The sequence below is a fragment of the Gossypium hirsutum genome, chromosome D02 (genome assembly GCF_007990345.1).
Source record: "Gossypium hirsutum isolate 1008001.06 chromosome D02, Gossypium_hirsutum_v2.1, whole genome shotgun sequence".
NCBI lineage: Eukaryota > Viridiplantae > Streptophyta > Magnoliopsida > Malvales > Malvaceae > Gossypium > Gossypium hirsutum.
In genome coordinates, this window is record NC_053438.1 from 25,720,646 (window position 1) to 25,792,734 (window position 72,089).

At 35.3% G+C, this 72,089-nt stretch overlaps 1 protein-coding gene and 1 pseudogene across 3 annotated transcripts; one reads left to right on the forward strand and one right to left on the reverse strand.

The window, feature by feature from the left end:
- The first annotated feature begins 19,148 nt into the window (after positions 1 to 19,148).
- Positions 19,149 to 23,715, forward strand: LOC107908071 (uncharacterized; annotated as a pseudogene).
- Positions 23,716 to 43,298: 19,583 nt separating this feature from the next.
- On the reverse strand, positions 43,299 to 57,254 carry LOC107910632 (uncharacterized). Of its 3 annotated transcripts, XM_041088731.1 has the most exons (10): positions 56,807 to 56,926; positions 56,650 to 56,721; positions 56,485 to 56,559; positions 53,336 to 53,408; positions 51,786 to 51,883; positions 50,152 to 50,395; positions 49,706 to 49,822; positions 44,308 to 44,562; positions 44,037 to 44,113; positions 43,299 to 43,622 (listed from the first exon to the last, which is right to left on the reverse strand). In XM_041088731.1, exons 3-10 carry the CDS (start codon positions 56,545 to 56,547, stop codon positions 43,443 to 43,445), a joined length of 1,107 nt encoding a protein of 368 aa, XP_040944665.1. In that variant the 5' UTR covers positions 56,548 to 56,559; positions 56,650 to 56,721; positions 56,807 to 56,926; the 3' UTR covers positions 43,299 to 43,442. The 3 variants fall into 3 exon arrangements, with proteins under 3 accessions (XP_040944665.1, XP_016694036.1, XP_040944664.1); XM_016838547.2 differs by lacking the exon at positions 53,336 to 53,408 and adding an exon at positions 56,951 to 57,254 and having other exon boundaries at positions 56,650 to 56,866; XM_041088730.1 differs by having other exon boundaries at positions 56,650 to 56,818.
- Positions 57,255 to 72,089: the final 14,835 nt, after the last annotated feature.

A 72,089-nucleotide genomic window follows, 5' to 3' on the forward strand; every position in this document is an offset into this window, starting at 1 on the left:
TTATTACAAGAAACAGGGGTGTCTCCATGAGTGCTAATACCTAATCGCCTAAGAAGGTATGATAAATACGTACCATGAGGAAGTGTGATATTTGTGTTCATCCCTCTTCTAATGGCTTTTGTATTGTCATTAAACAAGATAAGTGCAAGATAAGGGTGCCTATCAGATTTAAAACAATCGAGCCACCAATAATCGGTGTTTCAAAGCTTGGCATGCTTTTTGATAGGTCTTAGATTCCAAGTAAGAATTAAATGGAGGACACGATCATGGAGATTTAGTTTGAATGCCGATCCGGACTGGATAAAAAGGGGGGGATCAAAATGGATTTTTTCATCAGAGGAACCTCTAGAGGGTAAGTGAAGATAATCGCCAAAGTCTTCGAGAGCAAGGCGAATAGGAGTTCCTATTAAAAATGAGATGATGGCAATAACGGAGTCGCTAAACTCATAGTGTTTGAGTTTGGCATTGGATAAGAAAGCTCGAACAAGATTTAAATAAGCAGGCGAAGAAATATTTAAAAAATCCATCCACCCCCAATTTTGCAAAATAGGGAGTTAAGCAAATCTAATGGCTTCTAACATGGCTATATCAATTTTCCTAGCCTTCCATACACGTTTTGATGCAAAATACGAGTTAAAAATAGATCGAGAGTGTGTGTCTTGAAAACAAGTGCTAAATGATGACTCGAACTCAGTAGATGGATTAAAAGATGATGCACTAGTCTTAGAACACTTCTTTGGGGCCATAATAGCTAGAAACAACTTAGAGAAACACTAAAACCAAAAAAAAAAAATTCTTTTGAGAAATTTTGTCAAACATTTGGTGGGTTAGGGTTTGAAAAAGAGTTTAACAAATATCTTTAAAAATAAGTGACCTCTTGCAAAGAAACATTTATATATGTTCAAAAACATCCCAATAACCATCAACAAACAAAATTTCAACCTACATCTGTCAAAATCAAGAAGTTGAAATTTTTAGAAATTTACCTCAAAATTGTTGAAAAAGGAGAAATCTTCAAGCAAGTAGGATCAGATCTTATGATAAAGTAGTTTGAAGATAGAAAAGAACCAAGATTTGTGGAAAAATGAATAAATTTGAAAAAATTTTGAGAGGAGAAGAGAGGATTTTTCAGTGGAGGCAAAAACAACTTAGGGTTCTTTATGTTTCAAAATAGCTGCAGCATCTTTAAAAGTCTTGTGGAATCAATATTTTTACTCGAGTATCGATAATTTTACAAAAGTATCGATAATTTTCATTTGGTATCGATACCAAATTTGCATTTTATTTTCTAAGTGCAGTAAAACGGAAAAAACAAGATTTTTAGGTTGTATTGTTTCTCAAGTGTCCTAAATGACTCCAAAACAGTTCCTAAACATTTTATATGCATAAAGATGTGTAATGTGAGTGAAATGCATGAAGCAAGAATATGTAAAAAAAAGACTAAGTTAATACCAATTCTTTAAAATGTGAATAAAAATAGAACAATTTTTCATAGAAAACTTCTCTTACCTTTTTACATATAAAAGCCATGAAATCCATGCTCAACAAGCTTGTAGGAGTAAAATAATCAAATATGGTACAAGAAGACTGTAACAGAAAGTTAAGGAAAGGTTGTTAAACCTAGTTCTCCCCTAAGTGTCCAAAATCTTTCTTTGTCTAATGGTTTTGTGAAAATGTTAGCTAATTAGTTTAAGGTGTCAATATAGTCTAGAACTATTTCACCCTTTTAGACATGATCTCTAATGAAATGATTTCTAATTTCAATGTTTTTAGTTTTAGAATGTTGGATGGGATTTTTAGTGAGACAAATAACACTAATATTGTCACACTTGATAGGAACAATATCTATATCAATTCCATAGTCCTTAAGTTGTTGTTCCATCCGTAAAATTTAAGCATAACAACTACCGACAAAAATATATTTTTGCAAGTTAAAAGCATCCTTTAACTTGCATCCTCTCCGAGTAAACTTGCATCCTTTAACTTGCATGCTTTTCCTATCTAATTTGCAACCTCCAAAATCCGCATCCGAGTAAGCATGCAAGTTAAAGGATGTCTCTAGAGTACTAAAGACCTAAATTTTGAGTATCTCTATGGTATCTAAAGATTCTCTTAATGACTTGTAAATGTGATGCCTTAGGACAAGATTGATATCTAGCACAGTCTACTTGCGGTAAGATAAAGCAAAGAACCAATCGTTGACCTATATAATTTTAAATCAACACATTTACCTTTTTCATCTTTGTCAAGCTTTGTAGAAGAGCTCATTGGAGTAGCTTGTGGTTTGAGAGTGTCCACCCCAAAATTTTTGAGCATGTCCCTTATGTACTTAACTTGATTAATGAAGATACCATCCTTTCTTTGCTTGATTTGGAAACCCAAGAAGAAATTTAGTTCTCCCATCATGCTCATCTCAAACTCACCTTGCATTAGCATAGAAAATTATTGACAAAGAATATCATTAGTAGAACCAAAAATAATATCATCAACATAGATTTGAACTACTAATAAATTTGTCTTTTCTTTTAATAAAAAGTGTTGTATCAACCTTCCTTTTATAAATATCTTTTTCAATTAGAAAATTGGATAATCTTTCATACCAAGCTCTAGGAGCTTGTTTCAAACCATACAAAACTTTTGAAAGTTTGAAAACATGGTTTGGAAAATTTGGATCTTCAAAACCGGGTGGTTTTCAACATACACTTCTTCATTTATAAAACCATTTAGAAAAGCAATTTTTACATCCATATGATAAAATTTAAAATTGTTAAAGCATGCAAAAGCTAAGAGCATTCTAATGGCTTCCATCCTAGCTACGGGAGCATATGTTTCATCATAATCTATTCATTCCTCTTGAGTGTAACCTTGAGCAACAAGTCTAGCCTTGTTCCTCACTATGTTACCATTCTCATCTAATTTGTTCCTAAAAACCCATTTAGTACCTATAGTATATTTATCACTAGGTCTATCAACTAGGGTCCAAACTTCATTTTTCTTAAATTGATTTAACTCTTCTTGCATAGCCAATATCCAATAGTCATCATTTATTGTTTCTTTGATATTTTTAGGCTCAATGCATGAGATAAATGTAACATACTTACAAGTATTTCTAAGAGAAGATCTAGTGATTACCCATTGGGAAGGATTTCCCAAAATCATACATCCTTCATATAGTTTAAACTCTCTTGGATGAGTGATTTCTCTTTCCTCAATTGAAAGTTCTTTTAGAGTATCTTGCATTTGTTCTCGAATTTTATCATATGATTATTGATTCTCTTTATTAAAAAATTCTAAATCATCATCATCAACACAAAAATCCTTTCCAAAAAGAGGATTAGAGTCATTAAAGATAACATGTATAGACTCTTCTACTACTAAAGTTCTTTTGTTAAAGACACGATAAGCTTTAGAATTTAAAGAATAACCAAGAAAAATTCCTTCATCAGTTTTTGTATGAAATTTACCAAGATTATATTTTCCATTAATTAAGACAAAACACTTGCATCTAAAAGGATAAAAATAGCTAATGTTAGGCTTTTTGTTTTTGAAAAGTTCATATGGAGTTTTCTTTAAAATAGGTCGAATCATTACTCTATTAATCACATAGCAAGCCGTGTTTGTTGCTTCTGCCCAAAAATATTTTGGTAAATTATTTTCACAAAGCATGGTTATAGCCATTTCTTCTAAAGTTCTATTTTTCCTCTCAACAAATCCATTTTGGTGAGAGGTTCTAGGTGTAGAAAAATTATGGCTAATTCCATTTGAGTTGAAAATTTTTTCAAAACCAGGATTTTGAAATTCGGTTCCATGTGAACGACTAATACTAGTAATAGAGTAACCTTTTTTATTTTGGTTCATTTTTGAAAATGTAATGAATTTTTCTAAAGCTTCATCTTTAGTACTTAAGAAAAGAACTCAAATAAATCTAGAATAGTCATCAACAAGTACAAAAGCATATTGTTTACAACCCAAGATAGATGTCTTCATTGGACGAAACAAGTCTATGTGAATTAGTTGAAGAACTCTACTACTTGATACATCATTAATAGGTTTAAAAGAAACTCTTTTATGTTTACCCATAATACAAGCATCATAAATATTATTCATATCAAAGTCAATTTTGGGTATGTCATTTTTAACTAATTTATGCAATATATTCATGCTAGCATGTCCTAGTTTTCTATGTCATAACAAATAGCTATTTTTATTTTTAGCAATAAGACATAAGCTAGAGTTATGCATATCATTTAAATGCACCATATGTATATTTTCTATCTTATGTCCTACAAGCATAATCTTATTAAATGCAATGTCAATAGCTTTACAACCTTTAGACTCAAATATGACATATGAAAACTCTATCACATAATTGACTAATACTTAAAAGATTATGCTTAAGACCGTTAACATGTAAGACATTTTCAATAATGATAGAAGTGTTTTTACCAATGGAGTCTATTCCTTTAATTTGTTTGGTAGAGTTGTCACCAAATGTAACTTCTCTTCCATTTTTTGGCTTCAAATTGATAAAATGACTCTTGCCACCGGTCATGTGTCTTGAGCATCCACTATCAATGTACCATAAGTTTTTCTTTGAGTAACCCACCTCAAAGAATGCTCCTTTCCCTACAAACATAGAATTAAGATTTGATTTTTTGTACCTAAATTCTTTTGGGTCCATAAGCATTAGTTCCTATAATTTTATTCCCTTTAGGTATCCATTTTGAAATAAAGCTCCTATATTGAGAAATTAGGAGTCATTTAGGGACCCATACACTTTTACTGAATTTTCTCTTGTAAAAATTTTCGGGATCTCTATGTTTATAGAAATTAAAGCTATTTTTAACATAGTTTTGTTTTGAATTTTCTCCTTTTTCTAAAAATTTTTTAGAGTGAGCTTTTTCAATCTTAAGCAACTCAAGTTGCTTTTGATGATCCTCTTGAGCTTTTGAAAGTAAATTATGCAAGTCTAAATTTTTCTTTTCAAAGTCATTAATAATTTCTTGCATTTTATTTACTTTCTCCTCAAGTTCATGATTGGTTTTAGAAAGTAAGTCATTTTCAATTTTCAATTTTCAATTATTTTTCTTATGTTTTGACATCATGACTTCAAATTCTAAACCTAATTCATCATAGGAATCTTGCAACTTATCAAAAGAATAATCATTTAAAGTAGATAAGTTAGAAGTTACGTTAATATCATCGATGGCCATAAGGCAAAGATTGACTACTTCTTGATCTTCATTGTCCGATGAATCTTCATCACCCCAAGTAGCAATATGAGCCTTAAGCTTTTGTTTGTTTGACCCTCTTTTCTTCCATTTAGGACACTCAAATTTGATGTGTCCTGGATATGTAACTGCTCAAGACATCATCTTACCACCTTCTGTGGAAATCGTTGATAATACACAGCATGTAGCCAGCCTAACCAAACCAATTGATTTGTGTATTGGATTACAAATTGAGAGAAATAGAGGATACGGTATAAAAACGCCAAAGACCTTTCACGGCAGAAGTTATCCTATAGATGTATTCATGCTTGTTCGAAATGCGAAGCTTACACTCATAGCATATGATAGGGTCCTTCTCTTTAGTAGATTCATTCTTGAGTTTCTTTTGGAATTGTCTTCCTTTGTTGGACCTCATGAACCTCTTGAATTTTTTTGCGAACATTGTCATTTCATCATCATCATCATTATTAGAGTCTTCATTCTTCTCACAAGTTGTTGATTTTAAAGAAACTCCCACCTTCTTTGGAACTTCTTTGATTTCCTTTGCATTGTAGTTGATCTTCATTGCATATGTCAATAAAGAACTAATGAGCTCATCAAGTGAGAGTCAGTTGAGATCCTTTGACTCTTCTATTGTCGTCACTTTAGGTTCCCAAGATGTTGGGAGACTATTCAACATTTTCTTTACCATCTCATTGTTGGGATATGTCTTCCCAAGAGCTTTGAAACCATTGATGATATGAGTGAAGCGATCAGACATCTTATTAATTCCTTCTTCCGATTTTACTCTAAACAATTCATAATCGAGGGTAAGAAGACTTATCTTGGACTCTTTGACTCTACCTGTACCTTCATGGGTGACTTCAAGCTTTTCCCGTATTTCTTTTGCATTTTCACACAATGAGACTCTATTGTACTCATTGGAATCAAAAGCACAAAATAGGGTGTGCATACCCTTTACATTTAATTGCACCCTCTTGATGTCATTTTCGTCTCATTCATTCTCTTTCTTTGGGATAACAACACCTTCGACCCTCTTTATTGGGATGGATAGCCCATTAGTAACTATCCTCTAAACTTCATAGTCGTTGGCTTGGATGAATAGCTTCATTCTTGTTCTCCAATATGAGTAGTTGTTGCCATTAAATAGAAGAGGCCTCATGGTGGAATGCCCTTCTACCAATATAATGGAATTTTGCTTCGATGCCATGTAGAAGATTTCTTAACTTGAGCTTCTAACTAGAAAACCTTGAGGATCATCTCTCTTGGTGGTAAAATCGTCTCTAGAGCTCTAGCTCTGATACCAATTGAAAGCTCGATGAAGCAAACCAAAAATGCCAAGAGGGGGTTGAATTGGCCTTTAAAATTTTGGTGAAAGCAAAGGCAAGAAAGAAATAAAAAACACAAAGAAATTAGAGTGATTCGACCCCAATTGCCTACTCCACTACCTAAGCTTTCCACCACTAAGGATTTTTTCCCAAATCCAATAATGTGTTCAACCTTTGAGAACAAGTTTTAACCTTACAACTCCTTAAGATTTCTACCCCAAATCTTAAGTTTAAAAACCTGTCAAAGAGATACAAATAAGGAAATAAAGAAACAATCCTTACAAGATAACTTTGTTTGTAAATTGAAGCACATATACAATGAAATACACTTGAGCAAAAATAAAGGAGACAAGGCTCACAAGTGTATGTAAGAAGAATATGAAAATTTAAGCTCTAAAATTGTTTAATTGATGATATTTTCTTGAAGTACTTTTGTTGGATGTTGTAGGACTTTAAAAGATGTTATTTATACCCCTTAATACATTTTTAGCCATTGAGGATGTTGGAGAAGTAAATATGGTCGTTGAGGATGAAAACCAGAACATTTATTTCACTTGCAACTTCGAGTATCGATACCTTTAAAAAGGGTATCGATATTTTTTTGTCATAAATTCTAATTCAGTGATCGTTGGAATGAAAAAAATCGATACTTCAAAAATATTTTATCGATACTTTCTGAAAGAGGTATTGATACTGGATCGATACCTTGTAGGGTTTTTGAGAAACATAATACAAGTTTAGTATCATTTTTAAGTAAGGTATCGATTATTTTAGAAAAATATCAATACCGAGATCATGGTATAGATAATTTTTAGGTTTTTGATAGAATGCCTTTTTTGTCTTATTTTTACTAAGGGTGTCGATTACTTTAAAAAATTATCGATACTAGGCAAAATGGTATTGATTCTTTTTGGCCTGGAGAAATTCTGACTTATTTGAATATCATTTTGATGTGTTAAAATGATTTTAACTTAATTGAGATCATTTTGACTTGGTTAAAAATAATTTCACTTGATTTTAAAATTGTTTCAAAATTTTCTAAAAGTTTATTGTAAGTATTAACAATTTTATTTCTTGGAATTCAAATTTAAAATTATTTTGTCAAATTCAACTTATATTCAAAAACACTTTTAATTTGCTATATCAAAATCTTTTATCAAATAAAGCTTAATTTAACACACACAGCCTACCACACGGTCATGTGGTGCATACAGTCTGTCACATAGCTTGCCACACAGTCGTGTGACGCTGGGAAATTTAAAAAATAGCCCCTGTTTTTCAATTTTTCTGAATTTCGATCGAAGTTTCGGGTTAGATTCACACACCTAACAATATTTTTGATTAGCCACGTAACAAGGAACTCGAGAATCTTAGAATCATTCATTAAATTAAATCGATTAACCATTAAATTACCATCCAACATCACAGTCCTTAATCAAAATTTCAGTTCCTAAACTGAAGTTCGAGTACTTACTACTCGGAAACATCCAAAACGAGAATTACTTTACTTGTAGGACACAATTCTCACACCCTTCGCCTAACAAAATCACAAAAACACTGAACACTACGTAAAAAGAAGACTAAACACCTACAACTCCAATATTATCCAAAAATAAATCCAATCTAAAATAATAGAGAAAAAATTTAATGAACTTACACCAAACTTTGAACCACGATCAAAGGACAAAACTTGCACACGAACACATGAAACAAATGGAACAACAACAAAGAAAATAATAGCTAAGAAAGAATTTCTAAAGTGAGAAAGGAAAGGAGAAAAAGAGAATAGAGAGAAACCAAAGAAAGAAAAGAAAAGAAATGTGGGGGAACGAGGTGGACGGTTGGGAGTGGGAGCAAACTTAGGGGTAGTTTTTTTTTAAATTCACTATAAGATAAAAATTAAATGTAATATTCAATCAAAATCAAATCAGCTTTATTAGAATTTGAAGACAACCCAATTTCTAACACATGGCAAGAAAGAAAAATAATTCCCATATTGCATATACAGATATTTGAACACAAAACCCAAGGGTAAGCTAACACCTTACCATTGAACCTACAAGCTCATTTTGTCATAACTTGCCTAGAAATAAGATTCAAGCCAAATAATCAGGGATAAGAATAAGACCAAAAGTTAAAAAATATTCAAAGAAAAGACTCGAACCCAAAACTTCATGCACATAATCACAACACGCAACTATTAAACCAAGTTAACATTCCATACTTAATAAAATTCGGGGCTTTACATCTTTCCCTTTAAAGAAATTTCGTCCTCGAAATTTACCTGACTCAGAAAGATAGGGATACTGTTGACGGATCAAGTCCTCAAGCTCCCATGTGGCCTCCTTTGAACCATGATTCCTCCACTATACCTTCACTAACAGAATGGTCTTCTTCCTCAAGACTTTAACTCACGATCTAGTATCTGTATCGACTCCTCATCAAAACACAAGTCCGGCCTTAACTCAATTTCCTCCACTGGAACCACATGAGAATGATTAGAATGATAATGCCTCAACATGGAGATGTGAAAGAAGTCATGAATTTGATCCAGCTTTGGAGATAACTCCAACTGATAAGTAATCGGCTCAACACGCCTCAAAACCCGATATGACCCAATGAAACGAGGGCTTAATTTGCCCTTATGACCAAATTTAAGAACCTTCTTTCAAGGAGATACCTTAGGGAAAACACGGTCCCCCCACCTCGAACTCAATATCTCGTCTCCTAAGGTCCATAGAAGACTTCTGTCTTTCAGAAATAACCTTAAGTCGATATCAAATTATACGAGTCTTATCCATAGTCTCAGCCACTGACTCAAGACCCAGAACCTTCTTCTTACCAAACTCAATCCAACAAAGCGGAGTGCGACACTTCTAACCATAAAAAACCACATAATCTGCCATCTGAATGCTAGATTGAAAAATATTATTGTAAGCAAATTTAGCTAGCGACAAAAACTCCTTCTAACTACCTCAGAAATCAATAACACAACTCTGAAGCATACCCTCCAAAATCTAAATTACTCTATCAGACTGAACATTAGTCTGCGGATGAAGTGCCATAATAAAATCTAGTTGAGTACCTAGAGCCTCATGTAACTTCTTCTAAAAGCGAGAAGTAAAACGAGGATCACAATTTGAGATAATTGATACTGGAATCCCATGAAGCCTAACAATCTTAGAGACATAAAGCTTCGCTAACTTCTGTAAGGAGTGATCGGTCCTAATCGGAATGAAGTGAGTAGACTTAGTTAACCGATCCACAATAACCCAAACTGATTCATTCTTAGTAGGTGTTAAAGGTAACCCACTAACAAAGTCCATAGTTACCCGTTCCCATTGTAACAACTCATTTCTTTGAAGTGTCAAAACAGTGATTTTAGGGTCACAAATCTGACGTGTGAGCCCATAAATATTATTATTTAATATTTACGAGTAATATATGGTGTAATAATAAATTTTGATTTCATGATTTTTGGAAAAATGAAAGAATAATTAGGTTCAAGTGGTAAGACCCTAAAGTCAAGTGGTTTTAGAAAATGAGGTATTGGGACCTTATTTCTATAAACTGAGCTGTAAATATTTTTATAAATATTTATAAAGTGTTATTAAGGTTGTATTAAATTTTCATTAAGAAATTTTAATATTTAGATAGTTAATTAATTAAAAAATGGACTAAATTGTAAATGATGTAAAATTTTATCACTATTAGATTTGAGTGATTAAATGGCTTAATGGTTATAAGTGGAAGGATTAAAATGGTAAATATACCATTTTTAATTAGTAGGGCGGCAAAAGAGCTTTAAATTTTTGTTTTATTCATGTGGAAATGTTAAAGTAATTAAAAATCATTAATAAAATTAAAATAAAAGATGAAAATTACCATTTGTCTTCTTCATTTCTTCTTTAAACAAACTGAATGCTCCACAGAAATGCTTCAAGGTTCGGCTATGGTGATATCCTTGCATGGTAAGCCATTTTCACCCGTTTCTAATAATTTTATGTATTTTAGATCGTTGCAATTAGGTCCAGCTAGCCAGTACCTTTATTTTTGAAACTGTTAGAGATTTTGAATGTTGTCATTGATGAATCTTTGTGATTTTGGATGTTAAATGATGAATTTGAATTATTAATTGTTATTTATAAGTATTTTGTTAAATAATTTTAATGATTTAAATGTTTAGGGATTAAATTGCTAAAGTAATAATAATTCAAGGACTTGGTGTGAAATTGTTACAAATGTGAGCTGCAATGGATGCTATTAACATTCAGCTAGTATGGATTTTTAATAAAATTGGTTTATTAGCATGATTAGTACTAAATTGAATAAAAATGGAAAGTTGAGGGTAAATTTGTAAAAATGTCAAAAAGGACTATATTGCATAAAATAAATTGGTTTTACTATCTAAATTAATGAATTGAATGAAATTATTAATTTAGATCGAGAACGAGTGCAAAATTGAGAAGAAGAGAAAATTTCCAAATAGCCCCTATACTTATTCATTGCTGCAAATTAGCAAGGTAAGTTCGTATGATTAATTAACGTGTTAATGTTATATTGAATTATATATTCATGTATTATTTTACATGAAATGAAATGTGGAAATCCAACGATGTTTCGACGATTATCAAGTCCCGTTTGAACCTTAGGACTACGTAGGATATAAATGACATGTCATTAGGGTTACCATGTTTCGAGTGTTGGTCTTGAATGTCCTACTAATGGCTGAGGTCCTGCATTTTTTGTGGATACCCAACAGCTTTTGCAAGCAGCATCGCGTAGCTTACATTTCGACCTTCAGCTTGTGTGAGCAGACCCATTTCATAACTCGAGTGAGCAACATGTAAAGGAATCGAAAAGGTTATGACTATATGTTTAGCACACTTTGTGTGAGCTTTCCCACGTATTCGATGTTATTCTAAATGGTTCAACAGGCATGACAATGAAGGAACAGTAAGTATTCAAATGACTTATGTCATGAATCTCTGAAAAGGATTAAAAAGGAAATGTTCAATGAAAGTATGTTTATGTTCACGAAATTGATGGTTTCAAATGATGTTGTTCATGTATAATGACTTACCTTATGTTAATTCAAGTGAATTATGACTTGATGCACTAACATGTGTTGTTGATGATGCTTAGGCTTGTGCCAAGCTTATGGTTGGATTCTATCATACTTAATCTTAATGATATACATCAAAATGGTAAATGTCCAAATGAAAATATGCTTATATGCATGAAAAGGTTGTATGAATCAAAAGATATATTTTCTTATGAAATGTCATATCATGTGGTTGATCCCAAAAGAGTTATGTATAAATGCACTAAATTGTGTATTAATGATGATATTTAGGCTTTTGTCAAGCTTGTGTAATTGGTTGATGTTTATGCTTATGTCTTGTATTATGCAAATGATACAGGTAAGAAAAGGTAATGAAACGGTAAGTTTATAATTTAGATGTAATATGATGATATAAAAGGATTGATGAGTTAAAGGACTTACTTATATATGAAAAATTTACTTATGCTATGGATGAATTTACCTATGTCATGAATAAACACACTAATTCGTGAATTGATAATGTTATTTAAGCTTATGCTAAGTAAATGGAATGGTTCATCGTCTTAAGAAAAGGTTGATGATTATGTAATACAACTTATAAAATCTTATTATGTTATGAATTAAAAGTATATGTGTTTTTGAGGAATTTACTCATTTGTGAGTTGATGGTTATGCAGTTTTATAAATCTTATGGCATTGGTATAGGTTTATAATTATCCTATAAAGTGCAAAAACAACCGCGGCAAGCTCGAGGTCATGTGTTAGATAATTACCCTCATGTTGCTTAAGTTGTCTAGACTCATATGCTACTACCTTACCCTCTTGCATTAATACAAACCCCAAACCGGTATAAGACGCATCACTATACACAACAAACTCTTTCCTAGATTCAGGCTGAATCAGAATGGGTGCCTGAATCAAAACCGATTTGAGCTTCTCAAAGCTCGATTGCTGCTCAACAGCCCAAACAATCGGAGTGTTATTACGTAGTAACTTAGTCAAATGAACTGCCATTAGTGAGAATCCCTCAACAAACCTCTGGTAGTAACCCGCTAGACCTAGGAAACTCCAAAGATCAATTACATTTCTAGGCTACTTCCAATCCAGAATAGCCTCTATCTTCTTAGGGTCTACTCGAATACCCTCAGCAAAAACCACATGCCCCAGAAACATAACTTTACTCAACCAGAATTCACATTTACTTAACTTGGCTTCTTATGCAGAATCTGAAGAACTACTCTAAGATGCTCATCATGTTCATCATTGGTCTTTGAGTATACGAAAATATCATCGATAAAAATGATGATGAACTTGTCCAAATATGGCTGAAAAACTCGATTCATGAGATACATGAATGCAATCGAAGCATTAGTCAAACCAAATGGTATGAAAATGAACTCATAATGCCCATAGCGAGTCCTAAAGGTAGTCTTGTGCACATCGACCTCTTTAACCTTCAACTGATGATACCCCGATCGAAGATCAATTTTTGAAAACACAAACGTCCCACGAACCTGATCAAACATGTCGTCGATCATTGGAAGTGGGTACTTATTCTTTACTGTCAATTTGTTCAACTGATGATAATCCACACACATTCTGATAAAGCCATCCTTCTTTTTGAAAAAGAGGACTGGTGCTCCCCACGGGGACACATTAGGCTAATGAACACCCTATCCGGAGGTTCCTGAAACTGGAACTTTAATTCCTTTAGTTTTTTTGGTGCTATTTGATATAGGGCGATTGATACTAGAACTATCCTTGGTAAAGCCTCAATTTCTAGCTCAACCTCTCTATCTCGTGGTAATCCCGACAACTCCTCAGGGGACATTAGGAAAATCCTTAGCAATACGAGTACCTTCCACAGTCAAACCTACAATACTCATATCGTGCACATACGCCAAATATGCAACACAACCCCTATGAAACCAATTTTTTGGCTATTAGAGTGGAGATCACATTAGAGAGGTAATCTTGACACTTGTTGACCATCACAACCTCTTCACCATCCTCAACCTTAAACATCACCCTCTTATACTCTGAATCTAATCCGACCCAACCCTTCACCAACCGATCCATTCCCAAAATCATATCAAACTCTTGGAAGGGCAACCCCATTAAATCAGCGGAAAAAACAAACCCCTGTACCTCAAGCGAACACCTCCTAAACACTGTAACAACTCGAACATATTACCCGGTATACTACTAAATATGTAGGAATATGTAGAACCAAAATCAATTAATGCAAAATAAGGAACTGAATGCATGTCAAATGTACTGACAATCACATCAGCCGCATCCTGGTCCTCTCGGTGCCTCGCCGTATAAACTAAGGTTGGTTATCTAGCCTCAGTCTGAACTGCACCTTTGCCCAGTTCTTTTTTGCCACAACCACCACCATTACCTACCCTTATTTGACCAGGAACCCTCAATAGTGGATAACCCACCCTCTAAGGTTGAATTTGACCCTGAACCGGTGCCTGAACCTAATTAACCATCCAAAAGACACTCACCAATCTTATGCTTAGTAAACCCACACCTATAGCAAGCACCACTCCTCCTGCAACACTCACCCAGATGGTGTCTATTCTAGAACCCACAAATCGGTATCTGCTCAACTCTAGAAATAGGCTCAACTCTGGCAACTAGCTCTGCCCGTTGAGGTTTCTCAAACCTGACCCATTTCATAGGCTGCTGATAAGAACTAGAAGGGCCTGAATCCTTCTTGTTCTTATTTTAAATTTTCTCCTTCTTCATTTTCTCGCGCTTAGCATGCTTAATATCCTCATTAATCTTAGCCTTCTCCACCAAAGTTTCAAAGACTCGCTCCTATTGGGGAGCTACTAGAACCTAAACGTCGTGCCTCAAACCCTCCTCAAATCAAATACTTTTATCATAATCAGTTGCTACCAGCCGTGAGCATACCTGCTCAATCTCAAGAATTTGGCCTCATACACGGCCACCAATCTATCCCCATCAGTCAGCCCTATAAACTCGCGTCTATGGGCCTCAACATAGCTCGCCCTCGTATATTTATTCTAGAAGGCACTTCGAAAGTAATCCCAAGTTAACCGCTCAGGCTGAGTACCCTCCTCTACTGTCAACCACCACCGATATGCCTCATCATGAAGCAAAGATATTGCACCCTTCAGTTTCTACTCGGAAGTACAGTTTAGATCATTCATTATTCTTTCTGTGGCCACCAACCAATACTCGGTCATAGATGGGGCAACTCCAGCGACACCCTTAAATAGTTTAACTCCATTGGACCTGAGTTGTTTAGTTACCGAACCTCGACTCCCAGATCTAGTATGAGTTCAAGCGACCCTCTCCAAAACCCTCAACATAACCTGGGATAATGCATCGTCCCCAACAGTGTCAGCACCAGACCCAGTCTCAGCGATCAGAGTTCCGACAGTCTAACTTGTATCTAATTAGGGCATACTACCCATTAAAGATGACTCAACTCAAGCCCTTGACGATGACCACTACATTCATAGGTACCACGTCTTCGAGATCCACGACTACTCATTATCTTGTATACAAGTTTCAAAAACTTTTATGCATCAGTTTAAGTTTTAAAACCATAATTTTAAAGTTTTATCGGAGTACTTATCAGTATTTAGAGAGTGTTATAGCACTACAGTCTTAAAGGCGAATACTTATACTAAAGTGTCACATACAAAATTATATCTAAAGCATAACTAAAGTTTAAATTTCTTACTTGGATCGGTTCTAGAGTCTCAGTTTCACTTTTTGAAAATCAAAAATTAACTTTTAGTGGGACTTCCGTTTAAAACAAAAATTTATCTTTCTAAAACATTTTGAACCCAAAATACAAAGCCCAAGTTTTTGCCACCTAGCTCTAATACCAACAAATATAACACCCCTAACCCGGCCTAGATGTTACGGTTGGATTATGAGGGTTACATCCTTACATAAAAATATTCATGTTTAACATTTATAAAAAAAACTTAATTTTAATCTCAAAAAATTAAAGTTATCAAATTTATTAAAAACATGAACAATCATATGATTGCGTGAAACACCTTGTTACACCAATTTTATCAAAAAAATCACGTATACTTTACCAATTAAGTTGTAAACCATTATGTTAGATTTCAAAGATTTTGCAGTGGAATAAAACATTTTAGAATTTGTCTTTTAACACCGTACTATATTTTTGGTCACACCATCTTGATTAAGACTCTATTTATGAATAAAATATTCATAAAATAAATAAATCAATAGTAATGTCCCAAACATAATTTACAGTCCAAAAAGTATGAAAAGTCCATGAAAGTTCATAACATAGTAAATCAATAAAGTGCAAACCGAGCTCTATCGCATGTGAAATGGTATGCGATTTGTGTAAGTATTCACGTGGAATCAAGTAGTAAAGTGATGTGTGAGTATCGTTCCCACAAAGATCGAATTGTGGCACTAAAGTGGTCAAGTTATTATTGTAAAATGTGACTAATGCTATGTGATGACAAAAACAATGATAAGTATGTAATGGAAATGAAAGGAATAGTGATGTATGCATTATGTGAAACTAATGAGTACTTGGAAATGCTATGCAAAACAAGAGTAGGAATGTAATGGAAATTATGAGAATAACTACATGAATGATATGCAACGAATAAATAAATGACTAAGAATGATATGGTAAAGCTACTACGACAAAGATAAGGGTTATGCGATCTTGAGTGGGAAGGTCAAGATTACTAAGAATCTACTTTTCCTATCAGCAATGCCTTAGTTAAATCATACTTAACCTACTGCCCAAAAGAGTTCTAAAGTGGCCTACTTCTTTCGAAAGCAGAAACCCCAAGTTACCTTACCTGTGTCTTAGGCCTTTAATATGGTACCCTGCATTTTTTTCCTTCTATATGAATGCTGCTTTATGTCTATAGTCTACTACAAGTATCTATCAAGTACTTGCCCATATCATTCAACCACAATCCAACTAATCTAACCTTTTTAGAATTTAGATGAATTTAAGGATATGTTGCACAGTCGACTATGTCTAGGGATTGCTCACATGGATTGTAAAGAATAAAATAATTGAATGAAATAGTAAAATAACTAAGACTTAAATTGTAGCCCTTAAAGACAGTTAAAGTTTCATCAAAGTAATCCTAACCCTATGAGATATAACTCATAGGTTGGCAAATAAAATTCAACTCAAACATCATTTTCATCACTGCAATTCATGAATAAATAGATTAGAAATATTGGAAAAACGTCGGGAAGACACCTTTCGCTTGTTCAATCCACACTCCAGCTGTGCAGTGTCCTAAGGTGGCTGAGAGAAGTTGCCTACGTCTTTCCTCTTCCTCTCTCTATTCAGCCGCTACCTTCTAATTTTCCCAAGGATCTCTACCCGCAGTTCTGCGCCCTGGGGTTTCCTCCTTTGATTCTTTTTAAATTGATTTTTTTCTTTTTTTTAGGATAATTCCAATAGCCCCAAAATTTATTTTCTCTTCTTTTCTAGGAAAATTTATCTGGTACAAGTAGAGTTAGGTTGAAACTGATATGCGTTGCATGCTGACTGGACATCTTCCCGACATTGCCACGGCATATTGGCTGTCCATGTGACCACCCTTTTGCCCCGACAAAACTTCACTTATTTATTTCTTGTTCCTCATCATTCACCTACCAATACCATAAAACAATCCATTCCACGAGCAATTAAAAACACCTTATATTTAAACGCAACCCAAGTTCTAATGTAATGTTAAAAAAATATTAATGAAACGGCCTAAAATGCATTTAGATATACTTACGTATAGGCAATTAACTAGGTCCCACGGCAGAAAATATAACTCTTTTCAAGAGTTATCACACCCTCAAACCTGATTTATTGCTTGTCCTCAAGCGAAATATGCATGTATGCATAAATGCTAGCATTTTGCCAACACACCAGACCAACTCATACTGTCAGGTTTTTTTTGAAGAACAAGTACATCAGTTCTCAGCAATCTCCTTATTTCCTAAAACTCATTCGACTGTTAAAGGCTTGCTCAACAAAGGTAGTGCAAGATTTTTTCCCTAAACACAAAATCTCCTAAGTACTCATGTATTCCCTCTTTTGGCCTATAGCAACCATCTTCTAATTTAATTATTTCATTTATTACCTAGTCATAAGTTACTTGCTTTAAGCCTGCTCAGAATATATTAATCACATTTATGTTTTTTTCTTTCTTTTTCTCCTTCTTTTTTTGAATGAAAGAGATAGTATTATTATTGTTATTATTATGGGATTTAGCATGTTACAATATTCTTTGACTTGACAATCATAATGGAGCATACAATGAATTGCTGAATACTCAATCATGTCATAATTTAAACCGAAAGGCACCCATAAAGCTTGAACTTTTGATGAAAAAGATGGATGGAGCATACAACTACCTCTTTAGCTACTTAGTCCTTTTTGCTACAATGGAGTGCCCCTAATTTTATTTTCATGAAACACGCTTTTTCTTAGACTCACCTTTCTAATAAACAACATGATGGAGAAAACAAAGTGATGTTGACATACTTGGCAATTCTAAATATTGGAGTGCCTATTGTCCTTTATTAAATAATGCTGTGGCAATATAACTAATGCTTGGCTTTAAAAATCCCTAAGTTCATTAAAAGATATGTACTATATCCCAAAAAAAACACACTGAGTATAAGACATCCTATCTTTAGGAATTATTTTTCAAGCATCTTAACCTAAGCTAAATTCACCCAATTCACTGTCACATGTTCTAGGTATATCAAAAAATATAAATTCACAATCGAACATCATAAGTATAAATTTTACTTCTTATAGAAAAAAAATACTTCGGTGGTTATAATGCAGTGGCAAAACATACTATATAAAGTGCAACCTAAATGCACAATACACCCTTAAACCTAAGGGATGCATTGTCCTCAATGCATGAACATGCAACAAAAATATAGATAGGGATAGACAAATGTCATGGAAAATGCAATGAAATGCATGATCATTAAAAGAAAAGAGAAAAAAAACTTATCTAGCTTAGGTTGTATTATAGGTATTTTATTCAATTCTTCGTGTGGACTTGCAGGCACTGACCTTGTACCTAATCTTCCTTTTCAAGGGGCTTACATCTTCACCTTCCTTATTAATTTCCATGAGATCATCGATCAACTGATCAATCGCACGATTTTGTGCAGTCACAGAGGCTGGTAGAGATAGTGGTACAAGAGTTTTACCTTTTGTAGTGGCAGGAGTTGTAGCAGTAGTAGGGTCATTTTGTCCTTCCTTTCCTTCTTTTTTATCCTTCCCAGGCTTAACGAATGTTGATTTCTCGGTTTCCTCAGCAGCTTATCCAACATCAACATTGGTCGCTTCATTTTCTAAGTCAGCTCTGGTAGTAGTTGGAGCTAGTTCTACTACAGACTAAACTGATGGGAGCAAAATCGAGGGGAAGATAGGGAATTCTGGCATTGGTTTTGAAAAATTCTTTTGTAAAGATCGCTTAATTGTCAAATCTCTATCCCTCACATATGACCAATACTGAGCTTGCTGCTCTTTGGCCTGGACCAACTCTTCAGCTAGTTGGTATTGTTGACTTTCAAACAAGGACATCTTTTGCTCTAGCTGCTTCAAGGAGTTTAATATTTGCTGGTCAAATGAGCCTCGAGGGACCGAAGGTGTTGCTGTGGGAATACGCGTGGTAGTAGAAGCCTAACTTTGTTGAGTTTCCGAGGCTGTATCAATGCCTCGAAGCCTTGCAAAAATTTCCCTTGTGGTTCACCCTTATTAGGAGTAATATCCTCAGCACCAGTAAGAGGAACATTAGTAGTCTTGCATAATGCAGTAATAGAGAAGGAAAATTTAAACTTTCGGTATTCTTCTCAGCACAACGATGGACTTTCTGAAAAATTATCCTTCCCACATTAATTGTTCTTCCTTTTATAATAGAATGCAACAACAACATCCTTTCCTTGGAAACGGTGGTATTGTGCGTGGATGGTATAAGCTGACTTTTCAAGAAATGATAGCACACTTTTCCAATCGGTTTCAATGAAGCCCTTTCAATAGTGTAGCATTCTTGACTAAAGACAATCCATTGTGTGCCTCGACACCTAAATCCTTCAAAACTTTTAAAATACAATTTTACTCAATATTTCGATATCTACCATTTTTTAATCCAAACATATTTTAAAAATATCAAATTTAAATATACTCATTTAAAACTCGATTTGAATTAACAACACTCTTTATTTAACCATAGAAAGTCAAAATATTACCTTGATTTGATGAAAACGATTATCTACAACTCTAATTTTGGATTTCAACTCAAGAAGAAAAATGGCGGATTTGGGAAAGAAAACACGCTTTTCGTTTGAAATTGAGGGTTGTTTTGGTGTTTGGGAGGTTAATAAATATGAAAGGATAAATCAATTTTGAAAGAAGCTCTCTAATTTTAGGTTTTGAAAAAAATCTTGAATGATTTGGAGTGTTAAGAGAGGGAAGAATACGGTGGTATACTCTATGTAGAAGACTAATTTAAAAAATTGGGGCAATTTGCCCTTTAGGTCACTCCTTATTCTTCCCCTTTTCAAAAGGTCATAAATTAATTGAAACTCATTTTTTTCAAATTAGACCTCAAAATTAAATTTTATTTTGAGCTAAATAATAAAATAAAAATCTGATTATGACACTTACATACTTAAATTACTCATTTACGGCCTATTTCTCGATATCTAACTCAACCTCCGGTTAAAAAAAACCTGATTCTACTAACCCAAAACTACTAGGTCAAATTTTGATGCGTGACAATCGCCATGTCCTGAAAACGTGAAAAATGAAGTCCCAACAAGGTAATATGTCACGTCACGATGTGGTGACGTGTTCCCTACTAAACTAGGTTTTTTCTCCTAGTTAAACTTGCTATCTTTTTTCAGTCGAACTTTGGGTATATTTTAATCAGATTAGCCACCGAATTTTAGTCTATAAATAGGGTTCTTAGCAACCCTAGTGAGTTTGACTCAACAACATAATTAAGAGAAAGTTTTGTGGGAATTTCAAGAGAACCTTTTATTTTTGGGTTCGGGTTTGTATGTTTCGCCATCTTGTACTCTTCATCGGTTATTTGTCATTTTAGTGAATTTTTTTTTACATGTGGTTTTTTATCCTCTTCTGAAGGGGTTTTCCACGTAAATATTTGTATCTAATTTTCTTGTTTTTCATTTTTTTTCATTGCAAAATTCAAGTTTAACCCAACACATTTGTTTTTTTTTTAAATTCAAAGGCACTAAAACTCTTTCTTTTCAATAGTTGGGTAAAAGTTTTCTTAAGTCTTTATTAATTTAAGCATTTTCTTTCATTTTAGAGTTAGGATTATTTGCAACCTAGCTTTATTGTTTCTCGTACACTTTCTAACACTTTTTCTTTTCTTATGTTATCAGAATTTACGGCACACATATTTTTTTTCACCTTTATAGCCTTCCATTACAAATTGCATCTTCAAAATTTTTGGCCTATTAAAGCCACTAAGATTCCTTGTTTTTTTTCCTGTGAAGATTAGTTTTCAACTTACTCTCTTATTACTTGTTTTTAAAATCTTACTCTATCTACTTACAAGTTTTGAATTAAACCTATTAGCGGGGTGATTTTATTTTGAGATGTTAATTTGTTTTCTTGTGTCTCATTGTTTCTCTTAGTATTTACATGATGACTAGATTCGATGTTGGTAAAGAAAAATCTACAACTAAATCTAATCAAAGGGATTCTAACCTCTTACTGCTCGAGGCTCACGCAAACCAAATGCAATAGTTAACAAAACGTGAAATGGAGTTCAAAGAACAAATTTCAAAAAAAAAAAAGATACTAGAGCAAAGAGAATTTTCACTAAAACTCTTAGTCATCAAGAGAAGATATATGCGGATAATTACCAGAAGTTGACAAAAGCCTTTTCCAACGAATCCAAAAAGTTAGTTCTTTAGAAGCAGTTTCTAGAATACCAATATTGTGGTGAAAAAGACCATCTAAGGTGTGATTGTTTGTTCAAACAAGGCTTATTACCAAGAGAAATTTTGGAATGCTTCTAGGCTTGAGATAACATCTTGTTACACATTTAATGTTGATGTTACTAAAGAGACATGTTGTACTAAAGAAGAGTTTATAGAATGTAGGCATAATTGCATAAAATACTCTCAACATTTAAGGCTTTTTGGTTTTGTGCCATTAATTTTTTTTATTGACACCCTCAACGTTATAATTTTTTCATAAATCAATTCAATTTTAACGGTAAAAATGAGTTAATCGTTAGTTAAACACCAGTCAACAAAGTAAGCATATGTGTCGTTATAAATGACGTCATCTAAAATTTTTTTCATTTTGTTTCCATCTTATTTCTTTTTCTCCCTTCCTTTCATCAGAGCCCACGCCGGCATTTCACTCTTCTTTCGGACGCAGTGTCGGTAGATGAATTAGCAGCCAAGGCCGTACACAAGAGATACAAAAGGTTAGTCATGGTTTGAACCAAAGCAATAAAAGGTAAAGGAGCTTGGTATTGGGCTCATCTTGAGCCTACGCTTGTTCACAACACCGATACCGGACTTCCCAAAGCTGTGAAACTCGGGTGTTCTTTATGCGACGCCTTTTTCTCAACTTCCAATCCTTTAAAGAACAGCTTCAGAACATTTGAAGTGAGGAACTTGTCCTAACTTTAACTCCCTTGCTAAACCCATTTCATTTGTTTCACCATCTCCGACAACGATGACAACTCCAACAGCAACGCAAAGTAATAGAAAACAAAGTTCATCTTCGGTTACTATGACAGCCACTGGTAGTGTCCTTGTTGCTTCGGGTTCTGGTTCTATTTCAGTTACCTTATTCACCCTCACCAGGGGCGGTTGTGACAGCAAGTAGTGGAACTAGAAACTTGTTACTAGAACAACATTTGGTTTTGTCTGATGGAAGAGAAGATTTAAGTGTTTTGGCTATGTCCGAAGATAGAGTGAAGAAGCTAAAAAGTCCTAAAGTATCACCTGGACCAACTTTAAGCAAATCCCAAATTGAGCGTGTTGTTTGTTTTTTAGCTGATTGGATGTATAAATGTTGTCGGTCGGTTTCATTTTCAAGTCTTGAACATCCAAAGTTCAAAGTTTTTCTTAACCAAGTTGGGTTACCACAGTTCCAACAAGGGAGCTTGTTAGGTCTAGATTGGATGTTAAGTACGAGGAAGTGAAAGCCGAATCAGAAGCAAGGATTAGAGATGCCATGTTCTTTCAAATTGCACTGATGGATGGAAAGTTAAGAACTTTTCTAGTAGAGAAGAAAGCATGGTGAATTTGACTGTGAATTTGCCTAATGGGACTAGTTTGCATAGAAAAGCAATTTTCTTTACTGGTTCAGTCCCTTCTAAATATGCAGAAGAAGTCTTGTTGGAGACATTAACAGGTATTTGTGGGAATGTTGTTCAACAATGTGCAGGGATTGTTGCTGATAAATTCAAGACTAAAGCTTAAGGAATTTAGAGAGTCAGCATCATTGGATGGTTAACCTTTCTTGTCAATTTCAAGGTTTCAACAGCTTAATAAAGGACCTCACCAAGGAACTTCCTTTGTTCGAGACAGTGACAAAGAATGCTTTGAAGGTTGCAATTTCATAAACAACACCAGTCAAATCCAAAGTAGTTTTCAAAAGTATCAGTTGCAGGAGTGTGGGATTCCTAGGTTATTGAGAGTGCCTTTGCGTGATCACGAATTCGGGCCAATGTGCACAATGAAAAATGCAGGTGTGGGCTCTGATGAAAATGGTTGTGGGTTTTTTTTTTTTTGTAATAGCAGCTACAGGGGAAGAGAGGAAGAGATAAGAAGAAAGATGGAAACAAAATGAAAAAAAATAGATGACACAGGCTTACTTAGTTGACCGGCGCTTGACTAAAGGTCAACTCACATTTATTGTTAAAATTAGACTAATTTTTGAAAAAATTATAACATTGAAGATATCAATAAAAAATGTCAATGGCATAAAATAAAAAATTCTTATGCCTAAAATTTATGATAATGAACCTATAATTTGTGATGAAGAAGAAAGTAGTTCACTAGAGTTATGTTTAGAAGAATTCACAAATTGTAATTCAAGTTTGTTGAGTGGTATTTTTTTTTTAAAGATTTTGTAGATTCGTGGAAGAGAGCTCAATTACATTTGTCCATCTACAATAGAATATTTATTTGTTGAAGCAAGTCTAACATTTGAGGACAAATCTTTTCAGAGGAAGGAATGATCCAGGCGTAGAGTCCACATAAAATAGCTTTTTGCTTGTGATAAAGTCATATTTGAGTTTTGGGCAATGTGTATAATAATCAAACAAATATCTTTTGTGGTTGTAATAAATTTTATCTTTTATTGATCTTAGATAAATAAGTTTTTTGAACTACTTCTATTTTTTAAATTATCTTAGATAAATAGGTTTTTGAATTTAAAATATATTTTTAAAATTATATATTTTTATTTATCTTAGATATATAGGTTTTTTTAAAATTGAATTATTTTTTTATTTTTTATTTATCTTAAATAAATACGGTTTTGTTAACTTATAATAATTTATATTTTTACTTCAAAATCCATGTAGGAGCTATAAATGGGAGGCTTAAGCAACCTATTTAGGATCAATCAGTGAAGTTATTATTTTTCTCACTTGCTTTTAGAGTTGAAGCTCTTTTAAATTATTTGCTCAAACGAGAAAGTCTTCATATCCTAAGTCTCTCTTATCAATGTTTCTAGTTGATTTTTTTTATAGGGGTTTCGTAGGGCATTTTTTAGTGGCATTTTTTAACTCCAGTATTTTAAGGGTGGGAATATTACATATAAAAAATTTATCGAAATGGGCCTGATAAATAATTATTTATCAAAATGGCCAAATTCTCCGAAAGCGCGTCTATATCAGCGCGATGTCAGAGGACGTGGTAGGAAAACGCGTCCCTGAGGAAGCGTTTTGCCTACGTGGATAGAAATCACTCCCTCAAGGACGCGTTTTCCTGCCACGTAAGCGCTCCCTTGGGGACGCGTTTTGCCCGCGCGTGAACAGTAGCAACGACTACTTTTTTGACCATTGGTGACCCCCCAACGGTAAAAAAAAACTATAAAAACCCCCTTTCATTTTTTTTTCACAACTAAATCCTTTCTGTCAATTTCTCTCTAATATTCTCTCAATTTCCTCTCAATTTCCTCTCAAATTTCTATTTAAAAGAGCTTTAATTTTTAATTATTTTTAACAAAGTTTTAAATTTTATTTTTTTGAATTTTTTTTAAATCGTAAAAATTTGTACCAATTTAGCAATGGCCGGAGAATTGATTCGTCTTGATGACAAGCACATATCCGTCAAACAAATGAAAATGGTAAGTGTCGAAACCATTTTTATTTTTGGAAAAAAAAAACAAAAATTAGTTGTCGATGAAAATTTGGAGTCGCCACCAATCTTTTATTAAGGTGTGATTGGGTCACCTAAAAACGACTTTGGTCTACGAATTTTAGAAAAACGGGTCTGGGAGTCAGTTACGTATGAGGAAGGATTAGTACTCTCATAACGCCCAAAAATTGGTACCTAGTTAATTAATTAATGTCTTAATGTCGAAAATTTGAAAATATATAACCCTTAGCAAAAACTTAAAAACGTTACGTATTAAGACCCTCATCATTTCCGAGAAAGAAAATGTCACACCCAATGCGTTAGGGCACGACATTCTAATTTCCTCAAAAATGAATTAGGCCAGAATACTCGTGTAGTAAAAATTTAAAAGACTATCCATTTATTCAAGATTAAGAAATCGCGGCCCAATATGTTAGGGAACAATTCCTCCAAAATCCCAAACTTGGAATATTTCCTTTATTATTTTTTAGAAAAAATCTTCATTTCGAGAAATCAATGCGTCACATCCAATACGTTAGGACACAATGTGTTGAATTCCCAATAATGAGTTCTTATTTTTTTTATTAAAGAGAAATGCTCGATTGTTAGATTTAACGAAGAAAACTGGAACCCAGTACGTTAGGGCTCAATTTCCTTGAAAATCCTAAATACAAGCATTATCTCAATTTTGAAAAGTTTGAAATCGAGTAAAAAAAATGATGTGATGCTACATTAAATATACAATGCAATAATAAATATTACAATGGCATAGAAATGATATAAACAAACAAATAAATAAAAATAAATCAATAACATGCAAAGCATCAAATAAATGAGCGAAATAAAAAAAAAACATGCTTTTAAAATATAAATGAGAACATAAATTGATAAACAAAAGAAGGAAATAAAAAATATATATAAAGAGAAAAAAAGGGTACAAAATGTATTTATTGAAGTTATGAGGAAGAAAAAACAAGCACAAGATTTACATGTAAAATTTTGAATTAAAAAATTTTAATAAATATATAATGCATTTATGAAAATAAAGAAAAATATAAAATATATATATAGATTAAAATATGTGCTAAAATTATATATGTATTTGAGCATTTTTGAAAAATAAATAAAAAACATAGACATATACACGTATATAGATAAATATAAAAATATTCATTTTAAAAAATATAACAATATATTTACATATACATATATATAATAAATCTGTACATATATATATAAAATAATTACATATATATATAAAAATAATGATTACACTATATTAAAAAAATAAATATGCGTGTCAGAAGATAAATGAAAATTAATGTACATATCAATTATGGGAACAAAACAAAAATAGTAATAAAAAAATAATAATACTAAAAGGTAATAAATTGAGTAAAAAAGGTCACATTGTAATTGAAATCGAATTAGCAGGCAACAAATGGGATTAAAAGTAAAATGAGGGACGAAAATGCCACACGCAAATGACATGGGGGTCCAGATTGGCAATAACCCAACTTCCCAAAACGCTGTGTATTGACATAGGCTAAAGTGAATAAATTGAAAATAAACCGGGTAAATTTAAAAAAATGGATTTGGAACAATGTGAAAACACCGAGGGGTAATCGCGCAAATTACCCATTTAGGGTGAAAACGCGTGGACCCAACCTGCGGGTCGGGTCGACGCACGGACCCAACCTGCGGGTCGGGTCGACGCGCGGACCCACCCCCAAACCGAATGGTGTCGTTTTGCCCTTAGGTTTTAAAACAGTTTTCTCCCTTTTAAAAAAGTATTTGCAGTAGAAAGAAAAAAAATAAAAAATAAAAAAACAAATGCTCTCTACTAGGTTTTCTTCTTAACCCATTTTGCGCCACCGTTCGCGTATGCCAACACTCCGATCGCGACGGAGATGGCAACCATCCGACGATTTCGACGAAAAAAAGGTAAAATCCCTTTCCTCCTTTCTTTTCTTCATATTTTTAAGCGGAATAAATAAATAAAAATAAAATAAAAAACGAAACTACGAATGAAGAATACCAAATGGAAAAAAAATAACCTTCTGTGTTAAATTTTTTTTTATCTCCCACTATTTGAACTCTCTCTGTGTTGTAAAAATAATAACTTTCTTTTTTATTTATTTTCGCCCCTTATTACAGTGTATTAAGATCGCTTTTTATAGCAATCGTGAAACAAGAAGAAAAGAAATAAAATAGAAAGAAATCTTCCAATATTTGCTTGATTTGATTTCGAGATTTTCTTGCCATATCTACCTTGCTTCTTTCCTTGTTGTGCAGGTACGATCGGGGATGCGGCTCGTGTGGGGACTTCGGCTGCGGCGCGAATGTGGAAAACTGCCTAGGGTTTCCCTTGTGTTGGAAACGCTGGGCCTCCATCTTTTTTGTTTTTATTTAGGCCCTTGTAGGCCTGTTTGTAATTTGGGCCCTTTTACCCGGGCCAAAATCGGGTATTACAGCTGCCTCTCTTTGCTCATTATCGTGTAACGGGAACGGAGCAAAGACTTTAAAAATGCCCGATTTTGCCCAATCGTGTTGGATCTTGGTACTCTTCTTCTTCAAGTAGCCTCATTCCTTCCTACTGCATCTTCAGAGGTATAGGAACTAGTGTTTCAATCTACTCCACTGCAATGCTAGAGAGATAAGATTCGTACGTTGTAGTTTCTCAAGAGAACAAAATTTGCTATCTTTAATCTACTACACTGCAACTTCAGGGAGATAAGACTTATAGCTTGAACTTGATCCGCTGCAACTTAAAGATGAATTTGATGCAATCTGCTCTACTGTAATTTCAGAGAGATAAGATCCATCATTCTAATCCACTTCACTACAACTTTAGGGAGATAGGATTTGTTTATTTAGTCTACCCCCACTGTAATTTTAGGGGGATAAGACTTGCTTTCTTGAGTCCGCCTCACTGCAACTTCAGGGAGATAAGACTGGATGCGATCTGCTCTCTGTAACTTCAGAGAGATAAAATCTGTGGTTTTAATCCGCTCCACTGCAACTTTAGGGAGATAGGATTATCGGCTTTAATCTGCTCCACTGCAACTTCAGGGAGATAAGATTTGCCATCTTCAGTCTGCCTCATTGCAACTTCAAGAGGATAAGACTTGCTTACTTAGTCTGCTCCACTGCAACTTTAAGGAGATAAGACTAGATGTGATCTGCTCTCTGCAACTTCAGAGAGATAAGATCCAAAGTTTTAATCCGCTCCACTGCAACTTCAGGGAGATAGGATTATTGGCTTTAATCTGCTCCACTGCAACTTCAGGGAGATAAGATTCGCCATTGCAATGTTAAGGAAACAAGATTCGCCATTGTAGCTTCAATCTGATCCACTGCACTGCCAGGTAGGGTGTGCAAAATTTGGGTAAAATTGAAAAAATTCGGTTAACCGACCAAATTCGGTTAATCAGTCGGTTAACCAAATTTTTTCGGTCGGGTCGGGGGTCGGTTAATTTTTTTGAATTTTTGGTTAACGGTTAATTTGGTTCGAAACCGATCAGTTAACAAATTTTTTTCGGTTTAACTGAAAAAATTAATAAATAAAATTATAATATATAAATAGGACCACTATTCGCCAACAAATCCAAGTATTCAACCCAACCTAATCATAAAAATTACAAATAATTTAATAAATAAAAATAAAATTCTAAAACTAAAACTAAAACTAAAGTCTAAAAGTCTAAAAATAATTTAATTATTTAGTGATTCAATTCGGTTAATTCGAGTAATTCGGGTAATCCAGTTAGTTCGGTTAATTCGGGTAATTCGATTAATTCGGTTAATTTTTAACCAATATATATAATTTTGGGTTAATTCGGTTAACCGATCGAATTAACCGAAAAAATTTTGGTTCGGTTAACGGTTAAAAATTTTGAAAGGTCGGTTAATTCAGTTAATGTTATTTCGGGTCGGTTAACTGGTCGGTTAACCGATTGAACACCCCTACTGCCAGGGGAGTAAGATTCACCGTCGTGGTTTAATCTGCTCCACTGTAACGCCAAAGAGATAGGATCTGCTGCCCACAGCTTTAATCCGCTCTACTTCAGCTAATCCAAACCTTAACGCCAAAGAGATAAGATTCGCCGTCGTGGCTTCAATCTGCTCCGCTATAACGCCAGGGAAATAAGATTCACCGTTGCGGCTTCAATCTTTTAAATTGCAATGTTGGGGAAATGAGATTCGCCGTCGTAGCTTCAATCTGTTCCACTACATCACCAGGGGAGTAAGATTCACCGTCGTGGTTTCAATCTGCTCCACTGTAATGCCAAAGAGATAGGATTCGCTGCCCACAGCTTCAATCCGCTCTACTTCAGCTAATCCAAGCCTTAACGCTAGAGAGATAAGATTCGCCGTCGCGGCTTTAATCTTTTCCATTGCAACGTCAAGGTGAAAAAACTGATGTCTTCGATCTGCTTCACTGCCAGTATAGGAAGGCCAGATCTGCTATTTTCAACCTACTCCACTGCTGCTCAGAGAGACAAGGCTGGAGTTTTCGATCTGCTTCACTGCCGGTACAGGAAGACAAGCTCTGCTATTTTTAACCTGCTCCGCTGCAGCCCATGGAGGCAAGGCTGGTGTCTTTGATCTGCTTCACTGCCGGTACAGGAAGGCAAAATCTGCTGTCTTCATTGATTTGTTCTCTGGGGAACATGACATGTATGATGAACCTAATTATGTCTAAGATTAGGATGGCATGATCAAAATGCATCAAATGCTCCTAACTAGACATGTATGAATGGTATTTGCATAAATGCATAATTTTTTTTCAAGAATGATCCCGCTTAGGCTGCCATTGCTCAAAGTCTATTAAGACTTTAACACTGACGTGCTACAACGCCTTTTTGCTTAGCTGGCATCTTCAAAGAAACACTTGATCAAATTACCCCCACCGTAAACTTCAAAGTTCAATCCACTGGGACGCCAAAATTTGTATCATTTTCTCCCACTGTAATCCACGGGTAGAAATATATGGCTTTTCCTCAATCCTCTCCTATCACAATTCAAGGATACAAGATTTAAATCTCTCTGGTCCCTTACACCATTCTCAGGGTGTCGTACCAAAGGCTCATGCACAAATGGAGGCTTTCTTCTCCGAGAAAACCTCTTCCTACTGTCTGTAATCATTGCTTGCTTGTATATTTAAGCATTGTCGTCAACACAACATCTTATCGTCAATATTTTTGATAATAAGATCCAAAGAGAAAATCTTAATTTAGACTCTTCCTTTTCAAATTTTCAACATTTAAACATGGTGCGTTTTAAACAACAGTCATGTTTCATGTTCCTGTATTATTTAGAAACTTCTAGAGTAATATGCCGAATTTCCCTTGTGAAAGTTTTATTAGTCCATTAATCATTATTCCAATGCAACATGCTTTCAAAAAGGGTATAACAATGGATGAGAATACAATTGGTTCTGAGTATAGCTCGAAAGAAATAGATTATCAAAAATAAAGATAATCAAAGAAATTGATTGAGAATGTGTATCTTGGAAAAGAATGAGGTATTCCAAGAACAACAAAACTCAATATAAATCGTATGAAAATTGGGTGCCCCAGATATCGTAGCTTGAGCTTCTCTGTACAAACTTTCTAGAGACCATTCTGAGTTTGACATGTGTTTAGGAGATCTACAATGCTTTGTCGATGCCCCAAGATGTCGCCTACCCTTTCGTATTGATTCAAGTATAGCAAAATTTGAACTGTTCTGATCACCTCATGCCCCATTCTGATCAATATTTGAGCCACCCTTTTCGGGTTTTCAACTCAAATCCTCTTTGGTCTCAAGGCGTCCTTTGCGGATTTTCACCTTGGCCTCTTTTTTTTTTGAATCTGAACTCACAGAATTATGCATGTCCTTGTTATCCCCTCTGATCGATGCTTTTCCAGATAAAGCCTTCCACATAAGGTCCTTCCCAGCTTGGGATGAAGTTCTTTTTGTATGGGAAATATATTTTTCAATACCAGGTCCCTTTCGAGGAATTCTCTAGGGCGGACCTTTTTGCGCATTTGACCATGATGGACAACTTTGAACATTCCTCTTCAAATAGAATTGGATCCAGAACTCAGAGAGAAAGAATCGTGATAGGCCTAAGAGAAATGTATTGCCCCAGTAAATTTGTTTTTTTTTTTGCGATATGGCATTAATCGTGAACAGACTACAAACTTTTGATATTGTGCTGTTGTTCATATTTAGTAGATTGTCAGATATGATCCTTTTGGTGTTCCATATTGACATATGATTCTTCACGAATTTACTAATTGTTGACTTTGTGACATTAACATATGAAGCAACTTCCACACAATGATGAATCGATGACCGTCAGACTCTTTTGGTGAGAACGACCAAATGACCTTCATGCCCCACATAAGGAGAAGTCATGTATCCCAATGATTCTTTGTAGGGTAAGATTCGTTTCTCGACTTGTTCTACCATCCTTAACAAGTCCAGAAATAGGCTACAATCTATGTCATCTTCAAAGTCATGAGATCCCTCTAAACACATGCCTTGCTCAAAAGAAAATTTTGAGTCTACAGCAGCGTCACTCATGTCATTGATATCTAGGGACCCATAGTAAGTACCAAAGAATGTGCGAATTTATGAATAATTATTTGTACAATATACTTATGAATGAGAGAATAATGTGGAAGAAAATCCAAAAGAATGAAAAAATAAAAAGAATAAAAATGTATTGGCTCAAAAATAAATGCAAAGATGTATTTTATTAGAATAATGACGTTCAGACATGAGCCTATTTCGCAAAGGAATTTTTATCATTTTTAGGCTAAAAATAACAAAATTGTTCTGAACATTACTCTAAATAAGCTCTAAAAACTACAAAGATTTCTTCCGCAGTTCAATTACTTAGAACACCTCTAAGTTGATGAGGGCGAATATCTTCAAGGTTCCTTGTAAATTGTGTATTCAAATATGGCATTGATGTGAACGCCTCTCAACACTTCTTCATACATCACATTCACCCCCATTATCAAATGTGATTGGGTAGCGAATTTCCTTCACTAGATGAGTCATCAAACTTGACAACACCCAGGTTGATGAGTCTTTCAATTAGCTTTTTGAAGGTAATGCAATTCTCTATTAAATGCCCCGTAACTCCCGTATGATAATCGCACTGTACACTTGCGTCGTACCATTTGGGATACGGAGGTTGTGGAGGCTTCACATGAAAAGGAGAAACAACATGGGCATTGAATAAGCTTTGATACAGCTCCTTGTACGTCATTGGAATTGGTGTGAACTGGAGCTTTTCAGTATCTTGCTTCACACCTGATTCTTATCTTGATGAACCCAGCTGATTGGCAACCATCTTTCTTGGTTGATTCACCGTAATTGATTTACTGTACATATTCACGCTGTTCACCTCATTTTCTTTTTCTTTTGAGGCTTGCCTTCTGTTATTTCCTCCAACATCAATCTTTCCACTTCTAATAGCATTTTCTATCATTTCACCATTCATGATTATGTTAGAAAAGCTTTTTGTGGCGTTTCCCAACATATGTGTGATGAATGAAGCCTTCAATGTGTTAACGAAAAACATTGTCATTTCCTTTTCCAAGAGCGGCGGTTGAACTTGAACGGCGACCTCCCTCCACCTCTGTGCGTACTTCCTAAAAATTTCATTGGGCTTCTTTTCCATATTCTGTAGAGTGATTCTATCAGGTACCATGTCAGTTATATGGTCGTATTGCTTTATGAATGCCTGTGCTAAATCTCTCCATGAATTAATCTTGGTACGACTCAGTTGATTGTACCATTTGGATGCTACCCCTGTGAGGCTATCTTGGAAACAATGTATCAGGAGTTAGTCATTATTGACATAACCAGTCATTCGTCTGCAAAACATGGTAATATGAGCTTCGGGGCTACTAGTTCCGTTGTACTTCTCAAACTCTGGCATTTTGAACTTGTAAGGGAGTACTAAATCCGGAACCAGGCTCAATTCTTTAGCATCCATCCCATAGTAGTTCTCCGCATATTTCATCGCTCTAAATTTCTATTCCAGCCATTTGTACTTTTCCTCTAGCTATTTTGGCAATTCATCATTCACTTTCTCTTTCCCAACTGTCTCATCGAAGTCAGGAATAGTAGGATTAACAAGGTTGGCTCCGGGGTTAGAGTCTGATTCAGCCTGAAAATTCATTAGCGTTGCAGCGTCGCCCTGAATTTGCTGAGGATTAATGGTAATAGAGGACCTACGCGGGTATATCTCAACTTGCTGGGGGGTAAAGCTTGGAGGATAGACAGGCCCCTCGTTGTCTCTTTCGTCAACATTGAGCATAGAGCCTTTCCCTTTATCAGTTCCCTTGTTCAACCATTGAGTTAGCTGAGCCATCATACTCCCTTGAGATTCCATCATTTTGTCTATCATTTTTTGCTGCTCATTCATTTGTTGTTGAAGCTGCTCCTGCATTTCCTTTTAGAACTGTTCTAGCCTTTCCATCCTTAATGTCTTAATGTCGAAAATTTGAAAATATATAATCCTTAGCAAAAACTTAAAAACGTTACGTATTAAGACCCTCATCATTTCCGAGAAAGAAAATGTCACACCCAATGCGTTAGGGCACGACATTCTAATTTCCTCAAAAATGAATTAGGCCAGAATACTCGTGTAGTAAAAATTTAAAAGACTATCCATTTATTCAAGATTAAGAAATCGCGGCCCAATACGTTAGGGAACAATTCCTCCAAAATCCCAAACTTGGAATATTTCCTTTATTATTTTTTAGAAAAAATCTTCATTTCGAGAAATCAATGCGTCACATCCAATACGTTAGGACACAATGTGTTGAATTCCCAATAATGAGTTCTTATTTTTTTGATTAAAGAGAAATGCTCGATTGTTAGATTTAACGAAGAAAACCGGAACCCAGTACGTTAAGGCTCAATTTCCTTGAAAATCCTAAATACAAGCATTATCTCAATTTTGAAAAGTTTGAAATCGAGTAAAAAAATGATGTGATGCTACATTAAATATACAATGCAATAATAAATATTACAATGGCATAGAAATGATATAAACAAACAAATAAATAAAAATAAATCAATAACATGCAAAGCATCAAATAAATGAGCGAAATAAAAAAAACATGCTTTTAAAATATAAATGAGAACATAAATTGATAAACAAAAGAAGGAAATAAAAAATATATATAAAGAGAAAAAAAGGGTACAAAATGTATTTATTGAAGTTATGAGGAAGAAAAAACAAGCACAAGATTTACATGTAAAATTTTGAATTATAAAATTTATATAAATATATAATGCATTTATGAAATTAAAGAAAAATATAAAATATATATAAAAATTAAAATATGTGTTAAAATTATATATGTATTTGAGCATTTTTGAAAAATAAATAAAAAACATAGACATATACAAGTATATAGATAAATATAAAAATATTCATTTTAAAAAATATAACAATATATTTACATATACATATATATAATAAATCTGTACATATATATATAAAATAATTACATATATATATAAAATAATGATTACACTATATTAAAAAAATAAATATGCGTGTAAGAAGATAAATGAAAATTAATGTACATATCAATTATGGGAATAAACAAAAATAGTAATAATAAAATAATAATGCTAAAAGGGAATAAATTGAGTAAAAAAGGTCACATTGTAATTGAAATCGAATTAGCAGGCAACAAATGAGATTAGAAGTAAAATAAGGGACGAAAATGCCACACGCGAATGACATGGGGGTCCAGATTGGCAATAACCCAACTTCCCAAAACGTTGTGTGTTGACATAGGCTAAAGTGAATAAATTGACATAGGCAAAACGTTGAAAATCACATTAACAATAAGCAGAGCTCTCCTCTGATGATCAATCCAGATGATAATTGAGTGTTTTTATTCACTGATGGAGCGGTGGCCAGAGATTCTGGTTATGCTGCAATAAGAGGCGTGGCTCGTGACCAGGTTGGAGAGTGGATAGTGGGTTTTAACCGATTCCTAGGCGTGTGTTCTCCGTTCGAAGCTGAAGTTTGGGCCATTCTTGATGGTATCCTTATTTTACTCAATAAGGGATTTAGACGAATTTCCATTATGACTGATAATCTTGAAGTTGCCCAAACCTTGAATGATATGGATTTGGAAGATTCAGGGATCACTGTTCTCCGAATAACTTTACGCATCTTGCATTCAAAAGGAGAGTGGAGGATTAAGCATATACCAAGAAATCAAAACTTGGTAGCGGACCGTCTTGCTAAACTCAGTTTGAGTTGGAAATCAAGCTTACAAGTTATTGATGAGGCTCCTAAAGATATTTTAGATTTACTACAAGTAGATAAAATGAATGGTTGCTTTATGTAATTGATACTTCATTTCACCAAAAAAAAAAATGAACCAGGTAAATTTAAAAAAATGGATTTGGAACAATGTGAAAACACCGAGGGGCAATCACGCAAATTACCCATTTAGGGTGAAAATGCGCGGACCCAACCTGCGGGTCGGGTCGACATGCGGACCCACCCCCAAACCGAACGGTGTCGTTTTGCCCTTAGGTTTTAAATTAGTTTTCTCCCTTTTAAAAAAAAATATTTGCAGTAGAAAGAAAAAAATAAAAAATAAAAAAACAAATGCTCTCTGCTAGGGTTTCTTCTTAACCCATTTTGCGCCGCCGTTCGCCTATGCCAACACTCCGATCGCGACGGAGATGGCAACCATCCGACGATTTCGACGAAAAAAAGGTAAAATCCCTTTCCTCCTTTCTTTTCTTCCTATTTTTAAGCGGAATAAATAAATAAAAATAAAATAAAATAACGAAACTACGAATGAAGAATACCAAATGGAAAAAAAATAACCTTCTGTGTTAAAATTTTTTTATCTCTCATTATTTGAACTCTCTCTGTGTTGCAAAAATAATAGCTTTCTTTTTTATTGATTTTCGCCCCCTATTAATTAAGATCGCTTTTATAGCAATTGTGAAATAAGAAGAAAAGAAATAAAATAGAAAGAAATCTTCCACTATCTGCTTGATTTGATTTCGAGATTTTCTTGCCATATCTACCTTGCTTCTTTCCTTGTTGTGCAGGTACGATCGGGGATGCGGCTCATGCGGGGACTTCGGCTGCGGCGCGAATGTGAAAAACTGCCTAGGGTTTCCCTTGTGCTGGAAACGCTGGGCCTCTATCCTTTTTGTTTTGACTTGGGCCCTTGTAGGCCTGTTTGTAATTTGGGCCCTTTTACCCGGGACAAAATCGGGTATTACAGTAAGTGTTAAATTTAATTTTTAAATATTATTTAAGGTTTTTTTTATGTATGCAATTTTAATTATTATTTTATTATTTGTTATAAAAGTTTGTAGATCGGATATTGCAATGCTATATCCGTAATATGCATGGTCCTCCATCACCGTTGGTAGAGAATTACCTGCGGGAGGCGGGTTTTTGGTATGTGGCGACGGTAGGCCGAGGATGCAAGGTGGACCCGAAACTTATTAGTGCGTTGATTGAGAGGTGAAGACCCGAGACGCACACATTCCATCTTCCATGTGGAGAGTGCACTATCACTTTAGAAGATGTCAATTTGCAATTGGGATTGCCGGTGGATTGGTACGTAGTCACTGGGTCTTTTCAATCTGGTGATTGGGGAGCGGTATGCTACGAGCTTTCGGGCGCTATTTCGAAAAATTTTAACGGAGGTCGGATCGAGATGGGCTGGTAACGAGACATATTCCCGGATCTGGATGATGATTCAACCGAACTAGAAAGAATCCGATATGCTCGGGCATACATTCTTCAGATGATTGGAGGTTATCTGATGCCAGACTTGTCATGGAACCTCGTACATCTAAGATGGCTGCTAAAACTCGTTGATTTTCGAGCAGCTGGTGAATTTAGTTAGGGGTCTACCATGTTGGCAATATTGTACTGGGAGATGTGCGGGGCGACGCGACCGAATAAAGTAAAAATCAAAGGTTGTCTGTCACTACTGCAGTCATAGGCAAGGTTTTGCTTTCCATTTTTACGTCCTCAAGTGGACCACCTGTATACAATCCCACTCATAACGAGGTAAATTTTATATTAGATTTTACAATTATTACGTAGATTTAAAATATAATTGAATGCTAAAAATTTATTTAATTAGGTGGAACCATCCGGCAAGTTATGCTCGATTACCTACATGTCTTGAAGATATACGGCTTCTATTAGACCAACGGTCGGAAGCACAAGTAAGTATTAAATAAAATAGATATTTCCATCATGAGATAGTCGATTGGTATTTAGTATTTAGGATATAACTAATATTTCCATCATGGTCATATAGTTTTAATGAACACCATACGAGGATCTGGCAATTTGGGTAGTAATTCCGGATGAGTACTTCCAAAATCCAAACGCTTGGCATGTGAAAGTCCCATTGGTCAACTTTGCGACTATGGAGATGCACTAGTCGGACAGAGTATTACGGCAATTTGGATTCCGACAACCGATTCTCGTGGCACCTGAAGTGTTGGATGATCACCACAAAATCGACCTACGGCAATTGCATACGGATTGGCCAAGATTTTGGTTATACTTCATCCAAATATGGGAAGATCGGTATGATTATATACCAACTTGAGAACCGATCATTGTTTCAGAGTTAGCATGCGTGCCGAAATACATGCCATGGTTTAGGATCCATGGTAAGCCGTATTTACTGTCGGCGGAGGAGAGGCAGCGGCAATTGCGTGTCCAAAGGGAACGACGTGGCCCTTTAAATCCAAGAAGAAGGGACGACTATGCAAGCCCATCAACGAGGCCCAGGTATTCACTTGGCCCATCATTATCGCCCATACAATCACTAGGCCCAGCAACAGCACCAACACAGTCACCCGACCCAGCAGTTTAATCGACGATACCCACGGCACAGCCTTTTCAAATGATGCCAAGTGCGTATTCTAGCTCTTTTATGTATCCTAACCCTTATATGTTTCCTTTTCTAGTCCTATGGTAGGTTGGAGTCAATGGCCCGGTTCATCTCCATTTTCGATTACGTCGAGTGGACCGCTGATGTATAGGCCAGCGTCGCATGAGGGATCGCAAGAAGGGTCGTCGGGGAGCTCTTCTTTTTACCAAACCCCATCACCGTATAGGTTTCAAACAGCTTCGTCGTTGGTGATGCAAACACCTCCACAGTCACTATTCTATTAAGGTGACTCATCGTCCTAACACCGACAACCAGATCCCCTACCAGAGGAACCAGAATCCCCGCCAGAGCAACCACAACTCCCGCCGAAAGCTGGACAAAGGAGGAATCCAGTGTGTAACCATCGATGACCACTATGTGGCACTGAATCCGGCGGGCACGGAGGTTGATTTTTATTTATACAAACATTTTGAATATTTTGAAATTATTTGATGTAATAAAATAGAAATTTATCTATTTTATTTCATGTACTAAAATAGAAATTTACTTATACATTTTTAATATAATAGAAATTCTTTTAAATAAGGCAATATGTTGAATATTTCTATATTATTTCATTTAATAAAATAAAACGTTGTTTTGAATAAAGTAATTGTAATTTATTTTAATATTTTTAATAAAATAGATTTTCTTTTATATAAGTCAATATTCTGAATATTTGTACCAATTTTTTTATTTAAAAAAATATAAATAATACAAAGTTTTTTACAATAACGTTCAACTAGTGCGATTTGGGCATGATCGGCTTGTATGGCCTGGGTTCCTACACCATCCGCACAAGTTCTGTTGACGGGTTGTTTTTCGGATATCTGTATTGTTACGTATTTTAGTCGAGCAAGGTCGACCCTTTGGTTTGCGACGCAATTCTCTATCCGGTAACAGCTTAAAGGGAACAAGCGATATAGACGGCCACTTACATTCATTTGGGACAGGTGGGAATACGTGTCTCCAGACGTTATACATGTTTTCTAATTTGTACACTTCGTTGATATATCTTATTGGATCCAAACGGAGATTCTGACAAGCTGCAATTACATGAGCGCATGGATAACGAAGTGCATCAAACATCCCACAGTCGCAAGTCCTATTTTGCAAGTGTACACGATATTGCTTGTCAATAACACCTTGGCGCGGTCTGTCAAACTCTGTCACACGAAACCATAAGTTGTCTCGATCGTGACACACTGTGTGCATGGTGTTTGCCCGCACCTTGGCCTTGTTAATTTCTTGCACTACCTTACTGCACCATACATGGCCTCCCTGCATCAGCCTGCATAACTCGCTGCTCGCTTTAGAAATAACGCCGCCAAATGAAAATAGGTCTCTCGCACAACCGATGTTATCGGTAGATGGCGCGTTCCTTTTAGAACAAAATTTATGCATCCAGCCAGGTTTGAGGTCATATGACCATATCGTAGGCTATCGTCGTAAGTTTGTGCCAACTGTTCGAAAGGTATGTTACAAAGGTAGTCCACGCATTCGCCGTTAATTGAACGCAAAACTGCCAACATCTATGAAAACGATCTTTATTTATTTCATACCTTGCCAATATAAGTTCATAGCGAATATTACATACCACTCTTTCAATTAGAATAAATCTAAAATGACAAACGAAATTATATTAATAGAGACTAAATACCCATGTTGGTCACTTGTCGTCGTTCACTCTTAGATGGAAATTGCCTGTAGTAGTTGGAAGCTATGTGCCTTAGGCAATACCGATGGTGTATGCGCTGCCATAAGCTTCCCTGTCGATCAATTGCAACTAGTATGCCGGTGCCCCGATCTGAAATAACACAGATATCAGGTTAGGGGCACACATGCCTCCTTAACCTAGATAGAAAGAAATCCCAGTCATCAGTTGACTCCCCTGGTGTTATTGCAAATGCAAGTGGAAGAATTCTCCCACTGCCATCCTGTGCCACTGCTACCAATAGCCGATGGGTATATCTACCAAACATAAAGGTACCGTCAATTTGTACCAATGGCTTGCAGTATGGAAATGCTTCTCGGCATTGCTTAAAGGTCCAAAACAGGCTTTTGAACACTTGGCATCCACGTAGCAATCGGTCGTTGTAGTACGCATGTTCCGTTTGAAGGTCTGTTATGCAACCTGGGACGTATCTCTCTAGCACTTGACACCACTACCATATTTCATTATATGAAGCGTCCCACCCACTATGCATCTTCTCCAACGCCTTCTGCTTAGCTGTCCAAGCCTTGCGGTAAGAGGGCGTGTACCCCATTTGGCTACGAATATTGGCAATTAAGACCGTAACTAAAGCCTTGGGATCTGCCTTCACCGTGGATAGTATCAAGCTAGCTAACATAGTTGAATCCATCTTGAGATGATCTTGTGAAATACCTATAAACGGAGTACATTAAATAATGTAACATTACATGATAACAGTATTATTCAGAAACCCTAAATAGTACCTGTAGCACATGTATATAGACCTTTGTACTTTTTAATCTCCCACAACCCTGTCCTTTTTCTTAACGAGGCGTAGATTTTTCATGAACATGTACCGTCTTGCACTGTACACTTCGCCTCAAACTTATAAGCTGTGGACTTAACGATGTGGTAGTTAACGCCGTTATTGATGCTATGTTGTTTCAAAGCACCAATAAAACTATCCTTGTTGGAAAACTGATTACCAACTTCAAATTCACCCAAATCTAGTACCGAACTTGTACGATTATGTAACCGTGTGGTAGATCTAGAAACTCCAACGCATCATCTGTAGACAAATCGACATTATGCATGTGGGCTGGAGGTGAGTATGCCCTGAATCGTGGATCTTCTTCTTCATCTGAACCCCCTTCAACATCTTCAGGTTCGGTTAGAATAGGCTCCAGTTCAGAGAATAATACAACTTCTGCACCATCAGGCCCGGGCTCTCGAGGTGGATCCACATCGAAGTCATCTTCTAACCCACCATCATCTACAACGTACGAGGTCCCCTCACCGGACGGTCATACATCATCCCTTCTTCTGGGCGTTTCATAACGTCCCCAATTGGATGTAGATTGCCAACCACTAAAAGTTGATGTCGTTCCCCAGTAGTATTTTCAGCATCAAACATCAACTCACCGAGGTGTATGTCCCATCCACTGACAGAGTGTCATGCAGGGGTTATGTATTCCACACCACTACCAAACATGGGTTGTTCCGTATTTTGTAACCCACTAACCGAGTGTCGGGCAGAAGTCACGTATACCTCTCGAACACCAGTCGCAAGTGCATCATTTGGCGATGTAAATTGTACATATAACTCAATATATGGTGCTCCACTAGTGAGATGAGAATGCACCATTGCCTCCAAGCTACGAGCACCTTTTATGCCAAACGAGTCATATGTCACCGGATCAACAGAAGAACAAAATCGATACATAATAGACAAAACTTTCATTGGTGTCGTTCCGAATATTTTACGGCTAATTCTTTTACGAAATTCTGTCAAATCTATGTTCTGGTTAAAAACCAGTCGCACTGTATTCTCCGATAAAAAAACAACACAGTTCTCGGTGTGGCAAATCTCACCATCATAGTAAATAACAACACTAATACGTTCACTCATCTTCAATTTCTATCTTTCTTAGCCTCTCTAAATTTTTTTTACTGTAACTTATACAATCTGAGAAAAAATTTTGCATCATTTATAGCCTTAGGCAAAACATACGCTACTGTAGCAAAAACGCGTCCACGTGGGAGCTTCTTTCAGTACTTCTGCTGACAAAGCATCCTGCTTAAAGCGTTTTTGACACTATTTGCTTAGAAACATCTACTCAAAATTATTTTTTCAAGAGCAATTGTAGCAAAAGCGCGTCCACGTGGGAGCTTCTTTCAGTACTTCTGCTGACAAAGCATCCTGTTTAAAGCGTTTTTGACACTATTTGCTCGGAAACGTCTACTCGAAATTATTTTTTCACGAGCTACTGTAGTAAAAGCGCGTCCACGTGGGAGCTTCTTTCAGTACTTCTGCTGACAAAGCATCCTGCTTAAAGCGTTTTTGACACTATTTGCTCAGAAACGTCTACTCGAAATTATTTTTTCAGTAGCTACTGTAACAAAAGTGCGTCCACGTGAAAACTTCTTTAAATTAACAAATAATTTAATTAACCCTAAACCCCAAAGCCTAATTTATTTGAGTTTTTACTTAAAAACCCTAAACACTAAACCCTAATCTAATTTTATAAAAATTTATAATTAATTTACTCAAGTAACCCTGAACCCTAATTTATTTGATTTTTCTTTAAAAACCCTTAACTCGAAACCCTAATCTAATTTGTAATTTTTTTAATTAAACTACTCAAGTAACCCTAAACCCTAATTTAATTATTTTTTTCTTAAAAAACAATAAACACGAAACCTAATCCAAATTTGAAAATTTTATAATTAATTTAATTGACAAACCCTAAACCCTAATCTCTTATTTATTTAATTTTTTCTCTAAAACCCTAAACTTAAAAACACCAAAACCCTAACCATAACCCTAAACTAATAACCCAAAACCCTAATCGCAAACACGGGCAAAACGCGCCCTTGAGAAATTGATTATTTGATATCAAAGCCAACAAGATCAATTTTTTATACCAAATAATGTGAAACCCACAAGAGCAATTTGAAAATACAAAAAAAATGGAAAATTTTAAAAGAATAAAATTTGAAAGGAAAAAAAAAAGAATAAAATCAATTGTATTTCAAAGCATTAATAAGAGAATGTTTATTCGTTTATGATATTTCTTTTAAGTTTATTTTCATTTGTTATTTTTTAAAAATTTATGGGCCTAATTTATCATTTTCTTTATACTACCTTAGCCTAAGCTTATATTACAAATTTTAAAATCCTAGCTATCTCGTCTTACATATTAAAACAGATTTAGAGGAAATAGTCAATAGAGATACGAAACTACGAATGCTCTACTTATTACTATTTAATGCATGGATAAAATTGCACATAAGCACAAGTGTCCATTGTTCTTAACGCTAATAAATTTGTGTAGACTTCTAAGTCCATTGTGCCATGTATAACATTTTTAACTTTTATTGTATGTGTTTTGCAACTTCATTGTTGTTATGGTGCTTTGTACCAATGCCTTAGTGGACAAGCAACCCGACCCTAGATTATGTCCATTCGTACACAAAACTACAACCTATACATGAGATAACTCTACTTCTGTGATGCAATAATATTTAGAAATCGTGAGAGGATTTGATAGGTTCTTATCAAGTCAGTATATTACTCAAAAAAAAAAAATGGATGATGATACAAAGGAGAATACGGAGGAAACTTGGAGACACCAGTTTGAACAGAAAAATCTTCGACTATAAAGTAATGAAAATGGAACTGGTACAAAAAATAATGTTTAAAAAGTGCATTTGATTCTTTTTCCTTGGCGTTGCGCTCTATCTGAATTGTTTATTATCAACAATAACCACACATATCACTCAGTCAAACCCAAGATCAAAACTAGGGCACCTACCTGCTTCCCTTGAATTCTTGACTTCTGTACAATCCTCCATTACACCAACTCTCTCATGACAAGTTTCTGCAGCTCGACTCCAGCTACCAAGCACTGACTCTTCATTACAGCATTTAGTATATGACTCCAAATTTTCCGAGTGAACCTACATGAGAAATTGGACACAGTTGTAATAACATCCAAACTAATGGTAAGAGATAGTGGTTTTGAGCAAACAACTGAACAGCACAACAGTATTGATCATAGGATTGGCAAAGCCCAAATGAGTATAAGTTTTCACATCCCCTCACATACACAACCTGCCATCTAAAAATGCCTATACAATTGTCGAATCTGTGTGCTCAGTCAAAGAGTTTAAGCCACTTGATGGCTGCATATAACGACATACTTTTCTGATATTTTACCTATCTTTTCAACTTTCTTAAGGCTTACAACTGGAATGGAAGCAAACAAAACCTCCATCAAGTTCATACTCTTTATACAAGAATAATTAGCTGTTGTTAAATAGCACATGCAACAAAAAAAGAAATTTGTGGATGCAGAAGGAAAACAGCCAAACCTGATGCAAGTTTCCGACTTCAGTGTTCTTGGAGGATTTATTGCCATTACAACTGGATTTTGCTACTGAATCCAGCCCTGGTCAGAATATTACCAAACAATTATTGATGAATTTCATTAAAGGGGCTAACAGTACTTCTCATTTCCTATCTGATAGAAAACCCTTTTCACTCTGCTTAGGACTATGTCTCTCTAGGGGCAATTTAATGATAACTTAGGAAAAGCCAAAAGCAACTAATATAGCAATTTCACATGATAGAACTTAAACTTGCCTTTAGAATAGATATCGGGGGGAATTTTTATGTCTATATATTCATTTGATTTGATATTATCCAATTTCCCACTTGATCCATGATGTGCTATTGATATCTCTTGTAGCTGGCTACATTCAAGAAAGTTTTTAGTCAAATATGAATTTTGAGGATCCTTCACAGGGCTGACTGGATTCATGACGTTCTTATCAGTAGATTGTGTGGTTATGCCCACTTGTATCATAGGTTTCCGGAGGATGGACAGGATTTGAGTAGCTGCAGAGACAAAACAAAAGATTAATTCCTTATGACATCAGTGCAGCACTAATCAAAATCATGCATTGCTTGCCCCGAAAAAAAAAACTTGTTTTGCCCTAGCAAGCATATTTTAAGCGATTGTCAAAGTTTATATCCAAGCAGAAAGTAGCATATATGCACCACATACCAAAATATTACATAATATAGTATCGTGTACATTGCACAGGACAGAAGAATAAATTAACCAATAATTTGCAAATCAACCACGCAAGCTAGTCATGGGCCAAGTGAGAGAATCTCCATACTGTTCCACGATGGCCAACCATGCAGCTGCAGTCAACTTGATGCATGCAGAATGTAACTAGTTGCACGCTGATTTACTTAGTTCTTTTGTGACTTTGTTTTTTGTCAAGTTTTGAAGTTTAGTTTGGTCATGTACTGGTGTTTAGGTGCTGATTGAGCTGATTAGTCCGCTTATCTATGTATACAAGTAATGTTTTACAAGTTTCAAGTTTACTTAGTGGTAGTAGTTAGTGTTTGGTAAGTTGATTGACTTAAATTGAATGGAATGAAATCTGTTTTTCATTCATTTGCTATTTCTTTTTTAAGTTCTCTACTTTCTTCTTTGAAAAACACCAACAAATGGTACCAAAAACCTGTTGTCTTTGAGGGCCACTATTTTTTGTTTATGTTTCTTGCTGAGAAAGACAAAAGCTGCTTTCTTTCTTGTTGTTAGATATGTCCTCAGCAAACTTCTCACCACCTCCACCACTTGTCTTTCTTGGAGAGAACTACCACATTTGGGTAGTGAAGATGAGGACTTACCTCCAGGCCTATGACTTGTGGGATATAGTTGAAATAGACAAGGAGCCACCACCCTTGAGAGCAAATCCTACCATTGCTCAGATAAGGCAACATAGTGATGAGTGTGACAAGAAATACAAAGCAATGTCCTGCCTGCAAAATGGTGTTTCAGATGTTATCTTCACTAAGATCATGGCCTGTGAGACTCATAAATAAGCTTGGGACAAGCTGAAAGAGGAGTTCCAAGGCTTAGAAAAGACAAGGCAGCAACAACTCATCAATCTAATGAGGGACTTTGAAATTTTTAAGATGAAAGAGGCTGAAACAGTTAAGCAATGCTCAGATAGAATTATGGCAATGGTTAACAACATCAAGTTACTTGGAGACCAGTTCAGTGGCAGCAGGATTGTTGAAAAGGTCATCACAACACTTCCTAAGAGGTAAGAGCCCAAAATTTCCTCCTTGGAAGACTCAAGAGACTTGACAACAATTTCCTTGTATAAATTGATAAATCATTTTATGCTCAAGAGAAAAGAAGAGCATGTAGACAAGAGGAGCATTCTAAAAAAGCATTCCAAGCCAAAAACAAGGCTCGAGCTCCTCAAGCTATAAGGGAAAGAAGAGTTTGAATGAAAAGAAAGAAAAGCCAAAAAGAGATGCTGGAAAGAAAAAGTATCCACCATGGAGCAAAAAGTCCACGCATCTAGAAAAGTATTGCTGGTTCAGGCCTGACATTCAATGTAGAGCCTGCAAACAATTTGGTCACATGGAAAGGGTGTGCAAAAAATAGGGCAGAAACAACAGCAACAGTAGATCAATGTCCAAGCTCAGGCTGCTAATGGAAGTCAAGCTCAGGAGAAGCATGTTTTTACTACTTTTTGTTTTGCAACTTGCAGTAGAGCCAAGAAATATAGGTTATTTGACAGTGGCTGCACAAACCATATGGTTTCTAATGAAAGCATTTTTAAGGAGATTGATACAAGCTTCGTCTCCAAAGTGAACTGGAAATGGCAAGTTTATTGAATCCAAAGGAAAAGGAGAAGTCTTGATTAACACTCCCTTAGGTACAAAATCAATTTCAGATGTTCGTTTGGTACCTGAAATAGACCAAAATCTGCTTAATGTTGGTCAACTACTAGAGAAAAATTATTCTCTTGTCTTCAAAAGCAAAACATGTATGATTATGGACCCATCTGGTCAAGAACTAGTGTCAGGGGCTATGATTGATAGGTGTTTTGTTCTAGATGTGAATCTGATGAATTCAAAAGCTTATGCCAGCTCAGTAGATGACTCATGTCTGTGGCACAAAAGATTGGGACATGTTAACTATAGGTACCTTAGCCAACTTTATAAGTTTGGTTTGATTGAAAACATGTCCAAAGTGGCATACCAAAATGTTTGTGAAGTCTGTCAGCTTGGGAAGTAAGCTAGGCTTCCATTTCCCGTCAACAAACTTGGAGAGCCAATGACAAGTTACACCTAGTCCATACTGTTGTTTGTGGACCTATGACAACTTCACTAAATGGCAGCAAGTATTTTATTCTATTTATTGATGACTGCACAAGACACTAATGGGTTTATTTCTTGAAGTTGAAGTCTGTAGTAGCTGAGATCTTCTTGAAGTTCAAAGCAGCTGTTGAAAATCAAGCCAACTACAAATTGAAGATACTCAGATTAGGCAATAGAACTGAGTACACATCAAAAAGGTTTTAGAGTTTTTGAAAAGAGGCAGGCATTGAGCAACAGCTGACCAACATCTACACTCCACAGTAGAATGTTGTCTATGAAAGGAAGAATAAGACAGTGATGGATATGACCAAATGTTTGTTGTTTGAAAGCAAACTGTCAAACAAATTTTGGGTAAAAGCTGTAAATACCTGTGTATTTGCTAAATAGACTGCCAACCAAGGCTGTGAAAGGGAAGACTCCATTTGAAGCTTGGTTTGGATTCAAACTATCTGTCTCACACGTAAGAGTGTTTGGTTGCATCAATTATGCTCATGTACTAGTTGTGAAGAGAAGCAAACTAGAAAGAAGATCATTGCCAAGCATCTTTGTTGGATACAGCAGCACTAAAAAGGGATACATGATCTTTGATCTTTTCACCAACAAGATTCTTGTAAGCAGAGATGTGAAGTTTAATGAAGTACATGAAAATGGGATGCTACTGAAGCTGAACTACTTGAACAAAGTCAACAAGAAGCAGACCTATAGCCTATTGAAGTTAAGATTCGAGAAGATGAAGGATTTGATGACTTACTTGTTAAAGGCACTAGGCCTATTGCTAAAGTGTGTCAAAGATGTGACTTAATAGTACTAGAACCTACAAATTTGAAGAAGCTACACAAGAAAGTGGATGGAGAGAAGCCATGAAAGTTGAGATATTCATGATTAATAAAAATCAGACTTGGGAACTTGTTGATAGACCAATCCACAAGAAGATCATTGGAGTTGGTTTTCAGAACCAAGATGAATCCTGATGGACCTGTCAATAGGTTTAACGCCAGATTGGTTATAAAGGGCATCAGTCAGCAATATGGTGTGGACTATGTTGAAACCTTTGCACCAATGGCAAGGTTGGACACCATCAAGCTGCTACAAGCTCTAGCAGCTCAAAAAAGATGGAAGATACATCAATTCGATGTAAAGTCAACCTTCTTGAATGGCTTTCTAAAAGACAAAGTGTATGTTGATCAGCCACAAAGCTTTGTAGCAACAGAGAATAAAACCAAAGTTTATAGACTAAAAAAGGAATTGTATGGCCTGAAATAGGCTTCAAGAGACTGGTATGAAAGAAATGACAGCCATTTGTCAAGTTTGGGATTTAAAAGAAGCATCAGTGAGCCAACATTGTATGTGAAGAAAGTTGAGAAGGAAACCTTGCTGGTAGTCTCACTGTATGTGATTGATTTGCTAAAGACTAGTAGCAGCAATGAGTTGGTTACTGAATTTAAGAAGCAAATGCAAGATATGTTTGAGATGTCAAACTTAGGGAAGATGGCTTTCTTGGCATGGAAGTGTTTCAGATTCAACAGGTCATTTTCATAAGCCAAAAAGCCTTTGCCTTAAAGATTTCGAGCAAGTTTTGTATGGAAAACTGTAAGCCAACAAGCACTCCTATTGCTCAAGGAGAAAAGCTCACCAACAAAGGTGACTCTGAGAAGGTAAATGAAACAAGCTATAAAAGCCTTGTTGGATGCTTAATTTACTTGACTACGTCTAGACCAGACATTAGGTTTGTTGTCAGTCTTTTATCCAGGTTTATGCATTGCTACAATGAGATTCATTTTAAGGCAGCAAAAGAGTTTTAAGATATGTCAAAGGGACTCTAAACTATGGAGTTAGATTCGTTAAGGCCAATGACTTGAAGCTAGTTGGATAGACAAACAATGACTGGGATAGATCAACATATGACATGAAGAGCACATCAGGTTATTGTTTTACACTTGGTTTAGCAATGTTTTGTTAAAGTTCAAAGAAACAAGACATTGTGGCTCAATCAACAGCTGAAGCAAAGTATGTTTCAACTGCAACAACTGTCAGCCAGGTCATTTGGTTAAAGAAGCTTATGTCTTATTTGAACTTGAATCAAGAGGAAGCAATAGAGATCTATTGTAACAACCAATCTGCTGTTGCAATTGCAAAGAATCCAGTATTTCATGACAAAACAAAACACTTCAAGATCAAATATCATTTTGTGAGAGAAGTTAAGCAATCAAAGGAAGTGAAACTGGTTCATTGTAGTTCTAAAGACCAGCTTGCAGACATCTTAACTAAGCCCCTTAGAGCTACAAGATTCAGGTTGAAAGATAGCATTGGTATTTGCTGCATAGAGGCCAAGGAGGAGTGTTGCGCAATGGCCAACCATGCAGCTGCAGTCAACTTGATGCATGCAGAATGTAACTAGTTGCATGCTAATTTACTTAGTTCTTTTGTGACTTTGTTTTTTGTCAAGTTTTGAAGTTTAGTTTGGTCATGTATTGGTGTCTAGGTGCTGATTGAGGTGATTATTCAGTTTATCTATGTCTGCAAGTAATGTATTACAAGTTTCAAGTTTACTTAGTGGTAGTAGTTAGTGGTAAGTTGATTGACTTAAAAAACTTATAATGCTTTGTTGAATGTAAAGAAATTTGTTTTTCATTCCTTTGCTGCTCGTTTTTTGTTTTTTTAAGTTCTCTACTTTCTCTTTGAAAAACACCAACACATTCTGATATTTTTGTCTGTACATGAATACTATGAGGAGAAAAACATGAAATCTTGCATGGAAAGGAAGAAAAATTGGTGGAAGAAAAGACTTTCTTGAAGGTTGTTGACTTTGTCATATATGATGATCAGATCAAGGAAAGAATACATTTACCATCACGTAAAGGCTTGTCTGCAGATATATTCTGGCTTGATTTTGTCTCAGCAATAATTGGGATGCTAAAACTTGGATCTGAATATACCTTTGAAGAAGCAATTTTTTGAGGTTTCCCTGCAAAATTAAGCCAAAAAACTTCAACGGGATTATCAGTACCTAAAACAGACCAAAAAACTAGAACAGAAAGAAACCTTATAAAAATAAAGAAAATTTCTAGTGTTCGGTTCAAACTTGGGGGAAAATCATGCTAAGGTTCATAAAAAGAAAAAGAATAGATAAATGAGAAGTATCAATTCAGTCTTCAGGAGAGCTACAAAAAATAATAATAGATATAAGACTCAAGAGCAGATGGAATGTGAAAAATAACTGATAGAAAGGACCAACCTCAATCATGTACCATAAAGGAAATACAAGTTAAATTATCAGTACAGGCACCAGCTAACCTTTCAAAAACGATTTGTGGGTTTTAAGACGATTCTGCACTCTGTGGATCATCTCTGTTTTACCAGCAGCATTATAATTGCTTACATGGGCATCAGAGTCCATGAGGCCTGGATGGTTTCCTTCAGCTTCTCCAATATTTACCAAATGAGCATCAAACGTTATTGATTCACCAGATTGTATTACTTCATCTTTATTGAGGAATCTGCTATTTATTAGTTTCTTGCTTCCATCATATAACATAATCTGAATTACAGAGCCAGTAACCAAGTCTGACCATTAATTACACATTAAGAGGAGTTAAAAGAAAAATGGAATTGAGCAAACAGTCTATTTGTTTTTACAGAAAATAGAATCCAAAAACAAACAGATTTCTGTATCTTCTTATGTTTGTGTCATGAAAAATGACTTGCTCAACAGATAATGACTTATTAGTAAGTAGAAAATGAGACATGTTTTCTGAAAAGGGAAATATTTTTTTTCTAGAAAAGCACTCATATAAGTATAGTCCCACATGAATAGGTTTTTGTCATATTCTTTTTTGAAAATCTAATTCAATTGGGCAAGTAAAAGTTTCTAAGTTGATACAATACTTAGAACTACTCATAATCTATCCCAACCCTTATATAAGAAGATAAACGCACTTCAACACACTCGAACCCACATCTTCCTTCACTGGCAACAATGCCAACAGAGCTAAGACTCAATCGACATTTTTGCCATATTTTTTAAAATTGAGATTTAACGAGAAATGTTTCATTTTAAATTTTAAAAATATTTAAATAGTAAGTTATTAATATAATGAATTTTATTATTTTAATAATAAACAATAACGCCATCAATATTTTAATTAGTATTAATAATATTTAATTAAAAATTCTATATTACTGTTTTAAAAATAAGTATATATATACATCTAATGATAAATATTTTAATGTAAAATATTATTATTTTAATAGTATAAACATTATTAAAAATAATATCTTAATCATTATAATACTATTTTAAAGTATTTTTAATAATATTTAATAATATAATATTTTAAGCTAAAATAAAAAAATTTAAAACACTAATATTAAAAAACTGATAGTTTGATAATAAATAGTTTTAAATATTTTAATATTTATGCCAATGAGAATAATTTAGTACTAATTATATTAATTGAAATAATATTTTAATAATTTTTAAATATTAATATAATTAATGTTTTAATAAAAATAGTATTAACTTAAGTATTTAATGATATAATATTTTTAGAAACAACTAGTATATTAAAATATTACTATTTGAAAGAAAAGTATATTTTTCAAAAATAATTAAACAAGAAAAGCCTTTTCTGATTGGATCATCCAAATAAAACAAATCTAGATTTTCAAGAAAAATCTTTACATTTCCCAAGAAGAATTCTCTAGTATTTTCTGGACGCCAATTTCTATGAGCAGACGGACCTAAACCAATTTACAATTAAGTATATAAAAAGACAAGGCTGGGACCAAACTTATAAAGCAAGTGATAGAAAAACAACCAATTCAAAAAAAGAAAAAGAAAGCGCCGAACTAATTTATTTCTCATATTTGACAAAGAAAATTATTCCAATTGCCAAGAGAAAGGAGAAATGAAGTTTGTGAATATAGACCTGTCTCTGCAGCGCTGCAGAATTTACGAGTTTTAAGAAACCATCATGGTACTTCTTGGCCTTTTGAGTTACTTGTGTAGTATACAAGACCTGCCATTCTAAATGACAAAAATATGTTAGTCTGAAGGGGAAGAGTGGAAAGAAGCTACAAAGATAGTGTAATAAATCAAAAGGGAATCTCTTGCATAAATTCTCCGAAATATGCAGAGAGAGCAAAAAGTTAGTGGGTCTGCTGGTTGTTCCAGTGTACTGTATAGATACAAGTATAGAATACCAAGAAAAAGAAAATACAAAATTCAAGTTTCCCTCCTCAAAACATCAAGTATTAAATTATGTCAAAGCTTCAAGCAACCATAACTACCAATAAACTACTCCCTAAGCTTAGCACCCGGTAAAGAAGAAAGTCCAAGTGGGTGATTGACCTAGTATGTAGAAGAGCTTTCCTATTACAAGAGCAGAAGCTAGGTGCTTGTATCTCATAATTTTTGAAGAAGTAACTTATATTGGAAGTTCATTTAGGCTTTAGACGAAGCTAAAACCAAACTTCTTCAAAAGCGTACTGATGTGTGTGGTAACTAATATTTAATGAGATTATTATCTATTCTCATTCTTTAGTAATTCATAAAACTACAAGGAGAATTATATTACTTCACATTCAAATTTTGTATTTACTTCAGTTTTTCCCCTGATTAATCTTTTTATTTGCTTTGTCCTTTAATTTAGGATTACCTAAAACATTCTTGATCTTTTCTATTTCTTCGAGTTAGATTTGTGATACCATTCTTATCAAATAGTTCTCTAAATCTACAACACTTCCACATTAAGTTTGCCAAATATTACTTATGTTATAACTTCTCTTCTCAAAACTTCAAAAAAGCTCTATTTTATCAGCACTTTAGGCTCTATGTTAATAGTATTAACCTAAATACCCAAAATATAAGAAATGATATAGAGGGCATGAATTGTAAAATATATATTAATAATTTTTCTTCCACATGGATCACGCATTCATGCCCCCATGAATCACACCTTATTGACTGCAGACTACGAGTTACCCTTGTAAGAACTTAACTCCAATCGAGCCAGGGCAGCATTAAGTGTCGACTCAGATTATCAAGGACCTAGAGTCTCAACCACAATTTCCCTTTAAACAAAATGTAGGTGTTGACAGTGTTACTTGAACTCAAGAGTGAGTATCAAATCCAATATACGTCCAATAGGAGTATGGTTATTTTCATAAGGTTTGCACCCAATATATATCCAATAGTAGTATGGTCATTTTCAGAAGTTTTGCAAATATGTAGAAAGCTGGACCTCCTTACCCATGTCTAACTGGATATATGCTAGACACAAGTACTTTAAGGAAAAATTAGTGTTGAAGCAACAGAGTGTTGCAAGCACATAGTTAAGCAACCTGCCACATCCCCCAAAGGTTGGGTCCAGTTTCCACCCCTTAACAAGAAGATGCTTATATGAATAAATGATAGATCTGTCTGGCAGTGGTGTCTATGTCATTCACCTAAAGACTGCTAAACAAATAGCCACTTTACCTTTTTCATGGTCTGGAATTAACAGGAACTGGTAAGTTGTTTCACATGCTTCATTGTGTGATAGTAGTTCAACCTAAACAGAAGAGTGTAAAAATGGAATGTGAACTTAGGCATAAAATGAGAAAGTAATCATTAAATTATTCTCCCATCTTATTTCAAATTTCGTATTTGAGCATCTATCTTGGATTTGATAGAAAAAAAAAATGAAAATTTGAAAAGTACATATGCCTCCAACTGTAGCATTTTAGGTGACAATAGAACATTCATATGCCATACCAATCTTGACAAAGAAATTAAAAAATATATGTTCCATGTATATATGCATATAAAGGTGAAAATAGAAAAGCGAGCTGACTAAACTATCTTCAAGAATTAAGTGAAAGAGGAGCAGAAAATATAATCACAAAACAAGTAATGGTAAGGCTCACCATTCTTTTCCAAAAGCTCCACCACTTTCAAATTTATTTTTCCACTCACTCATTCCCAGCTCCCGCCATTATTGCTATCATTTCCTTAAACATTGCTTCCTTTGCAATCACCAGTCTCAACCAGATGAGCAAATGAGGATATTGATTCTCCAGATATTATTACTACAACTCTCTAAAGAAACTAGCTTTCTAAGAGCTTTCTCTGTTCATCAACCAACATGACCAGTAACGAAAACAAGGTGCTATAAAGTTGAAGTTCAACTTCACATCCACGTCGGACTTATCTCAATGAAATATTGCTATGGGAATTGATCTATAACTCAATCTACAATCAACCAACATTTATCAAATTTGAGAAAGAGTTTGAATAAATGTTTGACCATCGCATTTTGTCTCTTAAACAAAGAGATCCTTGAATCAAAATCCTAACGCATATAGATACATTCAATCAAGAATTTCCAAGAGCATTGAAGGTTGGTTTACCATTGAAGATAAAAAGTACTTTTAAAAAATGTTGTGGAAAAGTACTTTTGATAAGTGCTTTTGAAAAGTTTGACAATGTTTACTATTACTGTCAAAAAGTACATTGAGAAGGTAAAATGTCCATTTTACACATTACGTTCTAAAGTAAAAGATATGTTTCTTTCATGAGGATAAGAAAGTAATTTCGACCAAAAGTAGTTTTGCAAAAGCCAAAAACTAAAAATTTTGGCTTTTTGGCTTAGGTTAAAATCCCAATTTAGAAACATGATTTGGTTTAAAAAGCTACTTGTTTATATTACTTTTGACTTAAAATCATGGTTTGAGTTGAAAAGCACTTTTCAACCTCAATGGTAAATGAAGTCTGAGAACATTTTCAAGTAGTGTTCAATCAAAGACATATTAATCACTATTCACTTGATTGGTTCAAGCTATCAACAATTTTTTTCCTTAAGTCTCTTTTTGTTAAACTCACTCACAACTTTTTTCCTTTTTGAGTTTCGAGAATATCCTAAGTCACAGATTTGATCATCCATGAATTGAAACATCTAAATGATCAGCTCCACCAATCAATTGTTAGATGCTATGTTACTTGGACTCTGGATGAATGTTGGATATGGTACATTTCCGACATGAGTATGCTCTTCTTTTTTAATTTCTCCATATATTTGCTGGATTGTAACCCCTATACTCAAATCCAAATATACGTTGAATATAGGTGTTGAACGTGAGTACTTTAGAGAAAATGAAGAATTTGGGTAACATGGGTTGGCATTAATAGGTCTTTAAATCAATCATTTGAAAAACCTAAATTCTTTATCAATGAAAGAACAGCACCACAAGTTTTGATCAATAAGATACCAAAGCAGAAAAGAATGGAGTCTTTGTCTAAAGACATGAGAAAGGGTGACTGTATAGCACCTATCAATGAGATATGTGCTCTTTCAACTCTCTCAAAACAAAAGATGTTCCAAAAATATATGCAATGGTTCCTTTCGTAAGGTACAAAAATCGAAACTACGCCATATATAGGATCTTTGCCCAGTGGTTGCCTTTGACAGTAGGAAGCTAAATGATGTGGAGAAGTATATAGGATCTCTATTAAAAATAAAAATAAAAATAAAAAAAAACCTGATACAAGATTGCTTCACACCTAGCTCAAAATGTGAATAGTGATCTATGGATTGATCATTAGGTAGCATGCAAGTCAACTTTCAGCATCGTTCTTCCATTCCTTTGCCAAAAGAAGTTCTTATTCCCTCAATAAATGTTGAAAAATGAGGGACATAACTTTTTACAAGAGAGATGCATTTAGAGAAAGAGCATTTTTAGATATAAAGATCTAATAACAAAATGACATCCTAACAAATTGAAATGTTGATAGTGAGAACAACACCAATAAAATTTGCCCTGACTACTGCCAAATTATAGCTCTATGAAACGACAGAATACATCAGGCAAAACCCCAGCTAAAAATGGAACTTGGTGGTAGGGTAGGTGTAATAGGAGAGATCAATCAGCAGTTCTAAAGTTCTCCCGGAAATGAATTCACTTCTTTCATTCCCCAACATGTATCTTTGCAATCACTGGTTTCCAGAGAGAATGTGTGGGACAAAACTCAGCATCCACTCTAAGCAACTTAAAAGCTCACCTACTCTGAATGAAGTCAACTAAAGATTCTATTTCAAGGCATGAGAAAGGATAAAACAAATATATATAGAGTTCTAGTAGAGAACTCAAACAGTGATTCTGAAGAAGCAAGGAGCAGACTTCCCATCTGGACCGGTTCTTCCTACATAAAGATTCTTTATACGAATGCCCTGGACTATAAGGAGATAAGGAGTCTTAGGTGCTTGGGATTCAGCTAGGTGCAAATCGGAGTGAGAAGTGGTTTTTCATCCATCCATGATGGGAATCAATATGTGCTTATCATAGGCTTAGAGTGATTTTTCGAATGCCAAGAGTGAAACAAAACGTCAATGTCAGACTAGTACTATCTGAGAGAAAATATTTGCTCTCCACAATGAAGAGATTTTTTTTTTTTACCAGGCTGGTAGGAATAGAACGCTTGGTAGTTGGTACTACAGCATAAAACAGTCATAGAGTGACAACATGAAAACTGAATGATACATAGCAGTGGTGAGAATAGTTATAGCAATCAGTCATTTAAAAAAAGGTCCATTTAGTAGTAAAATGAAGTTCATAAACATTAGAAATAGTGCAGCATTTTCATCAACTAACCTGTGACACTAGCTTTCGTTGTAGTTGGACCAGTTTGCTGAGCAACATGTTTTTGAAGTTCATTCTTCTTGAACTCTGAAATAAAAGTGAAATTCATATCAAAATAGTAAACTAGTAACAGAAACATCCGGAAATTATTAACAATTCAATTGCAAAGAAACTAACCTCTGATTATCTTTTGTGAAGGCCTCAGACTTCGATCAATTGGCTCGACTTCATTGCTCTTTTTTCTGGCATCTGAAAAATTAAGATAAGGAGACTGGAGAAGGCCAACGTCAACAAAATATGCAGCGAAAGTGAGGGTTTGGGCAGAGCTAACAACTTCATCTCTTCTCAACATCCTGCATTCTAGAAGCTTGTCGGACTCATCGTACAACATCAACTGTGGAGGCAGCCATGCCCATGATTACCACCAAATTATGATTTGAAACAAACAGAGAAAGGTATAGAAGCAAGAAGGATTGACCTTGTTGGATGAAATGTGAAGATCTAAGAAACCGTCATGATAAACTTTGCGCTTCTGTTTGATGTGCTTGGTGTACGCAACACTCCACCTCTTCTTCTCCTTCTCTTCTTCCATTCTTCACCAATTTCAATAAACAAAATAGCAAAGATTATATTCGATTCCAAGTTTTTTTTTTCTTTTCGAATCTTCAAATAGTTACAGGATGTTTGGATTTGGAGAAAAAGAAGGGAAGTTGAAAAGGAGGAAAAGGAAAGGGTCCTTACTAATTTGACTAAATTAATGTGGTTTTTGTTAAATATTTATTAGATATTTTTTTATATAAACCCCAATATCATTTTTTTTTCAAATTCAATCTTAATTCTACCTCAAATTCTTAAATCTCTCTCAAATTTCACTTAATTCCCTCTTAATTTTTCACTCAAATTTCTTAAATCTCTCTCAAATTTCACTTAATTCCCTCTTAATTTTTCACTCAAATTTTGATTCTCTCTCAGCTCTCTCTTTTTTATTAAAATTGTCTTAAAATTTAAATAAATTATTTTTTATTTTACAATTTATTTTGTCTTTTTCGAAATTAACAATAACAAAATTTCTAATTATTTTAGATGGAAAGTACATTTTGATTGATCAATTGTAAATAGTAAGAAGTCTTTTTATTATATTTATAACACCCTATTTTTGCCCGGGTCTAAAAGGCCCAGACTACAACGGGCCTATATAGGCCAAACCCCAAATCAAGCAGAAGCCCAAAATACAAGAGTACATGGCCCAAATACAGTGGCCCAAAAAATGTCAGAAAACCCTAGGGTTTCTAATCATCTGCGCCGCAACCGAATCTTCACCTGCACATCAAAAAAGAAACAAACAGAATATGGAAAGTGAATCAAAAATTCACAAATCAAATAAAGGACAGATTTGTTTCTTCTTTGTATTGTTTCATCCGGCTATAAAAGAGCCGTAAAATATTGTAATAGGGATCCCGAAAAATCAATAAAAAAGAAAGAAAGTATTTTCACAGCATACAAACAGAGAGTGAAAACGAAAACGAAGGTTGATATTTTTGGCTCTATTTTAGTCTTTATTTTCTTTCTATTGTTTTTTATTGAAATAAAATAACACAAAAGTAAAAAACTTATTTTTATTCGCCTCTGTAACGCCGTTGGCAAGGCCGAGGTCCGTCTCCGATGACAGACGGCAAGAAGCCGAAAGGTTTCTAGATTTTTTTAGTTTTTTTCGTTGATTTTGGGATTTTTGAGCCTAGATCTGGGCGTGGACAAGTCGAGGGGACCGAATAGGGCTTTTTCCCCTTTTTCGGCCACCGCAGACGGCGGCGCCGTCGCCGGAGATCGGCAGCCAGCGCGGTGGCCAATGGTCCGGCTGATGACCGGACCCCTAACCGGACGAATAGGGAAGGAGAGTTTTTTAAAAGGGTTTTTGGTTTTTTTTTTAAAACAGGCTTCAAATGAATTTTTTTTTGGAGAATTGGGGGCTTTTATAATGTACCAAAACGGTACCGTTTTGGAGAGCCCCCAGACGCCCAAAATGGCGTCGTTTTGGGGAGGCCGACCCAAATCCAACTCGACCCAGCCTAGGATCCGCGTGTTTTAAGCGGAGGGGTAAATTGTGCTTTTAGCCCCTCGGCCTTTTAATATATTTCCAATTAAGTTTTTTTTATTTTTTAGATTTACCCTTTTATTTATTTCAATATCAATTTGGTCCAATTTGCAACAGCGCCGTTTTAGAGGAGAAGGGATAATTTCCTTTCCAGCCCCTCTGCGTTCTTTGCGCGTTCAATATGGTCCCCCAGTCCTCAATTATTTGTGAATTTGCCCCAGATTTTTGTTTACAGTTCAATTTAGTCCTTTTTTTATTTTCTTTATTTTTAAATTAATTGATAATGTAATTATTTTATATATATGTAATTTTTTTATCTATATATGCATATATATTTCTATTTTTTTAATGAATATTTTTCTATATTTATTTTTAAATGAATATTTTTATATTTATACGTATATATTTATGTTTTTAAAATAATTAAATATTTACTTATTTTTTATTTTATTTTTTTATTATTTTATATATATACGTCTAATTATGTATTTTTCTATATTTTCATAAATACATTATAGATTTTGCTATATATAAATTTTATAATTCTAGATTTTATATGTAAATCCACGTGCATGTTTTTTTTTTAAAAATTCAATGTATATATTATGTACCTTTTATTCTTTACTTTTTTATTTAGTTCTTTCATTTGTTTCTTAATTTGTGTTTTCATTTATATTATTTTACTCGTTTATTTAATACTTTGCATGTCATTGTTTATTTTTTTATGTATATTAGTTTCATTTATTTATTTGTATACATTATTTCTATGCCATTGTTATGTTTATTATTTTTGTATTTATTATTGTGGCATACATATATTATAATATTACGTCATCTTTTTACTCGATTTTAAAAATAGAACTTTTCAAAATAGGGATAATACTCGTATTTAGAATTTTCAAGAAAATTGAGCCCTAACGTATTGGGTTCCGATTTTTTTCGTAAAATCTAATAATCGAGGATTGCTCTTTAATCAAACAAAATAAAACTTGTCATCGAGAATTCAATATGTTGTGTCCTAACGTATTGGATGTGACACGTTGATTTCTCGAGATAAAGATTTTTTTTTAAAATAAAGGAAATATTGAATGTTTGAGATTTTAAGAAATCGTGCCCTAACGTATTGGGCTGCGATTTCTTCATAAATTTTAAACAATTAGATATTTTCTTAAATTTTATTCCACGAGTTTTTTTGGACTAACTCATCATGAAGAGAATAAAATGTTGTGCCCTAACGCATTGGGTGTGATATTTTTCTTTTTTTTTTCAAAATGAGAAAGTCTTAATAAATAATTTAATTTAATTAAGGATCGCATTTTTTTAACTCTCGATTTTAAGACATTAATTAATCAATTTGGTACCAATTTTTGGGCGTTACGAGTGTGCTAATCCTTCCTCGTACGTAACTGACTCCCGAATCCGTTTTTCTGAAACTCGTAGACCAAAGTCGTTTTTTAGGTTATCCAATCACACCTTAATAAAAGATTGGTGGCGACTCCAAATTTTCATCGACAACTAATTTTTGTTTTTTTTTCAAAAATAAAAATGGTTTCGACAGCTTGGCGACTCCACTAAAGACTTTTTTTTAAAAAAAATAAGAGAGTCGAGCCACAAAGTTGATTAATTTTTGTCTTATGGTCGAGAAAATATTTTTTTTAAAATTTTCATGAGATCCTTTTGCATTTATTATATTCTTGTTTAATTGATTTTTGCATTATACATTACATGAGTTGAATGATTTTACCCTCCTAAGTGGGAGTGAGAAACTATTCTTTCGTAGGGTTTTCACTTTCGTATAGGATAGTAGATCGCTTTCGGGATACATTGGTACCTATGCCTTCGTGAGATTTTCATCTCCGTATAGTCATAGGGAAAATGTATTCCCTTGAACCGAACTTGATCTATATGAGCCTATAATGGGTGAGGATCAAGGAATCTGCTGGTTCGGGTACCTTTGCCGTAGAAGCCGAACCTCATATAATGAACCTTAGGAATCCACCTTAGGTAAAGCTACACTAAACCCTAGCAGATACCAGAATAAGTGTTTTCACTATTTCTTGATTATATTCTATGTTTATATGATACTGACTTTTCGTGTTTTATTTTGATTGCATGTCATGGAATTTCATTTCATTATAAAAGGCGTCGGTTCATATTCAGTTGCTAGATAGAAAGCTTATCATGGAAAAAGGGTTTCTTGATAAAGTGGAGGATAATGCGACTGTCCGAATTTGGTCTGAAACAACACAGTAAGAAAAGGGTGATAGTTTGGCTGACGGGTATGTATCGGAATTATGGGACTTTACGCACATCAGTGTAACTCAAAACAATTTGCAAGAATTAAAGGAAATATGGGATCAATGGAATGACGAGGTTAGATAGCAATTTTATAATAATTATAGGGATCTGCCTTATTTGCTTGATGTGAAGGTAGACAAGCATTTGTTTCGAGCCTTCGACCAGTTTTGGAATCCTGCTTACAGTTACTTTACATTTGGGAAGGTCGATTTGGTACCTACGATAGAAGAATATATTGCTTTACTCCGATGTTCAAAGTTTCAAGTGGACAGGGTCTACTCAAGAGTGGTAAATGTGCCAACCTTTTCAAAGAAGCTGATAAGTATAACAGGAATGAGTGAGCAGTGGGTTGCTGCACGGATTAAGCAAAAGGGAGATAGTAAGTGCGTTCCTTGGAGAAGTTTGAAAGATGCAATTCTAACGCACCCAAACGTGAGGAAGAGGCTAGATGTATTTGCTTTAAGTATATATGGCTTGGTTGTCTTCCCCAAGGCCTTGGGGCATGTGGATGAAGCAGTCACTGATTTATTCGACCTGCTTGATAAGAGGGTCACACCAATTTCGACAATTTTGGCAGAAACTTTCAGGTCATTGAGTGCATGTCGGAAAGCGGGAGAGGGGAGATTCATTGGATGTGCACAGCTTCTACTCGCATGGTTTCACAGTCACTTTTGGAAGATGGATAAGGTTTCGTATTGGGTTTTCTCTGAAAATTATTCACCACTAAAGGAGATAGTAGCTACGCCCAGGAAAGATGACATTTCGGAGGAGAAATGGATGGTAATTCTTCAGAATCTTCAAGAGGAGGACGTGGAGTGGAGAGCTCCTTGGTTGCTTCCAGATGAGATCCTGTATAGGTGTGCTAATTTCGATTGGGTTCCACTGCTTGGAATTTAGAGAGCTGTGGGATATGCCCTATTGTTAGTACTAAGGCAGTATAGGTCAAGGCAATTCATACCTGCGATCCAAGGAATAGCTGATTGTGAATTTTTATACAGGGATGATGGTTATAGAAAGAAGATTCAATAGATGTCTAGCGCATGGAAACAGACTCGCCGAATGAAGAGGTTAGCAGTGGGTCTGATGACAACTCCTGAGTATAATGAATGGTGGGTTAGGAATATCAACGATAATATACCCAAGATAAGTCAGGAAAATAGCTAGTTAATAGAGGAATATTAGCGAGTCGTCCCTTCTAAATTGGAAATTATAAAACAGGATTTTGAAAGAAGAAATACGAATTTAGAAAAGAAGATAGAACAAATAGAGGAAGAGAAGATGAACTTAAGATTAGACATAGACGTTCAAAAGCTCGAAACTGAGAAATTAAGAAAAGGGAAAAACAAGGTCGAAGAGGAGTTGGATAGTTTGAAAACGGATTATAAAAAGTTACGTCTGCCAATGAGAACTGCCGGACTGGGAAAAACTTCAGAACAGTGGCGTGAAGAAATCCAAGAGGAAAGGGACAAAGCCGATAGATGGGAACAAAAATTCCAAGAAATGCAGATGCGAAATGAGGCCTTAGAAAGGAGTTTGTCAGATAGCCAAAGAGAAAAAGGTGAATTAAAGGATAGGGCGACTGAGTTGGAAAGATTTCTTCGTCAGTATCGAAATCAAAATTCTGAAATAGAGTTGAAAGCAAGCTTAAGCAAGATTGAAGAAATGAAGGAAAGAATAGAAGAGCTAGAAACGACGCTGTAAAATTGTGAGATCTGGATCAAGCACTTGGAAGAAAATGAAAGTCGTAATAATGAACAGCTTCACTACTTTCAGAACCAAGTTAGGAGCAGAGATCATATTATGGAGGAAGCTGTGGTCCAGATTCGAGAAGTAGCTGATCACATACAAACTTTGGCAGTACAGGCAGACATGCTGAGTGTGAAGTATGAATTAGAATCAGATCGGGGGCAAGAGTTAGTTGTGTTACTTAGGAAGATTAGAATGCTGAGTAATAGGGCAAAGCTTTATTTGTAATTCACTTTATGTAAAGAAATTTGCTTTCTAGCAAAGTTTTCTTAAATGGAATTGAATCAAAATTGACACCTTTTTGCATTAATTTCATGCATTGCATTTGTTTCATATGCATTAAAAAATATTAAAAGATTCTAATGGGTATAAATCATTCCTCAGTTAATCTTGAAATCAACCAATCCACAACACACCACTACGGTACTCGATCAAAAACTAAAGTCATGGATCAAAGGATGGAAAGGCTAGAGCAGTTCCAAAAGGAGATGCAGGATCAGCTTCAACAACGAATGAATGAACAGCAAAAAATGATGGACAAGATGATAAAATCTCAAGCAAGTATGATGACTCAATTAACTCAGTTGTTGACCGGAAGAACTGATAAAGGAAAGGCTCTGTGCTCAATGTGGAAGAATGAGACAGTGAGAGACTTCTTCATCCCTCATGCTTTACCCCTCAACATGGGCAAACCCAAGAAGAGATATATTCGTGCAAATCATTTGTCACCATCAAGCCTCAGCAGTTTCAGGACGGTGCTGTAACACCAATAAATTTTCAAGCTAGATCAGGCTCTGACCCCAGAGACAATCTTGCTAATCCTACTATTCTTGACTTCGACGAAACAGTTGAGAAAATGAATGACAAATTGCCAAAATAGCTCGAAGAAAAGTATAAATGGCTGGAGGAAAAACTTAGAGTGATGGAAAGTACTAAGAGCTACAATGGAATTGACGCTAAAGAATTGAGCTTGGTTCCGGATTTAGTACTCCCTTACAAATTCAAAATGCCCGAGTTTGAGAAGTACAATGGAACTAGTAGCCCCGAAGCTCATATTACCATGTTTTGCAGGAGAATGACTGGGTATGTTAATAAAGACCAACTGCTGATACATTGTTTCCAAGATAGCCTCACAGGGGCAGCATCCAAATGGTACAATCAATTAAGTCATACCAAAATAAATTCATGGAGAGATTTAGCACAGACATTCATAAAGTAGTACAGTCATGTGACCGACATGGTACTTGATAGAATCACTTTATAGAACATAGAAAAGAAACCCAGCGAAAGTTTTAGGCAATACGCACAAAGATGGAGGGAGGTTGCCGTCCAAGTTCAACCATCTCTTTTAGAAAGAGAGATGACCATGTTTTTCATTAACACATTGAAAGCCCCATTTATCACACATATGTTAGGAAGTGCAACAAAAAGCTTTTCTGACATAGTTATGAATGGTGAAATGATAGAAAATGCTATCAGAAGTGGGAAGATAGATGCTGGAGAAAGTAGCAGAAGGACGGCCTCGAAGAAGAAATAAAATAAGGTCAACAACGCAAGCTCATATAATAAAGGTTATTCAAAAATGATTACGGTGAATCAGCCAAGAAAGGTGGCTGTTAACCAACAAGGATCGTTAAAACAAGGGTCTGACACAAGACAAAACACGGAGAAGCCTCAATTTACGCCAATCCCAATGTCGTATAAGGATCTGTATCAAAATTTATTTAATGCACACGTTGTTTCCCCTCACTACTTAAAACCTTTACAGCCTTTGTACCCAAAATGGTATGATACAAACGCACAATGCGATTATCACGCGGGAATCGTGGGGCATCCTATAGAACATTGTACGGCGTTCAAAAAACTGGTTGAAAGACTGATAGATATGGGCGTTGTTAAGCTGGATGATTCACCCAATACAGAGAATCCGTTACCTAATCACAATGACAATGGGGTGAACATGATAGGTGGGAACATGGGTAGAAAAATCAAGGAAGATATCGCAGAAGTGAAAATTCCTTTAGATGGGTCTGGAAGGAGATGACAAAAAGGGGGTTGTTTGTTTTGGATTCGAAAAGAAGCTTTGGAAGGGTAGAAAACTACTGCGAGTTCCATAATGGGGAGGGACACGAGATTCAAGAGTGTACAGAGTTCAGAGCCTTAGTGCAAGGCATGATGGATAACAAGGAAATGGAGTTCTACAAAGAAGTTAAGGAAGAATGGAGTATTTTCACATCTGAATCCATCAAGACTCCAAGAGTAGCTCAGCCTGTGGTCGTCATCTCGCGACCAAAGAAAGATGAAGTAAGAACGCCAGTAATGCCAAGGATCATAATAAAGAAACTTTCGACCTTTTCTTACTAAGATAGTAGGAAGGTTCCATGGAATTACGAGTGCAATACAACTATCCCTGGAAAGGGGATCTCAGAGGATCAGAGTATAGGTGCCTATCCAGAACCTGTGAAAGGAAAGGCCATAGCAGTGGAACAAAAAAGGAAAGTAGCTGAGCCTGTGCTATCTATCAATGAGCCAGTGAATGAGGAAGAAGCTATGGAATTCCTCAAATTTTTGAAGCATGGTGTGTATAATGTGGTCGAACAGTTGCATAAACAACTAGCTCGCATATCCGTACTAGCCTTGCTCTTGAATTCAGAAGTACATCGTAGTGCGTTGATGAAGGTGTTGAACGAAACCTATGTAGCCAATGATATTTCTGTCAATAAATTGGATCGGTTGGTCAATAATATCACTGCTAATAACTTCGTATTCTTCAACGATGATGAGATACCACCTGGGGGCATGGGAACTACTAAAGCTTTGCATATCACCAGACGATGCAAGGGGTATACTTTGTCAGGAGTGTTGATTGACAATGGATCAGCTTTGAACGTGTTGCCATTATCCACACTTAACAAGCTTTCCATAGACAACTCGCACATCAAAACATGCCAAAATATAGTAATGGCATTTGACGGTACAGAAAGGAAGGTCATGGGAAGAATTGAGATACCCCTACTGATTGGCCCAACAGTTTACGATGTGGATTTTCTTGTGATGGACATCAAACCCTCCTACAACTATTTATTAGGGAGACCATGGATACATTCGGCAAGGGTCGTATCATCATTATTACATCAGAAATTGAAGCTAGTGTCAAAAGGTCGGCTGGTGACAATAAATGCCGATGAGGATATTATAGCAGCAGTATCCAATGAGGCACCGTATGTGGAGATTTATGACGAGTCGGTGGAATGCTCTTTTCGATCTTTGGAGTTTGTAAATGCAACATTTATTCCAGAATGGAGCAAAATTTTGGTGCCTAAATTATCAAAAACCACTGAGATGGGATTACAATTGCTGGTAGGAAAATGAGCTTTACCCAAAAGAGGATTAGGGAGATATCTGCAAGGGAAAATTGAGGTTCCGTTGTTGAAAGAAAAACAAGATCACTTTGGCTTAGGATACAAGCCAGACAAAGGACAGAGAAAGAAAGAGTTAGAGAAAAGGCAGGAAAGAAGAAAAGCGTGCCTAAATGGAGAAGAAACTAAATGGGAGCCAATGGTAATTCCCCACATATCCAAAACATTCGTATCTAGAGGGGTCATTCATTCTGATAGAAGGATACTGATTGAGGAAAGCATAGAAGAGACGTTGGAAAATATGCACATCAATGCCATTCATGAGGATGCAAATGAAGAAAGAAGTTTGTTAGACATTTGTCCTTATGAGCCTGGGAGTGTTCTAAATAATTGGACTGCAGAAGAAATACCTGAAGTCTTTAGAACTGTCTCAGAGTAATATTCAGAACAAACCTGTTGTTTTAGCCTAGAAATAATAAGAACTCTTTTGTGAAAAATGCCTATGTTCAAATATCTTTATTCTAATAAAATATATCTTTGCAATTCTTTCGAGCAAATATTCTTTTATTCTTCCCATACGAGTACATACACTAAATTATTCTTTCATTTATAATCATATTGCACAAATAATTGTACATAAATTCATACATTCTTTTGTAACCATATTAGGTCCCTATATATCAATGACGTGAATGATGCTGCTACAAACTTAGAGTTTCCTCTTGAACGAAACATGTGTTTAGAGGGATCAAAGGACTTTGAAGGTGACATAGATAGAGGTTTATCTTTTGACTTGTTGAGAATGGTAGAACAGGAAGAAAAACAAATTCTACCTCACAAGGAAGCCATATGAGTTGTGAGCTTGGAAGAAGGGAAAGAGGTGAAAATTGGGATTGAGATTTCTGCAAAGACAAGATGAGACCTCATTGAATTACTCTGAGAATTCAAGGATGTCTTCGCATGGTCATACCAAGATATGCCCGGGTTGAGCACTGACATTGTAGTGCATCACTTACCTATAAGGGAGGATTGCAAGCCCGTTCAACAGAAGCTTAGAAGAATGAGGCCTGATATTGTGCTTAAAATTAAAGAGGAAGTCAAGAAGCAGTTTGATGCTGGGTTCTTACAGGAAGTCAAATATTCTGAATGAGTAGCCAACATCGTTCCAGTCCCTAAAAAAGATGGAAAAGTACGAATAGGCGTGGATTACATGGATTTGAGCAAAGCAAGCCCAAAAGACAATTTCCCATTGCCACACATTGATACTTTGGTGGATAATACGGCAGGATATTCGATGTTTTCTTTCATGGATTGTTTTTCAGGATACAATCAGATAAAGATGCATCTTGAAGATATGCGAAATACTACGTTCATTACTTTGTGGGGAACATTTTGCTATAAAGTGATGCCATTCGGATTAAAGAATGCGGGAGCAACATATTAGAGAGCCATGGTAGCCTTGTTCCATGACATGATGCACAAGGAGGTTGAGGTTTATGTTGATGATATGATTGCCAAATCCAGAACAAAGGAGAAACATGTGCAGGTCTTGAGAAAATTATTCTTAAGACTAAGGAAGTTTTAGCTCAAACTTAATCCAACAAAATGCACTTTTGGAGCCAGATCAGGAAAGTTGTTGGGCTTTGTAGTCAGTGAAAAAGGAATCGAGATTGACCCAGACAAAGTCATGGCAATACGAGATTTACCGCCACCGCGTACTCAGAAAGAAGTTCGAGGTTTCTTAGGAAGATTGAATTATATTGCTCGGTTTATTTCGCAGTTGACCGAAAAATGTGATCCCATATTTAGTCTTCTGAAGAAACATAATCCTGGTGTTTGGAATGAAGAAAGCCAGAAAGCCTTTGAAAAGATAAAGCAATACCTATCCAATACTCCAGTGTTATCACCACCTAGCCCGGATAGACCATTGATTTTGTATTTGATGGTGTTTGATAGTTCCATGGGATGTGTGTTGGGACAACATGATGCGACTGGAAAGAAGGAAAATGTGATATACTATCTCAGTAAGAAATTCACTGATTGCGAAATGAGATATTCGTCTATCGAAAAATTATGTTGTGCCTTGATTTGGACGACAAAGAGGTTGAGGTAATACTTACTCTATCATACGACTTAGCTAATATCAAAATTAGACCCTTTAAAGTATATGATGGAGTCAATGGCGTTGAATGGGAGAATGGCTAGATGGCAAATCTTGCTCTCCGAGTTCGATATAGTATATGTAAGTCAGAAGGCCATAAAAGGGAGTGCGATAGCAGATTTCTTGGCTAGCAGAGCGTTAGAAGATTATGAACCTCTGGGTTTTGATTTCCCAAATGAAGACTTGATGTGTATGGCGAATGTTGAAGAGGATCCCCAGGAAAATCATTCTTGGAGGTTAAACTTTGATGGAGCTTCAAATGCGTTAGGCAATGGGATTGGGGCAATCCTGGTACCTCCAAATGGAGATTATCATCCTTTCACCAGTAAATTGGACTTCGATTGCACTAATAAAATGGCTGAGTATGAAGCTTGCATCATGGGTATCCGAGCAGCCATAGAATGGAAAATTAAGACACTAGAAGTATATGGAGACTCAATATTGGTAATATACCAACTAAAAGTGGAATGAGAAACGAGAAACCCCAAGTTGATTTGTTATCGGAGATTGGTTTTGGAATTGATTGAAGATTTTGACAACATTACCTTTTATTATCTCCCACGAGAAGAAAATCAGATGGCTGAGACTCTTGCTACTTTGGCCTCTATGATTAAAGTGAATCAGTTAGAGGACATGAAGCCCATTCAAATTAGTATTTATGAGATCTCGGCCCACTGTTACAGTATTGAAGAAGTGGAGAATGATAATCGTCATTGGTACCAAGATATATTGCTATATGTGAAGAATCGCGAATATCCTAATTAGGCAACGGAGAATGATAAGAGGACATTGAGGAGACTAGCTATTGACTCTGTCTTAGATGGAGAGACCCTATACAAAAGGGGAAAGGATCGAATACTGTTGAGATGTGTGGATGCCGTAGAGGCTAAGGAAATTTTAGAAGAAGTCCATAAGGGTGTTTGTGGAACGCATGCCAATGGATTCACCATGGCTAGACAGATCATGAGATTCGAATATTACTGGTCCACCATGGAAAAAGATTGCATCAATCATGCCAAGAAATGCCATAAGTGCCAAATTTATGGGGATAAAATGCACAGGCCTCCTTCACATCTTCATGTTATGACTTCTCCATGGCCTTTCTCCATGTGGGGTATGGACGTCATTGGGTCAATATCACCGAAGGCTTCTAATAGACATCGTTTCATTTTTGTGGTTATTCACTATTTCACTAAGTGGGTAGAAGCAGCCTCATATGCTAATGTCACGAAGTCAGCAGTCAGTAAAATTTTGAAGAAAGAGATCATATGTCGATATTGAATGCCTGAAAGAATCATATCTGAAAATGCACTAAATTTGAATAATAGTACAATAGCAAAAGTCTACAGTCAATTCAACATTAGACACCATAATTCATCGCCATATCGTCCAAAAATGAATGGTGCAGTGGAGGCGACCAACAACAATATCAAGAAAATTATGGCGAAAATGGCCAAAACTTACAAAGATTGGCATGAGAAGTTACCATTTGCTCTTCTTGCTTACCGAACATCTGTCAGGACTTCTACTAGGGCAACACCTGTTTCTTTGGTTTATGGAATTGATGCAGTTTTTCCCATTGAGGTTAAAATTCCTTCTCTCCGGGTATTGGATAAGGCCGAATAGATCCAGTCTTAGTATGATCAGTTGAACTTGATAGAAGAAAAAAGACTAAAAGCTATTCGTTATGGTCAAATGTACCAAAAACGAATGATGCGAGCTTATAACAAGAAGGTTCGTCCTACAGAATTTCATGAGGGGGACCTAGTTTTGAAAAAGATCCTCCCTTTACAAAAGGATTTCAGAGGGAAATGGATGCCAAACTGGGAAGGACCTTATGTTGTAAAAATGGCTTTTTCTGGAGGTGTTTTGATTTTGAGTGAAATAGATGGTAAAAATTTACCGAATCCTGTAAATTCTGATTCAGTCAAGAAATATTTCACGTAAGGGAAAAGGAGGAATCAAAGTGAAAACCCAAAAAGGGTGCTTCGAATAATATAAGAAAAAAAGATAATGAGAGGCCAAGGTGAAAACTCTGAAAGGGCACCTTGAGACCAAAAGAGATTTGAATTGAAAACCTGAAAAGGGCGGCTCAAACAATTGATCAGATTAGGGCATATAGTGATCTTGCTACACCTAACAAGAAAAGAATATGCGACATCTTGGGGGCATCGACAAAGTACTGTAGATCTTCTAAACACATGTTAAATTCAAAATGGTCCTTAGTTTGTACGGAAAAGTTCAAGCTGCGATATCCAATGCACCTAGTCTTCATATTACTTGTACTGAATTTGTTATTCTTGTAATACTTCATTCTATGCTGTTCTTGAATACTTTTTCTTTTCAAGACACTTGTTATTAATGATTTCCTTTTTATTATTCGAGTTATGCCTTGAATTAATTCATCTCTTAGTCAGTATTATGATCTTTGTGCAAGCATATTGCATTAGAATAATGATTAATGGACTAATAAACTTTCACAAAAGAAGTTTTGCATATTACTCTGGGAATTTCTAAATAATTCAGTAACCTGAAATGGGGCTATTGTTTAGAACGCACAAAGTGTAAAAGTTGAAATGTCAAAGAAAGAAAATTCTAAATCAAGACTGTTCTTTCGGATTTTGTTGTCCAAATGTTGATTGAACGAGACGACAATAAATCTTGATTGGTGACAAAGCTTCATGGGATAAGTTCCCTTTAGAAAAGAAATTCTTCATTTGAGCATAAGAATTTAGTATGATACTTGGGGAATGGTGTAAAGAACTAAGGTATTTCATGATCTATATCCTTGAGATTCAATAGGAAAAGATTGAGGAAAAAGCCAAATTTTGCGTCCCAGTGGATTGAGCTTTGAAATTCATAATGGGGGCAATTTGATGCTAGTTGAGTAAAAAGGCGTTGTGGCACGTCAGCGATAAGGCCTTAATAAACTTTGAGTAATGATAACTTGAGTGATAATTCTCGAAAAAGGACTTTCTGCATTCATTCAAATGTCATTCACGCACGTCTAGTTAGGAGCATTTGATTCATTTTGGTCATGACATCTTAATTACTAGGCATAATTAGGTTCATGAATTGAATTATACAGGTCATGTTCCCTAGAGAACAAACCGGTGAAACTTAAGTCCTATCTCCCTGGTCAGCAGTGGAATAGATTGCAAGTCCTTATCTCCTTGAGTAGCAGTGGAGTAGGTTGAAAATTACAGATCTTATCTCCCTAAGCAATAGTGGAGCATATCGAAGTCCCCAGCCTTATCCCTGAGCACAGCGGAGCAGACACGAAGAATTACAGATCTTATCTCCCTAAGCAGTAGTGGAGCAGATCGAAGATGGCAGATCTTATCTCCCTAAGCAGTAGTGGAGCAGATTGAGGCCAGTAATCCTATCTCCCTAAAGTTGCAGTGGAGTGGATTAAAATAAAAAAATCTTATCTCTTTGAAGTTGCAGTAAAGTAGATCGCATTAGGTCTTATCTCCCTGAGCAACAGCGGAGCAGACCGAAGAATTACAGATTTTATCTCTCTAAGCAGTAGTGGAGCAGATCGATGATTGCAGATCTTATCTCCCTAAACAGTAGTGGAGCAAGATTGAAGATGGCAAATCTTATCTCCCTGAGGTTACAGTGGAGCAGATTAAAGCCAATAATCCTATCTCATTGAGGTTACAGCGGAGCGGATTAAAACCACGGATCTTATCTTTCTGAAGTTGCAGAGAGCAGATCGCATCTAACCTTATCCCCTGAGGTTGCAGTGGGGCAGATTAAATAAACAAATCCTATCTCCCTAAAGTTGTAGTGGAGTGGATTGGAATGATGGATCTTGCCTCTCTGAAATTACAGTAGAGCAGATCGCATCAAATTCATCTCTAAGTTGCAGCAGATCAAGTTGAAGCTATAAGTCTTATCTCCCTAAAGTTGTAGTGGAGCAGATTAAAGATAGAAAATTTTTTTCTCTTGAGAAACT

Bases quoted from the DNA above. Each gene is read 5' to 3' on its own strand.
- LOC107910632 (XM_016838547.2), bottom strand. From the start codon at position 57,064: ATGGAAGAAGAGAAGGAGAAGAAGAGGTGGAGTGTTGCGTACACCAAG. The intron at 56,560-56,649 runs GTTAGTTTCTTT...CTTTTATTTCAG, and splicing joins TTCACAAAAGATAATCAGAG to AGTTCAAGAAGAATGAACTT. The intron at 51,884-56,484 runs GTTAGTTGATGA...TTTGTCATTTAG, and splicing joins AACGAAAGCTAGTGTCACAG to AATGGCAGGTCTTGTATACT.